General features: G+C 42.3%; 6 protein-coding genes across 11 annotated transcripts in view; 1 reads left to right on the top strand and 5 right to left on the bottom strand.

Moving 5' to 3' along the window:
* The window catches only part of LOC111979434 (alanine aminotransferase 2-like), a 17,126-nt gene extending 7,181 nt beyond the window's left edge, over positions 1–9,945 (bottom strand). For 2 of the 4 annotated variants that reach the window (XM_024009976.2, XM_024009977.2), the window contains exons 1-4: positions 9,132–9,775; positions 547–636; positions 216–324; positions 1–3 (exon numbers count right to left, since the gene is read on the bottom strand). The exon at positions 1–3 is cut by the window's left edge and continues 131 nt beyond it. In XM_024009976.2, coding sequence (XP_023865744.1) covers positions 1–3; positions 216–324; positions 547–636; positions 9,132–9,491 — 562 coding nt within the window. In that variant the 5' untranslated portion in view covers positions 9,492–9,775. The other 2 variants (XM_024009978.2, XM_024009979.2) reach the window with 2 other exon arrangements.
* Positions 9,946–20,924: 10,979 nt separating this feature from the next.
* LOC111979441 (sterile alpha motif domain-containing protein 13) lies at positions 20,925–23,190 on the top strand. Of its 2 annotated transcripts, XM_070448817.1 has the most exons (5): positions 20,936–21,014; positions 21,798–21,873; positions 21,988–22,030; positions 22,132–22,243; positions 22,343–23,190. In XM_070448817.1, exons 3-5 carry the CDS (start codon positions 21,993–21,995, stop codon positions 22,517–22,519), a joined length of 327 nt encoding a protein of 108 aa, XP_070304918.1. In that variant the 5' UTR covers positions 20,936–21,014; positions 21,798–21,873; positions 21,988–21,992; the 3' UTR covers positions 22,520–23,190. The 2 variants fall into 2 exon arrangements, with proteins under 2 accessions (XP_023865755.1, XP_070304918.1); XM_024009987.2 differs by lacking the exon at positions 21,798–21,873 and having other exon boundaries at positions 20,925–21,014.
* A 173-nt stretch (positions 23,191–23,363) lies between these two features.
* Positions 23,364–25,047, bottom strand: LOC111979442 (guanine nucleotide-binding protein G(I)/G(S)/G(O) subunit gamma-5). Its single transcript, XM_024009988.2, has 3 exons — positions 24,882–25,047; positions 24,317–24,476; positions 23,364–23,635 (listed from the first exon to the last, which is right to left on the bottom strand). Exons 1-2 carry the CDS (start codon positions 24,960–24,962, stop codon positions 24,351–24,353), a joined length of 207 nt encoding a protein of 68 aa, XP_023865756.1. The 5' UTR covers positions 24,963–25,047; the 3' UTR covers positions 23,364–23,635; positions 24,317–24,350.
* A 240-nt stretch (positions 25,048–25,287) lies between these two features.
* On the bottom strand, positions 25,288–42,252 carry ssx2ipa (synovial sarcoma, X breakpoint 2 interacting protein a). 2 transcript variants are annotated; one of them, XM_024009972.2, is made up of 14 exons: positions 42,043–42,252; positions 37,411–37,539; positions 37,052–37,224; positions 36,682–36,894; positions 35,891–36,001; positions 35,506–35,641; positions 35,250–35,325; positions 34,942–35,122; positions 34,526–34,694; positions 33,247–33,386; positions 32,738–32,914; positions 26,556–26,673; positions 26,174–26,327; positions 25,288–25,946 (listed from the first exon to the last, which is right to left on the bottom strand). In XM_024009972.2, exons 2-14 carry the CDS (start codon positions 37,451–37,453, stop codon positions 25,790–25,792), a joined length of 1,848 nt encoding a protein of 615 aa, XP_023865740.1. In that variant the 5' UTR covers positions 37,454–37,539; positions 42,043–42,252; the 3' UTR covers positions 25,288–25,789. The 2 variants fall into 2 exon arrangements, with proteins under 2 accessions (XP_023865740.1, XP_023865741.1); XM_024009973.2 differs by having other exon boundaries at positions 32,738–32,911.
* A 6,682-nt stretch (positions 42,253–48,934) lies between these two features.
* mcoln3a (mucolipin TRP cation channel 3a) lies at positions 48,935–55,294 on the bottom strand. Its single transcript, XM_024009980.2, has 13 exons — positions 55,226–55,294; positions 54,223–54,482; positions 53,752–53,919; positions 53,269–53,422; positions 52,148–52,229; positions 51,951–52,047; positions 51,553–51,652; positions 51,010–51,119; positions 50,673–50,822; positions 50,488–50,589; positions 50,198–50,320; positions 49,771–49,977; positions 48,935–49,537 (listed from the first exon to the last, which is right to left on the bottom strand). Exons 2-13 carry the CDS (start codon positions 54,457–54,459, stop codon positions 49,409–49,411), a joined length of 1,659 nt encoding a protein of 552 aa, XP_023865748.1. The 5' UTR covers positions 54,460–54,482; positions 55,226–55,294; the 3' UTR covers positions 48,935–49,408.
* A 1,367-nt stretch (positions 55,295–56,661) lies between these two features.
* Positions 56,662–61,029, bottom strand: LOC111979440 (B-cell lymphoma/leukemia 10-like). The gene is made up of 3 exons (XM_024009986.2): positions 60,250–61,029; positions 58,973–59,261; positions 56,662–58,761 (listed from the first exon to the last, which is right to left on the bottom strand). Exons 1-3 carry the CDS (start codon positions 60,298–60,300, stop codon positions 58,298–58,300), a joined length of 804 nt encoding a protein of 267 aa, XP_023865754.1. The 5' UTR covers positions 60,301–61,029; the 3' UTR covers positions 56,662–58,297.
* Positions 61,030–71,070: the final 10,041 nt, after the last annotated feature.

The following is a 71,070-nucleotide window of genomic DNA, read 5'->3' as shown; positions in this document are numbered from 1 at the left end:
CACCTTAGAGAGCGAGAGGGAGAGCGAGAAAGACTCAATACACTGCGACTCTCCAGGATCGGGGCTGGCCACCCTAGACTGCGAAAGGTCATTCATTGCTTATGCAGACACTAACAGGCTGACACAGGCTTATTGGCTAAAATATCCCCTTTGTGTATTTTATCTTAACTTACATCCTTCCAATACACAATCAATCAAGTATCTGAACAACATACCCAAACTACTCCCTCCACAAGCCTGCAGAATGCGGCGCGCTCTGCTTTTGGCATCCTCTGGAAACATATTGTCTTTCAAGAGTTCCGGATAGGAGCAGAGTGCCAAGACCTTGAAGAGGAAGAGAGGACAGCGAGAGCTAGGTGAGGAACAGACAGGAGTTGATGCAGGATAATGTACACAAATCTGCATGAATCTGCATGAAAATGTCATTATGTGATTTTGCCATAGGCAGAACGGTTTCAAATGATAAAGGAGAATGAAAGACACCCTGTAATCAAAAAGAGAGTTGTTTTAGATAAATGGTTTGGAACATAGGGGATAAAAGCAGACCTGGCGGAAGAAGGTGATTGGCTGCTGGCCCATGGCATGGGCGTCACCGATATTGGCCTTGATGACCTCAGTGAAGGGCTTCTTCACTCCCTGCAGGACAGAGAAACAAGACACAAATGAGAGAGGCAGAGAGAGGATGAAACAATTAGGGCAAGGAAGAAAAGGATGGATGAATACAATGTGTTCTTGGGAAACACTCTTTTCACGCCACTTCGATTCCCTGTTCTTGGGAAACACTCTTCACGCCACTTCGATACCGAAGTGACTTTTTCATAGAAGGTTAGGGCAACTTGCGCAGCAGGTTAGGAGACTGAGGTTAAGGTTAGGAAAATGGTTAGGGATAGCAAAAGTGCTCTTTGTATCGAACTGGCGTGAAAAGAGTGTGTCCCATGCGTTCTTTGGTCACAGGTGTGTGCAGGGGATAAAGGCAGTCCAATACTTTACTTTATTCTTTATGACCTCATAATTAACAATTTATAACTACTTATCTGAGCGTGTCCGTCTAAGTAAGACATGAGTATGAGGTCACTTCCTGCTGGAATATGAGGTCACGTCTAAAGGTAACCCGGTACCGGGCCGAAAAATGAATGGAAGTGAATGGGGCAGTTCCACATCAAAGGTATACAGATAATTCCACATTGAACTTTTCTTTTCTTTTCTGAGCTTTCTTACGGTATATCTCTCAGATATTGGACAGACACTTCAAAACATACTTCCTTTATTTTTTACACTGTTTTTCCATGTATGAATCTGTTATTCAATGCGTTTCTATAAGCTAATAGGCCAAATTCAATATTTCATCAAATATATTTTTTATATATATTTTTCCTAAAATTCAAAATAAAATAGCTAAATGATCCTTGGTATGACCATCGTAAAACAATTCCAGATGTTAGTTTAGTAAAAACCCAGACCCTAGCCCTTAGACGTTTAAATAGACAACCCTTAAAGCCAAACAGCTCTTCATAATTTCCTTTGCCATGTGTTTTTACTTAAACTCTCAAGCACAAATACAAAATCAGGTATAGTCTTTGCCAGGAGAAATGACTTGGCAGCCTGCATTGGTTTAATATGTGCTTTCCTCATCCCTTGCGTTTAGGTCCTTGCGTTTAGGACATCACCGGAGACCTTTTGCCAGGCCGTCCTTGTCCTTAATTGACTTGCCTGGTTAAATAAAGATTACATTAAATAAAACCATAAGAAAAAGATAAAACACATGAGTGACAGAATTCAATTTGAGCTTTTCCAATGTTAGGGTTTCCAACTGTACACACTTACCTACAAACACAAACACATCATGTGCGTCTGTGTGTTTGGGAGCAGAGTGGAGGAAGTCAAAACAAGAATTTGTTCAGCCCAACTACTGTATATTAACATATTAAAGGAGAGAAAATGCTGTCTGGAAAGCAAAAGGAAACACACAGTCCCATGCTGGCTGCTGCCTGGAAGGCTTGTCAAGTGTTATATCAGCTGGTTTCCAGCTGTAGAAACAGACGATAAGTGTAAAGTAGGTGTCAAATGCGGTGTAAAAAAACAGACTGCAAAACAGAACTGGTCATGGAGAATAGGAAAAAATAATTAATTTGGGGAGGTTGTCAAGGAATGACCTTATAAGCAAAGAAAAATGCCACTACTTATTTCAATATCTGAGAACAATATGTCAAGAGGTTGAAAGTATCTCCTTAAGGACAACTGTCCTGGATGGACAACGGAACTAAACTGGCCAAGAACACAGACTCCTCAGTGAGTGTCCAGATGCTTGGTATTTGACAACATGGACAGCGATCAGTGGCCACAAGTGGAACTCATTCAAACCCAGTGGGAAGCAAAGCAGCCCTGCTGTTGTTCTACCCACCAGAGACATTTATCCAATCTAATTGGGCCAGCTGGACCAGCAATGACCTCAAAGTTCACAACAGAAAATAAACCTCCTACACTCCCATTGGTCACAAGACAGAGGTGTCTCTCAGTTCAGACCAATCACAAACAGCAGGGGAGTGACACCCACTGAATACAAAGGACCTCCTCCCATTCCATTCATACTGAGAGTAGAGAGGGGTTTACATTTTACTGCAACGAGATATGTTGCAACAACCAAAAAATCTACATTTCCCAAGTGACGAGAGTACGTTTTATAAAAAAAAACGTGTACAAAAATAATGACAAAAATCAGTCCCCCTCTTTTTCTGGGAACTTTAAATGTATTTTTAAGTCTTCTAAGTGCTTCTAATCATGTATTTTATCTCAGGGAGTCTTTTTACATTGTCACATAAAGACCACATAGCAGGCCCCTTGTTGAAAAACCTTCACTGATTAGGCCATGTGGCTCTTGTCAGAGTACTGCCTATGGCATGTTCTTCATAAGATGATTGAGACTAGCCTACAGTTGATTTTGCCCACTCTCTCTCTACCTCCTTACCCAGTTCTCTCGTTTTTCTTTTGCTCTTTCGGCGTGTGTAAGTTTATTTGCGTCTTTTTCTGTCTCTGGTAAGTAGCATTCTAATTGGTCTGGCAAAACAAATTCAAAGTCTGGCAAAAGAAAGTTACATCAGAATGGCTACTAGTTTACTCTTCAAAATTAGCGAAGTAGTAGAGGCAGGACATGAAATGTGATGTCTTTCATTCATTAAAGAAAGTCAGTGTGCCGTGTTACTCAGCAATCCTCCTGCAGTCTCCATGGAGACCACTGAGGTGGTAGAAGGTATCTCCGTGGGCCTCTAGCCTGGTCCTAGAGCTGTTACTGGGTTGAAGTTGTTTTGCTCACATTCTACTTAGTGTTTTTTCTCTTCCTACTAGGCTAAGAGGGGAATTAACTAATGACCACAATTTAAGTCGTATCAGGTTTCAGGAAATGTTCCTGAACTTTATCTGCACCTGAAACATTACAGTTCATCTGAGCCCTCAAAATAGGCATGTGTGTTAGTCGGAGAAAATAGAGAGGGGTTGAAAAGGGGATAGAGAGGGAGTGGAGAAAAAGATTTTGTGTGAAAGTGGGTGTTCCTTTTTTAAAGCAAGCAAGTGAATGTAGGCTTTGTGCTCTGTTTTCACAAAGAAATCTAACACCCATCAGAGCTCAGTATGAAAATCCGGTTAGACTTGGAATAGCCTACAGCTAGTTCACCTGATACAGCACAGATTTACAAGTTTGATGTTTTAGACTTATATTTGGAGGTTCCCCTAAATAACAAAACAGACTTGTTTTCATATATATATATATATTTTATACCTTTATTTAACTAGGCAAGTCAATTAAGAACAAATTCTTATTTACAATGATGGCCTACCCCGGCCAAACACGGACGACGTTGGGACAATTGTGTGCCGCCCTATGGGACTCCCAATCACGGCCGGATGTGATACAGCCTGGATTTACAGGTGCTCAATATGATATAAGGACGTAATAACTTCTTATTAAACCCCTGTAGACTTCTGAAAGACAAAATCAATCAAATCAAATCCTATTTTATTTGTCACATTCGCCGAATACAACAGGTGTAGTAGACCTTACCGTGAAATGCTTACTTACAAGCCCTAACCAACAATGCAGTTCAAGAAATAAAGTTTACAAAATATTTACTAAATAAAATAAAAAATAAAATAAAAAGTAACACAATAAAATAACAATAACGAGGCTATATACAGGGGGCACCGGGACCGAGTCAATGTTCGGGGGTACAGGTTAGTCGAGGAAATTTGTATATATAGTTAGGGGTAAAGTGACTATCCATAGATAATAAAGAAAATGTGGGCCTTCCTCTGACACACTGCCAGGTATATAGGTCCTGGATGGCAGGACGTTTGGCCCCAGTGATGAACTGGGCCTTACACACTACCCTCTGTAGCGCCTTACGGTCGGATGCCGAGCAGTTGCCATACCAGGTGGTGATACAACCGATCAGGTTGATCTCGATGGTGCAGCTGTAGAACTTTTTGAGGATCTGGGGACCCATGCCAAATCTTTTCAGCCTCCAAGGGGGAAAAGGTGTTGTCGTGCCCTCTTCACGACTGTCTTGGTGTGTTTGGACCATGATAGTTTGTTGGTGATGTGGACACCAAGGAACTTGAAACTCTCAACCCGCTCCACTACATTATGTTAATGGGGGCCTGTTCGACCCGCCTTTTCCTGTAGTCCATGATCAGCTGCTTTGTCTTGCTCACATTGAGGGAGAGGTTGTTGTCCTGGCACCACACTGCCAGTTCTCTGACCTCCTCCCTATAGGCTGTCTCATCGTTGTCGGTGATCAGGCCTACCACTGTTGTGTCGTCAGCAAACTTAATGATGCAGTTGTAGTCATGCTTGGCCACACAGTCGTGGGTGAACAGGGAGTACAGGAGGGCACTAAGCACGCACCCCTGAGGGGCCCGAGTGTTGAGGATCAGCATGGCAGATGTGTTGTTGCCTACCCTTACCACCTGGGGGCGGCTCTTCAGGAAGTCTAGGATCCAGTTGCAGAGGGAGGTGTTTAGTCCCAAGTTCATTAGCTTAGTGATGAGCTTTGTGGGCACTATGGTGTTGAACATTGAGCTGAGGTCGATGAACAGCATTCTCACATAGGTGTTCCTTTTGTCCAGGTGGGAGTGTGGAGTGCAATTGAGATTGTGTCATCTGTGGATCTGTTGGGGCGGTATTCGAATTAGAGTGGGTCTAGGGTTTCCGAGATGATGGTGTTGATGTGAGCAAGGACCAGCCTTTCAAAGTACTTCATGGCTAACAATATGAGTGCTATGGGGCGATAGTCATTTAGGGTGGTTACCATCACTTTCTTGGGTACAGGCACTATTGTGGTCTGCTTAAAGCATGTAGGTATTACAGACTCAGTCAGGGAGAGGTTGAAAAYKTCAGTGAAGACACTTGCCAGTTGGTCCGCACATGCTCTGAGTACATGTCTTAGTAATCCGTCTGGGCCCTGTGGAATGTTGACCTGTTAAGGTCTTTCTCACATCGGCTACGGAGAGTGCGATCACACAGTCATCCGGAACAGCTGGTGCTCTCATGCATGCTTCAGTGTTGCTTGACTCGAAGCGAGCATAAAAGACATTTAGCTCGTCTGGTAGACTCGCGTCACTGGGTAGCTCACGGCTGGGTTTCCCTATGTAGTCCATATTAGTTTGCAAGCCCTGCCACATCCGACAACACTTTGCCTGTTTGATGGTTTGTCTGAGGGCATAGCAGGATTTCTTATAAGCGTCCGGATCCCGCTCCTTGAAAGTGGCAGCTCTAGCCTTTAGCTCGGTGCAGATGTTGCCTGCAATCCATGGCTTCTGGTTGGGATATGTATGTATGGTCACTGTGGGGACAACATTGTCGATGCACTTATTGATGAAGCCGGTGACTGAGGTGGTATACTCCTCAATGACATTGGATGAATCACGGAACATATTCCAGTCTGTGCTAGCGAAACAGTCCTGTAGCATAGTATCCGCGTCATCTGACCACTTCCGTATTGAGCGAGTCACTGGTACTTCCTGCTGTAGTTTTTGCTTGTTAGCAGGAATCAGGAGGATAGAATTATGGTCAGATTTGCCAAATGGAGGGCGAGGGAGAGCTTTATATGCGTCTCTGTGTGTGGAGTAAATGTGGTCTATAGTTTTTTCCCTCTGGTTGCACATGTAACATGCCTGCATTAAAGTCCCCGGCCACTAGGAGTGCCGCTTCTAGATGAGCATTTTCTTGTTTGCTTATGGTTTTATACAGCTCGTTGAGTGCGGTCTTAGTACCAGCATCGGTTTGTGGTGGTGAGTAGACAGCTACGAATAATATAGATGAAAACTCTCTTGGTAAATAGTGTGGTCTACAGCTTATCATGAGGAACTCTACCTCAGGCGAACAATACCTTGAGACTTCTTTAATATTAGACATTGCGCACCAGCTGTTATTGAAAAATAAACGCCCCCGCCCCTCATCTTACCAGACGTAGCGGCTCTGTCCTGCCGATGCACGGAAAACCCAGCCAGCTCTATATTATTTTTGTCGTCGTTCAGCATCGACTCGGTGAAACATAAGATATTACAGTTTTTAATATCCCTTTGGTAGGATAGTCTCGATCGCCGATCATCCAGTTTATTTTCCAGTGATTGCACGTTGGCCAATAGAACGGATGGTAGAGGCGGTTTACCTACTTGCCGACAAATTCTCACAAGGCACCCTTACCTCCGCCCCCTGTATTTCCGTCTTTTCTTCATGCGAATGACAGGGATTTGGTTCTGGTCTCGGGAAAGCAGTATATCTTTTGCGTCGGACTCATTAAAGAAAAAGTCTTTGTCCAGTTCGAGGTGAGTAGTCACTGTTCTGATGTCCAGAAGCTCTTTTCGGTCATAAGAGACAGTAGCAGCAACATTATGTACAAACAATGCGAAAAAACTAACAAAATAGCACAGTTAGTTAGAAGCCCGTAAAAGGGCAGCCATCCTCTAAGGCACAGGTGTCAAACTCATTCCACGGGGGGCCGAGTGTCTGCGGGTTTTCGCTCCTCCCTTGTACTTGATTGATGAATTAACATCACTAATTAGTTAGGAACTCCCCACACCTGGTTGTCTAGGGCTTTATTGAAAGGAAAAACCAAAAACCTGGAGACACTAGGCCCTCTGTGGAATGAGTTTGACACCCCTGCTCTAAGGCGACATTACCGGTAATAACCAACATTCCCTAACCCAGGTTGGCTCTTGGTTGGCTGGGGTGTTTGAGGATGACTCTGAACAAATAGTAAAAATCCATGAATCCAAATTGTATTTGGGTAAAGCCCCAGGACCATCTGGTAAAGGTCACCATAGTCATTACTATGATAGTCCCTCCACACCCCGCCGTAGCCAAAAAGCGACCCTTTCACCTCTTTCTCACACACAGAGATACACGTTGCTCGTCTTCCTGGAAAGAGCCACTCGGAGGGTCCGCTTTACACACCTGACTGAACTCAGTAAACTATGCTCTCTGGGTTTCCATGACAACCCTTGAAATGAAGTGAGAGGGGACGGGGATGGTGCAGGTAAGGGTTACACTGAGGGCAAGTACATAAAAACCAACTGGAAAATAACATTGACCTAAGAGGACTAAGTCTGACCAAAGTTTGTAACAGTGTGGACAATATCAATAGATGTAGATTGATCTTGAGAAAAACATCAAATATTGCTTTGTGTGCATTGTTGAAAATTGTACAGTATGATTGTAAAAATAAATGTCAGTAGGCTACATCAAAATGTCAACAACCTACCTCTTCACTCTTGAGTGGGCTGTTAAATCTAGAAACACCACTCTACTTACTAGCAGCTGTAACATGATGACCAGCGAGTACCAACAATTTCACATAACAAATATTGTAGGACTGGAGGGGGGCTGGCGACTCTAGGAGTGATGAGTTATTGCTTTTAAGAGAGTTAAAGGAGACAGTGGCATTGGTCTGGGGGAAAGTGAGGATTTGACCTCTGATAGATTTTATACTGTACGTCATTGTGAGCTCAGAAGTTTAAATAGAGCTGTTGTAAAAACAGACAGAACTGAAGTGAATCTCTCAGTTTGCTGTTTGACTTGTGGACTTTGATCTTGATCTTCCTCAGCTCCAATGAAAACTGATACTGTATAACCGAGAACAAACAGTGACAAGGGAGAGCGACTCAAAGGGAGAGCGACTCAGAGGGAGAGGGCGAGGGAGATAATGAATGAGCGAGTGAGTGAGTGAGTGAGTGAGAGTGAAAGAAAGAGAGATTGGGGAGAGCGTAATCTTCAACAACATAACAAATAAGGTCTTGCCTCATCATTGTTGAACAAATCACTAGACAGGTGTCATAAGCAAATCAGCGCTGTGGTGTTTTAACAGTAATTTGATTTCCGAAGAGGGGTCAATCTGCTGGTGGGTGACACACTGGGTGTGTGAGCAAATGCACTCAAAAAGTGTATATTTTGGTGAGCATTTAGGCTAGAGGGCAACGGGCAGAGCAAGCAAAGGGCATGACAAATGCTTCTCAAGTCATTGGGAACCAGCTATTTATGACATTTTAGGGGGGGTTCAAATACTTCTATCAATTTTAACACAGAAATGGATTAGCCTAACCCGCCACAGTTCTTAATCTTAGCCTATCTATTTATTTTATAATCACCCAAGTTTGGTAGCAGACAGCAAACATGTTTGAAACAGGGATAGACTGTTTTTTACATGCATATCTGATTGGATATAGCATTTGATTACTGAATTGTCAGCCTCAATTTACTTCAGAGTTGCTTTTTTCTTTCTGGGAGTTAATCGGGAACATTTCTGGGAAATCTTTAGCTGGGGACAAGCCACCAAAATCGTCTGGTCACCCTATATCACACAAGCCTATAGGCCTAGGCTGCATGTCACTGCTGCAGTTGCAGATCCAGAAAAACGGAGCCATTGAGGCCACCGGAAACTTGTTTAAAAGTCAGACTGTTGCAATTAGTCTAGGTGAGACAGACAGCGCATGGGAATGTCAGTGAGAGATTGCATTCGCACTTTGCAAACTGCTGTATATTTCAGATTGAGAGAAACAAATGATTTGCACAATTTAAAAACAAATGGGGAAAAAATAGAAAATAATGATTTAAGAAAGTTACATTTTATTATTAAGCATACCTCTCTCAGCTCCTTCTCGATCTGCACCGCGCGCTGCACAATGGGTCCGCGCACGGCATACTCCACATTCTTCACCTTGGGGTTCATGGTGTCGATGGTCAAAACCTTGTTCTGGGAGAACACTGCATTCTCGGTCATTTTCTCTTGGACAAGTCCACGCGGAGGTTCACTGACTCCTGAAAGTGCTCTACTCTGGGAAGAGAAAGGTGACAGCGGAGAGGGGATCATCACTGAGCGGACACTAGAGGTGAGGTGCCCGGCGGGGTATTGTGCCCCATTGCCGAAAAAACGGTAATTTCCTCTGGTTATAACGCGCAAACTTTTGGATGACAACATTTGCCCTATGCGCGAAGCAGACATGTCACAATATTATATCTCGTTACGTTAGTTGTGAAGCGCTGCGACCACCCTCACGCCCAATGAATGCACACAGACAGACAACTGTGTGTTGTCCAACTGGCAAACTTTTAAATATTTTTTTTAAGCCGGCCAGACCTTTGTACCTTACAATTTCCACAACCCTGTTATTCACAGACTGGGGCACTCTTTTCAACCTGAAATGTATGTCTGCTGCACAGTACATATATTCTAACATTACTCCCCCATGTGAGTTATATCCAACCTTCATCCCCTCATTTCCCCATTACGCACCGATAAATTGTCCGTCAGGATAAGATCTCCGGTTTCCGAAAGGACAGAAACAAGCGACACGCCTATACGAGGAGATCTGGGGCAGCTTCAAACTTTCACCCTTTCCGTGCAACTCCTTCTCTTTCGATGGTCAACACACACCCGGCGGCGCGCTCTAACCTATTGGGAGGAAACTACGGACCTGGTTATTCTGTAGAAATTGAGCGCAACTCCTCCTATTTGGACACGAGCCCAGTTCTCTCACTGTTGGAGCAGCATACAGTATTTGCACGAAATGTGCACGGCGCTCGACTAGATACGTTTTAAGGGCGCTCCACTCTAGGCTAGTTCAGTTTTTAGTGTGAATGACTGAGGTTGATGTCGCTTCATCACTCCCCTTTATACCATATTTTCAGTGGTGTAAAGTACTTAAGTAAAAATACTTTAATGGACTACTATAGTCGTTTTTGGGGGTATCTGTACTTTACTTTACTATTTATATTTTTGACAACTTTTACTTCACTACATTCGTAAAGAAAATATTGTACTTTTACTCCATACATTTTCTCTGACAACCCAAAGTACTCCTTATATTTTGAATGCTTCGTAGACCAGTAAAACTATGAAATTCACACACTTATCAAGAGAACAAGTGGTCATCCCTACTTCACTAAACACAAAGGCATCTTTTGTAAATACTTTCTGAGTGTTGGAGTGTGCCCCTGGCTATCCATACATTTTAAAAACAAGAACATGGTGCCATCTGCTTTACTGAATATAAGGAATTTTAAATGATTTATACTTTTACTTTTACTTTTGATACATAAGTATATTTTAGCAACTAAATGTACTTTTGATACTTAAGTATATACTTTTAGACTTTTCCTCAAGTATTATTTTACTAGGTGACTTTCACTTTAACTTGAGTAACTTTTTTATTAAGGTATCTATACTTTTACTCAAGTATGACAATTGGGTACCTTTTCCACCACTGCATATTTAAAGCTTATATGATAGATCTTTAACATAACAAATACTACATTCAAAGGATATATCCATTCCTAAATTAAATGTTCAATGCAGCCATTTTTATCTCAATATCAAATTATTTCTGGGTAACAATTAAGTACCCTACTGTGACTGTTTTCAATTAAAATGGTCAAAATGAAACAAGAATTGCTTCTTAGCAAAGAGCAATTTCTCAAGCTACATTTTTGCTATGACCAGTGGTGGAAAAATTACCCAATTGGCATACTTGAGTAAAAGTATAGATACCTTAATAGAATGTTGCTCAAGTAAAATTAAAAGTCACCCAGTTAAATATTACTTGAGTAAAAGTCTAAAGGTATTTGGTCCCAGATATATTTAAGTATCGAAAGTACATGTAATTGCTCAAATATACTTAAGTATCAAAAGTAAAAATGATTTTGATTAAGCAAAGCAGGTGGCACCATTTTCTTGTTTTAAAAATGTATGGATAGCCAGGGGAACACTCCAACACTCAGACATCATTTACAAATGATGCATGTGTGTTTAGTGAGTCCGCCAGATCAGAGGAAGTATGGAAGACCAGGGATGTTCTCTTGATAAGTGTGTGAATTGGATAATTTTCCTGTCCTGTTAAGTATTCAAAAGGTGCCAAGTACTTTTGGGTGTCAGGGAAAATGTATGGAGTAGAAAGTACATTATTTTCCATAGGAATGTAGTGAAGTAAAAGTAGTCAAAAACTAAATAGTAAAGTAAAGTACAGATACCCCCAAAAATTACTGAAGTAGTACTTTGAAGTATTTTTACTTAAGTAATTTACACCACTGGCTAGGACTGTCTAGGAGTGGCTTGATTGGGGAGGGAAAAACTGAAAAAAAGCTGTTGGTAGAGAGGTTTGGAACTCTTTCTTATTGGTCTATTAACTCATTTATACAACAGGCGGGTCTAATCCTGGATGCTGATTGGTTAAAACTGCATTCCAGCTGGTGTCTATTCCACAAGTTTACCACCGGCTAAAGCTACGAAGTTCAAATGCCTATTTACACTGGCAAGAAAAACTATTTAAGTGCTTTTGAACAGGATATAGTAGTACTGTAAGTGCAAGGCAAACCGGTTTTAGTGTGACAAGAATTGCAACGTTGCTGGGTTTTTCACGCTCAACAGTTTCCTGTGTGTATCAAGAATGGTCCACCACCCAACGGACATCCAGCCAACTTGACACAACTGTGAGAAGCCTTGTCCTGAAAAACAGCTTCTATCTCAAGGCCATCAGACTGTTAAACAGCCATCACTAACACAGAGAGGCTGCTGCCTACATACAGACTTGAAATCATTGGCTACTTTAATAAATGGATCACTAGTCACTTTAATAATGCCACTTTAATAATGTTTACATATCTTGCATTACTCATCTCATATGTATATACTGTATTTTATACCATCTATTGCATCTTGCCTATGCGGGCGGCTCTGTCATTGCTCATCCATATATTTCTATGTATATATTCTTATTCCATTCCTTTACTTAGATTTGTGTGTATTAGGTAGTTGTTGTGGAATTGTTAAATTGCAGGTTAGATATTGCTGAACTGTCAGAACTAGAAGCACAAGCATTTCGCTACAATCGCAATAACATCTGCTAGCCATGTGTATGTGACCAACATGGGCCAGCATCTCTGTGGAACACTTGACACCTTGTAGAGTCTATGCCCCGACAAATTGAGTCTGTTCTGAGGGCAAAAGGTCTTCCTAATGTTTTGTACATTCACTCAGAGTATTTGTTACAAGGACCGTATGAGATTAATTGGCTCCACGCTGTTATAAATGGCGATTTATAAAAAAATTGTAAAAACATTTTCCTGCATTGCAGTCGGTCTTTCCCTCAATGGCTTGATCTCTGTCCTCAACGGGTGTTATATAACTATGGATAACATATGATCATTAACTAATGTTATGATAGAGTTGTTATTACCTGCTACCATCTGCATACAATCTGTTAATGGTTTGCTTTGTCCTATTGCTCATCACCCTGCCCGCTATAGTGATAAAGTCCAACTTGCTCTGCCACAACAAAATCTTTATCGACAGGGCCTTCAGAAAGTATTCATAACCCTTGACTTTTTCCACATATTGTTGTTACAGCCTGAATTTAAAATGGATTCAATTGAAATGTTKTTTTTTTTACACTATCCTACACACAATACACCATAATATCAAAGTAGAATGATGTTTTTGAAATGTTTACAAATTAATTCAACATTTTTAATCTGAAATGTCTTGAGTCAATAAGTATTCAACCCCTTTGTTATGGTAAGCTTGAATAAGTTCAGGAGTAAAAATGTGCTTAACATGTCACATAATAATTTGCATGGACTCACTGTGTGCAATAATAATGTTTAACATGATTTTTGAATGACTACTCAGTTGTGCAGTGAATTTCAAACACAGATTCAACCACAAAGACCTGGGAGGTTTCCCAATGCCTCGCAAAGAAGGTACCAAAAAAAAGCAGCCATTGAGTACTTTGAGCATGGTAAAGTAATGAATTACACTTTGGATAGTGTTTTATACACCCAGTCACTACAAAGATACAGGTGTCCTTCCTAACCCAGTTGCCGAAACCGCTCAGCGATTTCACCATGAGACCAATGGTAACTTTAAAATTGTTACAGAGTTTAATGGCTGTGATAGGAGAAAAATGAGGTTGGATCAACATTGTAGTTACTCCACAATACTAACAAAATTGACAATGAAAAGAAGGAAGTCAAAAAGCAATTACCTTTATGTCCTGAAGAGAAAGTATTATGCTTGGGGAAAATCCAATACAACAAATTACTGAGTACCACTCTCCATATTTTCAAGCATGGTGTGGCTGCATTATGTCATGGGTATGCTTGTAATCGTTAAGGACTGGGGAGTTTTTCAGGATAAAAAATAAACGGAATGGAGCTAAGCACAGACAAAATCCTTTCCACCAGACACTGGGAGATGAATTTACATTTCAGCAGGACAATAACCTAAAACACAAGGCCAAATCTACACTGGAGTTTCTTACCAAGAAGACAGTGAAGGTCCCTGAGTGGCCGAGTTACAGTTTTAACTTCAATCTGCTTGAAATCAATGAGAAGACCTGAAAATGGTTGTTGAAAAAAATGCTGGGCAAATGTTGCACAATCCAGGTGTGGAAAGCTCTTAGAGACTTACCCATAAAGACTCACAGCTGTAATCACTGCCAAAGGTGCTTCTAACATGTGTTGACTCAGGGGGTTGAACACATATCATATCAAGATATATTCTTTTTCATTATGGTTTTTTTAACAAATGTTATAATTTTTCTTCCACTTTGACATTAGAGTATTTTTGTGTAGATCGTTGACAAACAATGGCAATTAAATCCATTTGAATCCCACCTTTTCAACAACAAAATGTGAAAAAAGTCAAAGGGTGTAAATACTTTCTGAAGGCACTGTATGTACCATCTTACATTCCTCCCAATCAAGGTCCTACCACCTCTACATAACTCTGATCAGGTAAATAAAATCACTTACCTAAAGTCTTCACATTTCTACTGGGGCCTTTATGTACTCCACTTCAAATTGTACTCAAGTGTCTGCACACATGTTATGGTCATACGGTGTGTGTGTGTGTGTAACCATAACTACAGGGTCATGTCAGAGAGAGGGAGGCGAAGGGAGAGCCCTATCTCTGCCCAAAATCTGTCCACGTTAAGCAGATCCTTTGTTTTTGTATGGGAGTGTCGAATTCTGTCAAGGTTAACATGAATTACTATTTTGATATGTGAGGCTTATTTGATTTAATAGAAGTTTCGTAATACTTAGGTTGTTACGAGTGTACTGATAAGTGTGATGCACCTGACATCCTGTCAACTTTGAGAAGAAACACTTGATATTGGAGTTGTACCTGTTGAATTTCGAGATGTTCAATACATATTCATGAGGCTGGCATAGCATCTCACTCCATTGAATACAGGCGGTTGATGTCAACACCACTCTTTGAGCATTTAAAAATGACTCAAATAATGAGATGTATACACCAATCCAAAGAGAGGAATAAGCGGGAGACACTCAGCCGTTCCTCTCTGTGGACGACAGATCTCCTTGTTAGGGCAAAGACATAAGCACAACGTCCTTATATCCATATCTCTGGTCATATGCACCAATTAAAGCTTCCGAGATATTGGGATCATTTGAGCTGTAAGGCTGATGCAACCGACTGCAGATGAATGTCAAGGAGTGAAGTCTGGGGAGGTGTATCTGCAACTGCCGAAAGTCGGACACTAGTGTGGTTTTCCAACAGCAAGGCTCAGTGCAACTTGGCAGTGTTGCCATTGTTTATAATGTCTAAACTCCGTGAAGAAGTTATTTGGGCTGCAATTTCTGAGGCTGGTAACTCTAATGAACTTATCCTCTGCAGCAGAGGTAACTCTGGGTGTTCCTTGCCTGTGGCAGTCCTCATGAGAGCCAGTTTCATCATGGCGCTTGATGGTTTTTGCGACTGCATTTGAAGAAACTTTCAAAGTTCTTGAAATTGTCCAGATTGACTGACCTTCATGTCTTCAAGTAATGATGGACTGTTGTTTCTTTTTGCAATTATTTATAGTTTTACTTTTGATACTTAAGTGTCTTCAAAACTAAATAGTTTTAGACTTTTACTCAAATAGAATTTTACTGGGTGACTTTTGCTTTTACTTGAGTCATTTTCTATTAAGGTATCTTTACTTTTACTCAAGTATGACAGTTGGGCACTTTTCCGACCACTGGCGCTGAGCGACTAGTATGGGAGGACTGTAGCTCCGACGTCACATAAAATGTTTTTTCCGCTGCTCAACTCCAACGTAAATCGTGGAGTTGAGTTTAATCGGTTACTAGCTACTATACATAGCTAGCTAGCTAAGCAAACAAGCAAAATATTAGCAATTTATTTTACTGTTTGCAGGTCAGCTAGAGCTAGCAGCAAGCTAGTGGTAACCTTTTCACTATAAACAGAACAATATCAAATATTGTTTAGAAACTCTGTGACGATATGCTCGAATTAAACTTGGTAACGTTAGCAAGCTGGCTATTCTACCAAGAGAAGTAGCAATGTGAATGTGTGGCCGGCGAATAGCTAGCTAGCTAGCTAACGAAAGTGAACCAAGTTGACTCTCACATTTCCACAGCAACTGGCCATCCTCACACAATACGAGCCCTACACCACTTCGGGCAGTGTCCTATCCAGATGGCCTTACACTGCAGACAGGGCAAGACCATTTGCCACAAGCACATGAGTCTCAGCTTCCCCATTCCACCATGCCAAACACCATTGCCAGTGCCGAAGCCGGATAAAAGACAGTGTGGCTCAACATAAGACCATGTAGAACCACCATAAAATAAATATGGATATTTTCTATCAATCTTCAAAACTTGGCTGCCTCTATGGATTCACAGAACATATTTATATAAGCTGTACAGGGCTATGTAGCATCAAACAGATGTTAGACATTCAGATTTCCAAATAATGTTTATTTGTCAAATTCTAAAATACAAGGGAGTGTGCACTATTTAATGCCAACTCAAAAAGAGAACTGGGTATTCAACAAGAATGTTACACGGTAAAAGTAACATAGAAAAGCAAATACAGTATGAACAGTTTTTACCTTGTCAGTTCAGGGTGTCTGAGTGTGTCTCAGGTGTAGTAGTGCAGAGAACTGTAGCTAAGGATTGTTACACCAGATAATGTGATTTGTGATTTAACCAAACATGTTTGGTATCCGTTACTGGGAATTATAGAATAGGTAATTAGAGAATTTTTGACCAACCTTAGCTTGACGATAGTTGTACAACTGATTGCATTCAACTGAAATGTGTCTTCCGCATTTAACCCAACCCCTCTGAATCAGAGAAGTGCGGGGGGCTGCCTTAATCAACATCCACGTCTTCGGCGCCCGGTGCCTTGCTCAGGGGCAGAACGACAGATTTTTATCTTGTCAGCTCAGGGATTCGATCCAGCAACCTTTTGGTCACTAGGCTACCTGCCGCCACCATGCCATCTTCGTCCTCGATTCGTGGAAACAGGAGTCTCATAAAATGTCCGTGTCTAGTTGCAGGGGTTCTGTTTGAATTTAGAAAATGCTCAGTTATTAAAAGAAATAAAACATTTTGCTTCATGTGTACGCCGCCATCTTGTCTATTTCAAGTAGTCTCTTATTGATCGAGACAGGTGAGTGTGAACCCCAAATGATGACAGACACCGGTCTCGATTCATTGACCATCTATATCCAAGTTTCATCTGGTTTATACCAATGATTATGGACATATTGACAAGATGCATGTCTCTCCGCCCTAACAATGGGAGTCGTTGTCCACAAAGCGAGCCGGCTGGCTGTCTAGCTCCCGCCTATCATTTCTTTGGATTAGTGGATACATCTCATTATTGTATTCCTTTAAATATTCAATGAGGATTGTTGACGTCAACATCCTGTATTCAATGGAGAGAAATGCTATGCTACTAGCCTCATGCCATGAATATGCATAGCCACCTCGAGATAATTCCGATATAAAGTGTTTTTCTCAAAGTTGCCTGGATGTCACGTCCTACTTATATCAGTACACTCGTAACAACTTAAGCATTACGAAACTTCTATTCGATAAAATAAACCTCATGTAGCAAATAAGCCATACATTTTTTTGTTGACCAAATTTGACACACTCGACCTCCATATAAAAGTCCTTGTTTGGTGGGCGAAACAAAGAAAAAACGCCACCTACTGGAGGGAGACAGATTGTCCGCCGAATTGGCCATCTCAAATAATTCAATCCAGTATACTTTATTGACATGGAAAGTAAACACTTACAGAGTCAAAGTAAACATATAGTGACAATGGTCAAAGACAGGAATATACTAGACTATTTGAAATAAAGCAATAATAATCATAGTGATAATCATACTAACAGCAATTACAACAACAAAAATGAATAAAGAATAGGCAGATATGAATAATCACACTATACTTCTAACTGGATGTCACTCAGGTTGCGGCAGGAGGCCACAAGTGTGGCTGCTAAAAGAGAGAATTTTGTTTTTTCACAGCTCAAATAAGCAAAGAGAAACAACAGTCCATCATTACTTTAAGACATGAAGGTCAGTCAATACGGAAAATTTCAAGAACTATGAAATTAAGTGCAGTTGCAAAAACCATTGAGTGCTATGATGAAACTGGCTCTCATGAGGACCGCTACAGGAAAGGAAGACCCAGAGTTACCTCTGCTGCAGAGGATAAGTTCATTAGAGAGTTACCAGCCTCAGAAATTGCAGCCCAAATAAATGCTTCACAGAGTTCAAGTAAGAGACACATCTCTTTGTGAGACGCAGAATAGGTGAACKGATGATCTCCGGATGTGTGGTTCCCACCGTGAAGCATGGAGGTGTGATGGTGTGGGGGTGCTTTGCTGGTGACACTGTCAGTGATTTATTTAGAATTCAAGGCACACTTAACCAGCATGGCTACCACAGCATTCTGCAGCGATACGCCATCCCATCTGGTTTGCACTTAGTGGGATTATCATTTGTTTTTCAACAGGACAATGACCCAAAACACACCTCCAGTCTGTGTAAGGCCTATTTGACCAAGAAGGAGAGTGATGGAGTGCTGCATCAGCTAACCTGGCCTCCACAATAACCCAACCTCAACCCAATTGAGATGGTTTGGGATGAGTTGGACCGCAGAGTGAATGAAAAGCAGCCAACAAGTGCTCAGCATATGTGGGAACTCCTTCAAGATGGTTGGAAAAGCATTCCAGGTTAAGCTGGTTGAGAGAATGCCAAGAGTGAGCAAAGATGTCATCAAGACGATGTGGCTACTTTGAAGAATCTAAAAGATATTTGATTTGTTTAATACTTGTCGTTACTACATGATTCCATATGTGTTATTTCATAATTTTGATGTCTTCACTATTATTCTACAATGTAGAAAATAGTCACAAAAAAAACAACCTTGAATGAGTAGGTATGTCCAAACTTTTGACTGGTACTGTACGTTAAATAGACTTGAGCTCAAGTTGTTCCTGTTTCACAGTGTGCCCTTGGAAAAATAAATGTGTGTGTTTACTTCCAATTTGACTGCATTATTTCTATACATTGTTTTGATGACATTTGTTTCCACCCATACAACTTTCAATTAATTTGCAAAAAAATGCCTTGATGACAAATTGAATCAAAGGCTTTTTGTAAATCCACAAAGCAGGAGAAATGTTTCATTTTGATTCACATTTATCAATTAGGGTGTGTAGGGTATAAATGTGACCTGATGTTTGATAATTTGGTAGGAATCCAATTTGACTTCTGCTCAGGACATTGTGTTCACTGAGAAAGTGTATTTTCCCCAGGTTGCTGTTCACACAAATGCCACAGTAATTGTTTGGATCAAATTTGTCTCAATTTAAAAAAATATATTGTTATTAGTCCTTGGTTGTAGATGTCAAGGAAATAGCCTACACTCACAACTATATGTATTTTTTTTTACCCCCTTTCTCTCACCACTTTCGTGATATCCAATTGGTAGTTACAGTCTTATCCCGTCGCTGCAACTCCCGTAGAGACTCTGGAGAGGCGGAGGTCGAGAGATATTGCATCCTCCGAAACACGACCCTGCCAAGCCGCACTTCTTCTTGACACACTGCTCGCTTAAACCGGAAGCTAACCGCACCAATGAGTCGGAGGAAACACCGTCCAGCTGGCAACCACAGTCAGCTTGCAGGTGCCCAGCCCGCAACAGGGAGTCGCTAGAGTGCGATGGGACAAGGACATCCCGGCCAGCCAAATCCTCCCCTAACCTGGAATACTCTGGGCCAATTATACGCCGCCTCATGAGTCTCCTGGTCGCAGCCGGCTTCGACACAGCCCGGGATCAAACCCGGGCTATAGTGGCGACTTAGACCGCTGTGCCACCCGGGAGGCCCCTACATTCAGAACTTTAAATCGTTTGAGTGTGGCAGTGCTAAATTTGCGGTCTGTATTTCACAAGCTGTATTTCTTAAAAAAAAAAAAAATTACTATAGATTCCCAATAACCCAAACAGAACTAACAGGTTCTGGTTGTCTTAAATGGCTGATTCAAGAATTAGCCGTTTTTCATAGATTTTTTTGTTCCGGATCTATTTTAATATGTATATATAATTCTTCAAAGTGAGTTTTCAATTAGTCACCATTTTGGATAGCACATTTTTCCTCAGTGTGGTTTGTTTAGGCAGTTTTAACTTTCCCAAAAGTTGTTTGAATTAATGGATTCCTCAATTTCATTGGTTGATGTCTGATGTGTTGTTCTTTGTTTTGGAGTCTATTCTTTCAGGGTTGCCCAATACTGAAGGCGCAGATTCTGGTTCTCTGTTTTTGGCTGGATAGTCCTACGCTTTTTCTTATAGATTTGCAAATCATAATCAAACCATTTTATCATGTCTTTTTGAGATTGTTTTTAGGTGTCTTTTTAAAAATTGGATAAGGGTGCCAATTTGTCAAAATGTTGTTTATGTTTTGTACACCCAAATGTACACCTTCCTTATTGTGATGAAATGTGGGGGCCATTAAGTTGTCTAGGAAGGGTTTAATTTTGGATTTCCAATTGCTTTCTAKTAGTTTTCCATGCTATTCTTAGGCCATCTACAGTGCATTCGGAACGTATTCAGACCTCTTGACTTTTTCCACATTGTTACTGTTGCAGCCTTATTCTAAAATTGATAGTTTATTTTTTATCTCAATCTACACACAATACCCCATAATGACAAATTAAAGACAGGTTTTTAGAAATGTAAAAAATGTATTTAAAAAATAAAACACCGAAATATCACATTTACATAAGTATTCAGACCCAAAGGTGGTGACTAAATTTGGAGTTTTCTCATCTGACTTCTCTATGTGGCCATGTATGGAAATTGTCTTTCTGGGCCGAGCATCAGTTAAACTGCAGTACAGAAGCAAAACTGTAGGATCAGTAGAAACCGTGCTTCTAAACCGGAACCCTGTCCCATTCGCTGCGAACTGGCCAGTCAGGTTTGAGATTGGTGTGTGCGCCTGTTCATGAGCTTCTTGTCTTGGTGTCGCATGCCGACTCGCAGGTCCTTTGAACATATCAGAAAAATTGAATGAGCAATTCAGGTGGTTTATAGATCAAATACACAGCGCCAAGCACACGATCGTGAATAAACCGGATATTTATTTACGCCCAAAGAACTATAAAAGGAAACCAACTAGCTCGCGAATTAGCAATAAAAAGGTAAGTGTCAAATAGACTGAACCAGAACGTTGGCAATGATATGATACAATTATATAATTTCAGTAGTAAGCTATTGTAATATTGAATAAACTATCCTAAATGACTAATTATTCAAAGTTTGTAATGTATACCCATTCTTCTATTACTACATATTTCATACTGCATCTGACTTTTGTTACACATTGTAATATTACACTTAAACAGTCCACAATGTCATCACCATCAGCTATATTTCTGTCCACGGATGTGTATAGTACTTAATGAAATGCAGTGTCTAAAGTTTAAACTATATGAATGATGCTTCTGGTGGAAATTAGCTTTCCAAAGATAAACTACTGAACATCCAAGACTGGTAGTCTCGTAGGTAGAGTAGCTACACTGAATAGGGAAGTTTTAATCATGCAGATCAGGGAGCTTTAAATTGCTCCCGTCTCTGATATTTGGACTCAAATCTGAGTGCAACGCATTCCATGGCTTTGGATCAGGTCAGAATCCACAGACCACATTGTATTCCAGTATACTCACTAATGTGATGATTATATCCCATGATATGTGAACCAAATTGCCCATCATCCATTGAAGACAGTTTGCTTTTTGGCATTATTGAATGCGATTTCTGATCTATGCATTTGTACCATAGTATTTCCACAGTATCAAGCGCCCCACATCTATGTTGCTTAGCAACTGAGTACTTTACTTATGCGTGTCAGCATTTCAAAGAAATTGTTCAAAAAACGACTCTCGCTTCTCTATTCAACACTCAGTATATCAGATGCTCTGTAGTTTAAGGTTTCAGAAACAACTGACCATATCCAGATAACCTCTTGACACATCCTATTACAACGAACACACGTTTCAAGTAAGTAGTGAATGTGTTCACTTTATGACAGACCTCATGTGTCTTCATAAACCTAATCTTTTGGATTCAATTGTATTTTTGCTTATCCATCTCACCGTTTTCTTTTTCCTCTAGCTGGAATGGAGAACAAAACAAATGGATCAGTGGAAGCTAAACTGTAAGTCTAGAGTCGTTATTGTGAGTCTGTAGATAAGGGATACGATTGTGCTGTCCTCCCGCCTTGTCCCTATACCCATTTCCTGTTCTGTCTTTTTCTAGTGTGGTGGAGAATGGCCAGCTGCCGGACCCTGCAGACTGGGCATTCACTGATGTCGTCAACTATTTCAAAGCTGCAGGATTTGATGAGCAGGCTACTGCTTTCCAAGACCAGGTAATGATAGTCATTTACTAACCTTGCAAGTTGCTCTTTCTGCCCTCTCTTTCATGTGGGTAAGAGCTTCCCAATCCCTTCCATTTGTTATTCTTGTAGGAAATCGATGGCAAGTCTCTGCTCCTGATGACGCGGAATGATGTCCTGACTGGTCTGTCTATCAAACTGGGGCCAGCACTGAAGATCTACGAGTACCACGTGAAACCACTTCAAACTCAGCACCTGAAAAGTAATGCTAATGCATCACTGCATGCTCCTCAACGTGTAACAAGATAATCACGAGGCAGGACGGACAGACCAGTCCGAAGAGATTTATAGACCCAAGAGGACAGTGGAGAACGACGGGGCTTAGAAAACTCTTGCATGGTTGCATCTTGCATCCTTCCGAAAATATTATTTTACTTAAACTGCCAAATGATGAGCCGTTACGTTTGTTGGTAGTTAACTGAGTGGTATCAGTTTATGAAACCAAACAAGGACTTTAATTCGTTGAGGTCTTGGACATCATAAGATCATTTTACAGGTCTTAAAAAGTACAGGTTTATTTTTTCCTACGAGTTAGTCTCAAAGCAAATCAAGCTACTGAAGCAGATTCAACTGAATGGGTTATTTAATAGTGGCCGATCCTTTTCAGATGGATGCAAAAGGTGCACTAGATGTCTGACTTTGTGATAATCTATCTTCTACCCATGTCCCATTGATATGATCAGTATATACCAAACTATGGAATAGTTTGATGCCGGCTAAGACTGGATGGTAATTAGTTGGAAGACATGTACGTGTTTGAACCATACTTACTGATCCTCCATTACAGCCATTTTTATTTCACTTAATCAAAGCTGTATCTATGAGCATTATGCACGTCAATTGTAAATTTAAGCACGGGGATATAGGTTGATGAATGTGTTCTTTGATTTCCTTATTCTTAAATATATGGCATTTTACTTGTGTGTTTGATGTGGATGCTTTTATCACGCATACCAGTGACATGCTGCTGCCTTTTGTATTGTAAAGTTGCCCTGTTCACATTTTGCTGTTCGAAACTACTTGCATCTTAAGTAAAGATTTGAGATGTACCACTGTCAGTCTTACCCAAGAAACAATTAGCAAAACAGTCATGTAGAGAAAGAAGAATGTTAATTTCTAAATACAAAAAGTCAAGAACAATGAATAAAATAGAATAGAAAAGGCACAATCATTTACTTGAAAACCACACGGTGCCATGAAAAATAAACCCGTCTCATCGTATCCTCTAAGGTGGTTGGCTGAAAATAGATGGCAAGTCTTCCTGACATGTTCTACACTTCATAAGATTCTGTGGCAGTGGATTGCCGTTGGCAATGAGGAGCAGTGTTGAGGTCAACTTTTTCCCTGTAGCATCAAAACGAAGGCCTGCGAGACAGGAAAACACAGAGGTACAATGTGATAATACTCTTCCATATTAAAGAAATAGGTATTTATCTGTAACGCAATCAGAGACTAGCATGGAGTAGAGAATCTGTTTCACTTTACTGATTTAGTGCGGCTTACAGGCCAATCAAGGCAAGAATCTCAATTGCATACTCCTCGCATCCTTCTCAAAACCCATTGGATGAGAAAGCAAGGAGGTCCCTACCCTCGCTACCCACACTCCTTGCTCCAGCCAAACGCTACGCCCACGGACGTTAGTTTCTTCTTCGCAATATGTCTGGATCCGAGTAGCTTCCTGACCCTTCACCAAATCCAAACACATTCTGGACTGTCCAATTGGTCCAGAAACCAATGGGTTGGGCCAGAGCCAGAACACACGTGGGTAAAGCAGTKGTTTGAAAATTCATAATAGTCTTCGATACTCTGATTGGATAGAGACAATACAATCGCTGATGACTTTTGCACAATTCCCTTTGTCACCACAAATTACTTAAATGATGGCAGTCTCAGATTAAAGTATGTAGCAAACGACAGAGCAGCAGAATAATTGTGTAAGTCGTCAGGCTACCTCCAACCATCTTCAATGGGTTTTGAGAAGGTGAGGACTCGAGGAGTATGCAATTGAAATTCTCCAAAGGACTACATACACCAAAAAATACTCACCAAAAAATGCTGCGGTCTGTCCTATGTGTAGTCCTCACAAGAAGGAGCACACCTTCTGTGGTCTGAAGGGGTTTGTACTGGAGGACACCCCAGTGAGCAAGGGATCCTGGAGGGCATTTTGCATGCAGAACTGTTGAAGGTCTGCAGCTGCTTGGGACACCTGAAAAGAAAGGAATATAGCTGTGAAAGGGAAGCTCTACTCCTAACTAGCTAGACTCCTGCAAGTCTGTAAATATCCTCCTTAAAAATGGGTGTTGTCAATAGTATGGTGTGAACACAGATCCTTGAATTAACGTTAGGCTTTTCCTGCTGTTTAATGACTGTTGGGAAGAATTATCCTGGGGCGTTAGGCCACACTCATCTCAGCTATTAGCCTCTAGACCCAATAACTAACAGTTCAAGTAAAGAATTTAGCAGAAGATTGTGTTTATGGCTAGAGCTCCATTTGTGTGCCTAGATTCCACGCCCTTAGCGCTAGCTAGCTAACGTTACTGATGTTAGCTAGCTCTGACTAGTTTCCTGGGCATGTTTACCAAATACATTTACGTGTTAAATAGATTCTTACCTTCACTCTGTTTATGCTCGCTTCAAAACGCAGCTGCTGGACAATTTTCTTCATCGCAACGAGGTTTGATGAGCCAGACATCTTTACTATTTTCTAGAAATGAAGCGGTGGGCTGTTAGCTCGACGGACGAGTAGACAAAGCACTGATGATCACACATCCGATTGTGACTTGCGCAGTCGCAGCGTTGCACAGTCTGCGCCCACACCTCCTGGTATAAACCGCTATGGGGCGCCAAGCACAAAAAGTTGAATTGATAGATTAAAARTTAAATACGTTTATTGCAATTTCAGAGCAGCATATATGTTAGCGCTTCATTTTAAACATTTAGAATAAAGTTCATTAAACTATTCATAATATATCTGGAGTGAAAACAATGTGTAAACATTCTCATGGTTAGTCAGTAGCCTATTGATATCTTTTCCCAAATTGGAAAACATTTCTAGTGATACAGAAGCCAATTTACCCAAATTAAAGTTTGGCTGCCACTTGGCAAAGCTTAGAGACTTGGATATGCTTTGCTTAATAAAAATGTATATAGAAGAGAAAGAAAAAACATTGGCATGTCCAATAAAGTGCTCTCTGAATGAATCAAGTTTTGGTGAACGACAATGTGCTACTGTTCAGTATTAGTCCATGATCAAGCAACATGAGTTGCACAAAAATAGGTCTCCGTGGCATCCTGAGGCAGTGGTGGCGTTGAAACATGGGTCATGTTCATTAGGGCATGCAACAGAAAATGTTTTGCAACAGAAATTTAAAAAAACAAGTGCATCTTATTGKACAAATCCAGGTATTCTTTCCCCGTTTCAGTCCATTTTCTTCTGTTTGGTGCCTAATGAACACTGCCATGGATTGTCATCCGAGTTGTCTGTTGAGTCCACAGTAACACAATGGTACTAGTGTGTCTTCAGTTGAGGCGGTTTTCCTCTGACCCTAAAGAGAAGATACTGCAGCAGTCTCCATCTCCATGTCTGTGCTTTGACCTGACCGAAGTGTCTTCTCTACTGTGGATGGTGTTGGACTCCTGCCAGCGCCCTTGTTTTGAACTGCCTACAGAAGAGGAGCTTAGATAGATAGAAATCAAACAAGAGTTAACCACAGTTTGTTTGAGAGAACTTAAGTTAGTGATAATCAATGATACCGATTTGATACTACTATCAAATGTAGGAATAAAAAAATACAATAAAAAAAAGGGATTCATCTCACAAAACCATAATGACTACCAAATACCACCCTGACTGATGACGACTACAGTGAGCTGGCATAGAGCAAAGTAACTAGTAAACTGTACCTCCTGTCTGGTATGAGGCATAATGTACGGTAGAGATCAGCTGTGGAGGGCATGCCTGCATCAGAGGCAGCTTTAGGAGTTGAGAACGCAGTGTACGTCCGGGATTTGGTCAGCATGGCAGGGGTGGAGGGGATCCTCATCTCTGGTTCACTACCTAGAGGGGAACAGGGACTTGTGACCAAACACTCAAACACAATATGATTCACAGAAGATCATTGGTGTGTTTTTTTGTGTGGTGATGCCGCATTATACAGTATGCTGCCCATCTTACAAGACAATATTTGACAAATATAGCCCAACAGAATCTGCAGTATACATTTTCCAGTAATCTCGATCTGGATCAGCAATACAAATCGTTGGTGTGGCAATCATCACGACTTACTGACTGACAAGGCACGAGGAGTTTCTGACGTGGAATGTCTTTTGTGGTCCACGAACGAAGTCATGTTCAAGAATTGATTCTTGAGCCACAAGGCGCGGTCTTCCTCAAAAGCCTTTTTCTGTGAACACACAAAAGGGAAAAAAAGGGGTAATACACAGTTACAGTGGCAAGAAAAAGTATGTGAACCCTTCGGAATTACCTGGATTTCTGCATAAATTGGTCATAAAATTTGATCATCTAAGTCACAACAATAGACAAACAGTCTGCTTAAACTAATAACACAAACAATTGTATATTTTCATGTCTTTGAACACACCGTGTAAAGATTCACAGTGTAGTGTGGGAAAATATGTGAACCCTTGGATTTAATAACTGGTTGACCCTCCTTTGGCAGCAATAAACTCAACCAAACGTTTTCTGTAGTTGCGGATCAGACCTCTGCACAACAGTCAGGAGGAATTTTGGACCAGTCATCTTTACAAAACTGTTTCAGTTCAGCAATCATTTTAGGATGTCTGGTGCGAACCGCTCTCTTGAGGTCATGACACAGCATTTTAAAATTGGGTTGAGGTCAGGACTCTGACTGGGCCACTCCAGAAGGCGTATTTCCTTCTGTTGAAGCCAATCTGTTGTTGATTTACTTCTGCGTTTAAGGTCATTGTCCTGTTGCGGCACCCAACTTCTGTTGAGCTTCAATTGGCGGACAGAGCCTTACATTCTCCTGCAAAATGTCTTGATAAACTTGGGAATTAATTTTTCTGTCGATGATAGCAAGCTGTCCAGGCCCTGAGGCAGCAAAGCAGCCCCAAACCATGATGCTYCCTCCACCATACTTTACAGGTGGGATGAGGTTTTGATGTTGGTGTGCTGTGCCTTTTATTCTCCACAGAGTGTTGTGTGTACCAAACAAGTCAACTTTAGTTTGATCGGCCCACAGAATATTTTGCCAGAAGCACTGTGGAACATCCAGGTGCTCTTCTGCAAACTTCAGACGTGCAGCAATGTTTTTTTTGGAGAGCAGTGGCTTCTTCCTTGTGGTCCTCCCATGAACACTATTCTTGTTTAGTGTTTTACGTATCGTAGACTCGTCAACAGAGATAGCATGTTCCAGAGATTTCTGTAAGTCTTCAGCTGACACTCTAGGATTCTTCTTAACCTATTTGAGCGTTCTGCGCTGTGCTCTTGCAGGCATCTTTGCAGGACGGACACTCCTAGGGAGTAGCAACAGTCCTGAACTTTCTCCATTTATAGACAATTTSTCTTACCGTGGACTGATGAACATCAAGGCTTTTAGAGATACTTTTGTAACCCTTTCCAGCGTTATGCAAGTCAACAATTCTTAATCTTAGGTAATTTGAGATCTCTTTTGTTCGAGGCATGGTTCACATCAGGCAATGCTTCTTGTGAATAGCAAACAGTGTTTTTTATAGGGCAGGGCAGCTCTAACCGACATCTCCAATCTCAATCTCAAAGATGTGTCGGCATCGAGTAATTGTCTCTGGCCCCCTCCCAGTTAGGGGGAGTGATGAGCTCTACAGCAGAGTCTCACAACTCAATCGCTGGTTGAAAACTGTTTTCTGCCCCTCCCAAAAGATAGAATTTGTAGATAATTGGCCCTCTTTCTGGGACTCACCTACAAACAGGACCAAGCCTGACCTGCTGAGGAGTGACGGACTCCATCCTAGCTGGAGGGGTGCTCTCATCTTATCTACCAACATAGACAGGGCTCTAACTCCTCTAGCTCCACAATGAAATAGGGTGCAGGCCAGGCTGTTAGCCAGCCTGCTAGCTTAGTGGAGTCTGCCACTAGCATAGTCAGTGTAGTCAGCTCAGCTTTCCCCATTGAGACTGTGTCTGTGCCTCGACCTAGGTTGGGAAAAACTAAACATGGCGGTGTTCGCCTTAGCAATGTCACTAGGATAAAGACCTCCTCCATTCCTGCCATTATTGAAAGAGATTGTGATACCTCACATCTCAAAATAGGGCTACTTAATGTTAGATCCCTCACTTCAAAGGCAGTTATAGTCAATGAACTAATCACTGATCATAATCTTGATGTGATTGGCCTGACTGAAACATGGCTTAAGCCCTGATGAATTTACTGTGTTAATGAGGCCTCACCTCCTGGTTACACTAGTGACCATATCCCCGTGCATCCCGCAAAGGCGGAGGTGTTTGCTAACATTTACATAGCAAATTTAAATTTACCAACAAAAAAAAGCTTTTTTTGAGCTTTCAGTCATGAATCTATGCGGCCTACTCATCTTTTTTATAGCTACTGTTTACGGCTCCTGGGCCATACACAGCGTCTCCACATGCAGTTCTGAATTCCTAGGGACTTGTAGTCATAGCAGATATTATCTAATTTTTGGTGATTTTAATATTCACATGGAAAAGTCCCCAGACCCACTCCAAAGGCTTTTGGAGCCATCATCGACTCAGTGGGTTTTGTCCAACATGTCTCTGGACCTACTCACTGCCACAGTCATACTCTGGACCTAGTTTGTCCCATGGAATAGATGTTGTAGATCTTAATGTTTTTCCTCATAATCCTGGACTATCGGACCACCATTTTATTACGTTTGCAGTTGCAACAAATATGCTGCTCAGACCCCAACCAAGGACGCTCAAAAGCTCGTGCTATAATTCCAGACAACACAAGAGATTCCTTGATGCCCTTCCAGACTCCTTCTGCTGCTACCCAAGGACGTCAGAGGACAAAAATCAGTTAACCACCTAACTGAGGAACTCAATTTAACCTTGCGCAATACCCTAGAGTGCAGTTGCACCCCTAAAACGAAATACATTTGTCATAAGAAACTAGCTCCTGGTATACAGAAATACCCGAGCTCTGAAGCAAGCTTCCAGAAATTGGAACGGAAATGGCGCCACACAAACTGGAAGTCTTCCGACTAGCTTGGAAAGCAGTACCGTGCAGTATTGAAGAGCCCTCACTGCTGCTCGATCATCCTACTTTTCTAACTTAATTGAGGAAAATAAGAACAATCCCCAAAATTTTGATACTGTCGCAAAGCTAACTAAAAGCAGCATTCCCCAGAGTGGATGGCTGTCACTTCAGCAGTATAAATTCATGAACTTCTTTGAGGAAAAGATCATGATCATTAGAAAGCAAATTACGGACTCCTCTTTAAATCTGCGTTTCCTCCAAAGCTCAGCTGTCCTGAGTCTGCACAACTCTGCCAGGCCTAGGATCAAGAGAGACACTTAAGTGTTTTAGTACTAATTCTTGACACAATGATGAAAATAATCATGGCCTCTAAACCTTCAAGCTGCATACTGGATCTATTCCAACTAAACTACTGAAAGAGCTGCTTCATGTGCTTGCCCTCCTATGTTGAACATAATAACAGCTTCTCTATCTCTACCGGATGTGTACCAAACTCACTAAAAGTGGCAGTAATAAAGCCTCTCTTGAAAAAGCCAAACCTTGACCCAGAAAGTTTTTTAAATATATCGCCTATATCAAATCTTCCATTCCTCCTGAAGACAAACAATATATACGAAATGCTTCAGTCTGGTTTTAGACCCCATCATAGCACTGAGACTGCACTTGTGAAGGTGGTAATGACCTTTTAATGGCGTCAGACCGAGGCTCTGCATCTGTCCTCGTGCTACTAGCCTAGTGCTGCTTTGATACCATCGATCACCACATTCTTTTGGAGAGATTGGAACCAAATTGGTGCCTACACGGACAAGTTCTGGCCTGTTTTAGATCTTATCTGTCGGAAAGATATCAGTTGTCTCTGTGAATGGTTTGTCCTCTGACAATCAACTGTACATTCGGTGTTCCTCAAGGTTCCGTTTTAGGACCACTATTGTTTTCACTATATATTTTACCTCTTGGGGATGTCATTTCGAAAACATAATGTTAACTTTCACTGCTATGCGGATGCACACAGCTGTACATTTCAATGCAACATGGTGAAGCCCAAATTGCCCTCGCTAGAAGCCTGTTGTTTCAGACATAAGGAAGTGGTGGCTGAAAACTTTCTCACTTTTAAACTCGGACAAAACAGAGATGCTTGTTCTAGTCCAAGAAACAAAGAGATCTCTGTTAAATCTGACAATTAATCTTGATGGTTGTAAAGTCGTCTCAATAAAACTGTGAAGGACCTCGGCATTACTTCTGGACCTGATCTCTCTTTTGACGAACATATCAAGACTGTTCAAGGCAGACAGCTTATTTCCATCTAGATAACATCGCAAAAATCTGAATTTTTCGGTCAAATATGAACGCAGAAAAAAGTATCCATGCTTTTGTTCTTCTAGGTTAGACTACTGCACATGCTCTAACTTTCCGGCTAAAGCACTAAATAAACTTCAGTTAATGCTAAATACGGCTGCTAGAATCCTGACTAGAACCAAAAAGATTTGAAGTCAGATTACTCCAGTGCTAGTTCCCTACACTGGCTTCCTGTTAAGGCAAGGGCTGATTTCAGCTTTTACTGTTAACGTACAAAGCGTTACAATGGGCTTGCTCCTACCCATCTTTCCGGAGTTGGTCCTGCGTACATACCTACACGTACGCTACGGTCACAAGACGCAGGCCTCCTAATTGTCCTAGAATTTCTAAGCAAACAGCTGGAGGCAGGGCTTTCTCCTATAGATCTCTATTTTCATGGAATGGTCTGCTACCCATGTGAGAGACGCAGACTCGGTCTCAACCTTAAGTCTTTATTGAAGACTCATCTCTTCAGTAGGTCATATGATTGAGTGTAGTCTGGCCCAGGAGTGTGAAGGTGACGGAAAGGCTCTGGAGCAAACGAACGCCCTTGCTGTCTCTGCCTGGCCGGTTCCCCTCTCTCCACTGGGATTCTCCTGCTCTAACCCTATTACAGGGGCTGAGTCACTGGCTTACTGGTGCTCTTTCATGCCGTCCCTAGGAGGGGTGCGTCACTTGAGTGGAGTCAACTGACGTGATCTTCCTGTCTGGGTTGGAGCCCCCCCCTTGGTTTGTGCCGTGGCGGAGATCTTTGTGGGCTATACTCGGCCTTGTAAGTTGGTGGTTGAAGATATCCCTCTAGTGGTGCGGGGGCTGTGCTTTGGCATAGTGGTGGGGTTATATCCTTCTGTTTGGCCCTGTCCGGGGTATCATCGGATGGGGCCACAGTGTCCCTGACCGTCCTGTCGCAGCCTCCAGTATTTATGCTGCAGTAGTTTGTGTCGGGGGGCTAGGGTCAGTTTGTTATATTCTGGAGTACTTCTCCTGTCTTATCCGGTGTCCTGTGGTGAATTTAAGTATGCTCTCTCTAATTCTCTCCTTCTCTCTTTCTTTCTCTCTCTTCGGAGGACCTGAGCCCTAGGACCATGCGTCTAGGACTAGGCCGGCATGCATCGACTCCTTGTCTGTTCCCCAGTCCACCTGGCCTTGCTGCTGTTCCAGTTTCAACGGTTCTGCCTGCGGCTATGGAACCCTGACCTGTCCACCGGACGTGCTACCTGTCCCAGACCTGCTGTTCTCAACTCTCTAGAGACAGCAGGAGCGGTAGAAATACTCTTAATGATCGGCTATGAAAAGCCAACTGACATTTACTCCTGAGGTGCTGACTTGCTACACCCTCGATAACTTCTGTGATTATTATTATTTGACCATGCTGGTCATTTATGAACATTTGAACATCTTGGCCATGTTCTGTTATAATCTCCACCCGGCACAGCCAGATGAGGACTGGCCACCCCTCATAGCCTGGTTCCTCTCTAGGTTTTGGCCTTTCTAGGGAGTTTTTCCTAGCCACCGTGCTTCTACACCTGCATTGCTTGCTGTTTGGGGTTTTAGGCTGGGTTTCTGTACAGCACTTCGAGATATTAGCTGAAGTACGAAGGGCTATATAAAATAAATTAGATTGATTGGACTCCAGGTTAGCGGATTCCTGACTCCAATTAGCTTTTGGAAAAGTCATTAGCCTAGGGGTTCACATACGTTTTCCAACCTACACTGTGAATGTTTAAATTATGTATTCAATATAAACAAGAAAAATAAAGTAATTTGTGTGTTATTAGTTTAAGCACACTGTCTATTGTTGTGAGTAAGACGAAGATCAAAAGTTGACTAATTTATGCAGAAATCCAGGTAATTCCAAAGGGTTCACATACTGTAAGTGATAACTTGACAAAACATAACATTTCCAACTCGAGAACTTGCCAAAAACAAAAACGGATACCTCATGACCRAGGCGAATGGCAGCGTCAGTAAAGTTATGTCTCTCCCTCTCAAAGTTCCTCCTCTGCTCGTCAAAGAGCCTCCACTCCTCTTTGAGACGCTCCTTCTCTTCCAGAGTGTAGCAGTCATTCAGCAGAGCAGCAGTCTCATCATCATAGCAGGGAGAGTTGAGCTGCTGCTACACACACACACGGAAAAGGTCATAATACTTGACTGAGAAACTCCTGGAAGGGTCAAATTCAAGGCAATAACAAGAGATGTACAGTAGATCAAATCAAATTTTATTTGTCACATGCGSCAAACAACTGGTGTAGACTTCACCATAATACAAATAAAATAGTAACACAAGAGGGAAAAAATTAAATACACAAGAATGGAGCTATATACAGGGAGTACCAGTACCAGATCAATGTGCAGAGGTACAATGTATTTGAGGTAGATATGTACTTGAAGGCAGATACTTATAGCTCGGTTTGAAAAAGAGAGTCTTGTGTTGCGGGTCTAACTAACCTGTAGGAGTTGTTGCTGGGTCTGGATGAAGTCTTTACACTGCTGGACCTCCAGTCTCATCCTCTCCATCTCCTCCTCGTGGATCTGTCTGGGGACCAGCTCTTTACCAGCACACTGCTGGCTCTGCTGTACCAGGGAGGCTGGGAAGTGGATGGATGATACATTATGATCAATGGTGGAGAAGAAAGCTCCCTGTGACATATAGAATGTATTGAGTATAACAAAACTGATTCTGCAGGCGAAAACCTGAAAAAAATCTAACCCGGACGTGATTATTATAATTTTTTTATTTTATTATTATTTTCTTTTAAATCTGTGTTTCCTGGCCCGTCTTTCTTCCATTTAAAAGGGTAATCAACCAGATTCCTTTTCCAATGGCTTCCTCAGGCTGTGACCAGGCTTTAGACATAGTTTCAGGCTTTTATTTTGAAAAATGAGCGAGATTTTTCAAAACTAGTCAGGTGTCCTCTGATTAGTTCCTGCGCGCGAGWGGGGTAGCYCTCCATTTTCTTTYTCTCTYTTATTGAATAGGTTACGGTCCGGTTGAAATATTATCGATTATGTTTGTTAAAAACAACCTGAGGATTGATTATAAAAAACATTTGACATGTTTCTACGACCATTACGGATACTTTTTGGAATTTTCGTCGAACGGAACGAGGCTTTGGTTTTCTGAACATAACGCGCAACCCAAATGGCGTATTTTTTGTTATAAAAGTAATATCTATCGAACAAAAATAACATTTGTTGTGTAACTGGGAGTCTCGTGAGTGCAAACATCCTAAGATTATCAAAGGTAAGCGATTAATTTTATTACTTTTCTGACTTTCGTGACCATGCTAATTTGGGGCTAGCTGTTGTAGCATTGATTGATACACTCACAAAAGCTTGGATTGCTTTCGCTGCAAAGCATATTTTCAAAATCTGACACGATAGGTGGATTAACAACAAGCTAAGCTGTGTTTTGGTATATTTCACTTGTGATTGCATGATTATAAATAATTTTAGTAATATTTTGTGCCCTGCAATTCAGCGGTTGTTTAGGAAAATGATCCCGTAAAAGGGATCCGTAGCGCAGAGAAGTTAAACCGCTGTGCCACTTGAGCCAAAAATGCAGTAGTACTGGTAGTGATTTTATGGCAGTGAGCCATAAGTGGATTCTTTCATTTGCCTTCATGTAACACACGTTAATGACCAGAGAAAGCCAGTGATGACTACTAGGTGAGTTACAGATTGTCTACTTCCATGATAATATATACATGATGTGATGCGTTTATACCCTGGCTGTCCAGTTTCTCCATGTGGCTCTTTAATCTCCTCCACTGCTGTCGGATGCTATTGGTCAGCTGCTCCCGGGCATGCTCACAGGACTGGTCCCTAGCATGATCACATGACTGATCCAGGGTCTCCTTACTACAGTCACCAACCTCCTCTCTGTCCGAGCTGGCCTGAAAGCGTAACAATAGGCACGATCACTCCTCTACTCCCCACAATGTTTATAGCGAAATGTCACTTCCATACTATGTAAAACACTGAGATTTTGTGAGTGGCTCTGCATAGACAGATGCGATTTGTAATTAAGATTTGCAGGAGCATTACATTTTTTGTTGTTGATCTAATCCACTTATTACCACGTAAAAATAACTAAGTAGACTATTGCTACGGTGTCTCAGATAGGACAATCCATCAATTCACCCGTTCCAGGCTGTCTTCCGCACGGTCTCCTCTGGAGCAGGATTTCCTAGGACTAAGAATGGACACCATCTCCCGCTTCATCTGCTGCAGCACCTTCTTTAGCTCAACATTCTCCAGCATCAGAGCCCTCTGACGACCCTCGTAGTCACTCAGCAGGGACTTGTACATCTCCCCCTCATGTCTACAATCATGGCAAATAAATACGTACTCATCAAAGTGGAATCTCCAAAGCTATGTAGGATTTGTTGCATCAAGAGTTGATGAAAGCAGCCAAAACAGACATGGTTCAGTTAGATGAGTATTGCTACCTGGCCTCCACCTTTCCAGTCTTCCATTGGCTTCTCTTCCCATCAGCCCGTCCCAAGTAGTTCAATACATCAATCGCTAGTTGAGATAAAGGGAGGAAAATGGTAATGAGGGACTTGCTGTATAGGTCTACATCATTTTCAGTGTTCTCAGACTTTTGTTGTAAAAAATAAAAAATAAAAAAGACAGTTTGCAAACATATTCACATTTCCAACAACCTTTGGAATAAGGAGGAAACAATTGTCTTGATACCCATACCTAGTTTCTTATCCCTCTTGTCCACCAGTAGCTGGTTGAGGCGTTCTTTGAGCTTGGTGCTCTCCCTCTCCTTCCTCTTGGCATCATGGCTGTACTGAGAGGCTCTGCTGGCGATGATGCTCTGGAGCTTCTGCACCTAGTAGGGAGAAGTAGGGAGAAAACGTTTTGAAACGGGGATGTACTACCTGAACTTATCCAATAAGAACACAGTTTTGTTTTCGCTTACAAAATGTTTTGCTATGGTGTGCACTACCGAACAAGATGCTGGTTAAGGCTCACACACTCAAAACTACATTTCCAATTTCAAAACTACATTTCCAATTGATGCTTGCAGCTACATAAGCACATCACTCAATGATTAACAATTTTATGACAAAGTCTTCACCTCATCTTTTTCTGTTTTCAGGCAGTTCAGCAGAGTCTTGTTTTTGAGTTGCAGCTGCCTCTCTGTCTCAAGCAGTCCTGACTTCTCTCTTTTGTGGAGCTCCAGCTGATCCTTTAGGCAATTACATACATTTACATTAAACATTTTTATTTTACCCCCCCTTTTCGCCCCAATTGGTAGTTACAGTCTTGTCCCATCGCTGCAGCTCCAGTACGGACTCAGGAGAGGCGAAGGTCGAGAGCAGTGTGTCCTTCGAAACACAACCCAGCCAAGCCGCACTGCTTCTTGACACACTGCTCGCTTAACCCGGAAGCCAGCCGCACCAATGTATTCGGAGGAAACACCGTACACCTGGCGACCGTGTCAGCCCGTATTGCGTCCGGCCCGCCACAGGAGTCGCTAGTTCGAGATGGGACAAGATCATCCCTGCCGGCCAAACCTCCCCTAACCCGGACGACGCTGAGCCAATTGTGCGCCGCCCCATGGGTCTCCCGGTCGTGGCCAGCTGCGACAGAGCCTGGACACAGCTAGCGCTACGATGCAGTGCCTTAGACCACTTCGCCACTCAGGAGGCTGGGCAATTACATACTTGCTGTACATGTTATATCAACACAATTTTGCATACTCAATGTGCTCACCTTGACGACAAGATCATAACAATAACATGTTGTATTCTAAGCAGTAAGACCTTTTAGGACACCATCAAACCTTAACTTAGCTCCAAGCTAGTATTTACTGACAATTTGCACCCTGCCTGGAAAACGATCGATAGGAAAGACTGCCTGACTGACCTTGAGTCTGGAGTTGGTAATCTGCAGGTGTTCCAGGGCACTGGAGCTCTTCAGCTGCTCGGTCTCCTGCTCCTGCAGGCTGCGCTGGCTGCGGCGGTGCATCTGGAGCAGCTCATACATCATGTTCAGGGCTGGCACCGTGTTCAGCCCCCAGCTTCCCTCTGGTGAGCTGGCCTCAATACAGGCAGAGGAGAAACCCAGAGAGTCCATCTCCTGTACAAGCCCCAAAAGAGGGCAGGAAAATGGGTTAGCAGCATACAGTGAAAATTAAACTAGATCAATGAATAATCATTGAGCAACATCAGATACACAAACCTAAAAGAAGTATGGATTATTCCAAATGTAAACTAAATAATAGTAATTTCAGTACCTGATTGATGTATGAGGTACACTGGGGAACATTCTCCTCAGTGCAGAAGGCACTTAACACATTGTAGGAGCTCTTGGACAGTGTCATGGTGGAGGAGTGCATTGTAGGAAGGTTGTTATGATGCCTCGAGGGGGACATCGTCATTCTTGATATGCTGGAGATCTCATGGTTTTCTAAACACAGCAGGGAAACAGAGAGAACAACCAATTGATGAATCACAAGTTCACAGGCAGCTGACTGAGGCTTAAAAAACAATTGTGCCCAAAAATAGGGCTAAATCCCACACCATCCAACAAAAATCCATATAAAAACAAACAATTGTCTATTTTGTCCCCGGGTCCCCATTTGAATTAAATTACCTATTGATGGCTCTATGGTTGCTGTCGTCCACCAGTCTCCCATGTCAACAAAGCATCATCCGCTTTTGGAGGTCATCCGCGAGATGACAGACCTGACCGACCGGAGGCTGCACTCACTGGAACAGAATCCTGAAATAGAGCGTCAAGCAGCAAGCCAATGACATAAGACTCCAAGGCAGCATAATCTGGGTCGATTCTTCACCCACGCCATGCTGGATTAAACGTAATCTGTGTGTTGTGCCAGCATGGGACGGGTTGGGGGTGGGTAGGGCTTTCAGGCCTTGGCTGTTACACTGGACTGTAGTAGAGTGATACTTTGAGCTTGAGTAAAGAGAGTTTTGCATGTTAACTTTAACTAGGCTAATGACTGTATGCCAGGGGAAGGCTTTTAGATACCCACACAGAAAGGCCACTGACTGTGGTGTGTGCAAGGTTTAATTAACAATGCCAGTGGCAATGAATTCAAAATGCTTAGTTTGAGAAAAATGGCTTCAAGAGGCAACTGCACACTCATTATTCAAGAGGGCCTCTTCAGTACTTCATTGTTCTCTTTGACTCTATATAACAACGTCGACCTATACGCTGACTCGGTGAGTGAATTCATCAAGGAAGTGCGTTGGCGATGTTGTACCCACTGTGACKATTAAAACCTACCCTAACCAGAAACCGTGGATGGATGGTGGCATTCRCGCAAAACTGAAAGCGCGAACCACCGCATTTAAMCATGGAAAGAGGTCTGGGAATATGGCTATACATAAACAGTGTAGTTATTCCCTCCGCAAGGCAAACAAACAAGCGAAATGCTGGTACAGGGACAAAGTGGAGTCGCAATTCAACAGCTCAGACACGAGACGTATGTGGCAGGGTCTACAGGAAATCACGGACTACAAAAAGAAAACTAGCCACACCACGGACGTCACGCTTCCAGACAAACGAAACACCTTCTTTGCCCGCTTTGAGGATAATACGGTGCCACCGTCGCGGCCTGCTAACAAGAACTGCGCCCCCCCCTCTCCGTGGCCAACGCGAGTAAAACGTTTAAACGTGTTAACCCTCGCAAGGCTGCTGGCCCAGACGGCATCCCTAGCCGCGTCCTCAGAGCATGCGCAGACCAGCTGGCTGATGGGTTTACGGACATATTCAATCACACCCTATCCCAGTCTGCTGTCCACACATGCTTCGAAATGGCTACCATTGTTCCTGTACCCAAGAAGGCAAAGATAACTGAACTAAATGACTACCGCCTCATAGCACTCACTTCTGTCATCATGAAGTGCTTTGAGAGACCAGTCAAGGATCATATCACCTCCACCTTACCAGCCACCCTAGACCCACTTCACATACCGCCCTAACAGGTCCACAGACGATGCAATCGCTATCACACTGCCATATCCCCCAGGTGGTGAAGGTAGGAAAACAACATCTCCACCTCGCTGACACTCAACACTGGGGCCCCACAAGGGTGCGTGCTCAGCCCCCTCCTGTACACCCTGTTCACCCACGACTGTGTGGCCATGCACGCCACCAACTCAATCAAGTTTGCAGACGACAACAGTAGTGGGCTTGATTACCAACAATGAGACAGCCTACAGGGAGGTGAGGGCACTCAGAGTGTGGTATCAGGAAAACAACCTCTCACTCAACGTCAACAAAACAAAGGAGATAGTGAACTTCAGGAAACAGCAGAGGGAGCACCCCCCGATCCACATCGAAGGGACAGCAGTGGAGAAAGTGGAAAGTTTTAAGTTCCTCTGCGTACACATCAACAAACYTTATGGTCCACCCACACAGAAAGTGTGGTGAAGGCAGCGCAATAGCACCTTCAACGCATCACCGGGGGGGCAAACTATCTGCCCTCCATGACACCCGATGTCACAGGAAGGCAAAAAATATCAAAGACAACAACCACCCAAGCTACTGCCTGTTCACACCGCTACCGCCCAGAAGGCAAGGTCAGTACAGGTGCATCAAAGCTGGGACTGAGAGACTGAAGAACAGCTTCTATCTCAAGGCCATCAGACTGCTAAACAGCAATCACTAACTCAGAGAGGCTGCTGCCTACATGGAGACCCAATCACTGGCAACTTTAACAAATGGATCTCTAGTCACTTTAAACAATGCCAATTTAATGTTTACATATCTTACATTACTCAAATCATATGTATATACTATATTTTATACCATCTATTAAACCTTGTCTATGCCACTCAGCCATATATACACTCAGCAAAAAAAGAAATTTCCCTTTCAGGATCCTGTCTTTCAAAGATAATTCGTAAAAATCCAAATAACAACTTCACAGATCTTCATTGTAAAGGGTTTAAACACTGTTTCCCATGCTTGTTCAATGAATCATAAACAATCAATGAACATGCACCTGTGGAATGGTCGTTAAGACACTAACAGCTTACAGACGGTAGGCAATTACACCAGGAACGTACAATCCCTCCATCAGTGCTCAGACTGTCCGCAATAGGCTGAGAGAGACTGGACTGAGGGCTTGTAGGCCTGTTGTAAGGCAGGTCCTCACCAGACATCACCGGCAACAACGTCGCCTATGGGCACAAACCCACTGTTGCTGGACCAGACAGGACTGGCAAAAAGTGCTGTTCACTGACGAGTCGCGGTTTTGTCTCACCAGGGGTGATGGTCGGATTCGCGTTTATCGTCGAAGGAATGAGCGTTACACCGAGGCCTGTACTCTGGAGCAGGAGCGGTCTGGGGCGGTGTGTCACAGCATCATCGGACTGAGCTTGTTGCATTGCAGGCAATCTCAACGCTGTGCATTACAGGGAAGTCATCCTCCTCCCTCATGTGGTACCCTTTCTGCAGGCTCATCCTGACATGACCCTCCAGCATGACAATGCCACCAGCCATACTGCTTGTTCTGTGAATGATTTCCTGCAAGACAGGAAAGTCAGTGTTCTGCAATGGCCAGCAAAGAGCCCGGATCTCAATCCCATTGAGCACGTCTGGGACCTGTTGGATCGGAGGGTGAGGGCTAGGGCCATTCCCCCCAGAAATGTCCGGGAACTTGCAGGTGCCTTGGTGGAAGAGTGGGGTAACATCTCACAGCAAGAACTGGCAATTCTGGTGCAGTCCATGAGGAGGAGATGCACTGCAGTAATTCATGCAGCTGGTGGCCACACCAGATACTGACTGTTACTTTTGATTTTGACCCCCCCTTTGTTCAGGGACACATTATTCAATTTCTGTTAGTCACATGTCTGTGGAACTTGTTCAGTTTATATCTCAGTTGTTGAATCTTATGTTCATACAAATATTTACACATGTTAAATTTGATGAAAATAAACAGTTGACAGTGAGAGGACGTTTATTTTTATGTACATATTTTCATTCACTCCTTTGAGATATTACTGCACTGTCGGAACAAGAAGCACAAGCATTTCGCTACACTCACATTAACATCTGCTAACCATGTGTGTGTGACAAATAAAATTTGATTTATAATATGATCCTTAAGATTWTCCTGGTGAAACAAGCTCAACCACATTCTACACTCACCACTCCCCTTTAAATAGGTAACAGTACAGTTATCAACGAACTCTGTTTAAACATACATTGTGCATTTTAGACTTAAGTATAATAGACCTGTGTCTCAATTGCCTTGGGCAACACCAGAGTAGAAAGTTAGTCGAGCCACAGAGGCAGTAGCTATGTCAGAAAACACCTTCTCAGGCGCCCCTTATCCACTGACATAGGCTGCATTTTATGTACACTGATACTCACTCCCGTTTAACCAAAGATACTGGTTTCCCCTTTTGTCTGTGATATAACTTTGCCCTATGTCACACTGTTACCCTATCCACTGCGCTTCCATCTAAATCCAAGAAGAGCAACCAACTAGCTAGCTAGCTAGCTAACATTTTAGCTAGTGTTGACATTACTATTGGGTGAATATACTGTCAACACTTTGGCACATTTTCAAACAGTATTTAACCCGTTTTACCCAAAAAGGTTCAGACTTTTCTGTTTCCATCTATGCGGCCCGGGACTCGTGCCCCATGGGTCCGGCGGACCTGCTGTCACTTGGGGCCAAAGCCAGGCCACCGGTACTTTTCAGATGGCATTTACATACCACTGGCTAACTGAACTTTAACACCTTCTCACAAAGCAACTGTTTTGATTATGCATAGATTATTGATTCTGCTCTTGAAAAGTCCTCCTTCTCATCCCTAGCTATGTAAACACAATGTCCCTAGTATAATAGGGAATGTACACGTGTAACACTGGTGTTACAGTTGAAAAGCAGTAGCTAAAACATTACTACTGTTCGCTTCTTCTTATCATCTTATTGAGTTGCTGCAAGGAGTCAAACAAAACAGGAGGCTCATTTGAAAACGTAGTCAATCATGTAGTTACAAGCCAAGTTAAATATAGCTGTCTAACGTGAACTTGTGACCCTTTCAGCTACTATTAATCTGTTATCTTGTTGAACTGGTTTACCTACAGTAACGTTACCTAGCCAGATAAAAAGCTGCTAGCTTCTGTAGTAACGTTAGCCAGCTAACTCTGCTTTGATGAAACTTGTATGATAGCTAACGTAACGTGTGTATAAAGTTAGCTAGCTAACGAAGCAAGCAAGAACATGGCTGGATAGTGGATACTCACTTGACTTGATTAGCCTGCCTTAGTGCCAGCACAGCCAACTCTATGCGAATCCGACAATGCTAGTGTACAATGATTTTCTCCGTCTAGTTCTTGACAGTGAATGCCAAGCCACTTGGATAATTCTACTCACTGTGGTACAGTTGACCCCACATTCACAAAATTAGATTTTTTTTAAGTGGACGTCTTTCTGGCTTCAAAACAAACACCACCGTCATTGGCGAATGCGTTGTCAAGCAACCAGTATTAGTCCACTGTATTGGATCATGCGCACACCTTAAAAGGACGATTTATGCAGATATAGAAGGCTGTCAGGTGCATTGTAGTGCTTTATTGAGATTTACACCCACTTTACACCCACACAAGTGGGTCGCCAGTGTTTTATGATAATGTTGGAACTAAAAAATATAATTCCTATTGTCCTCTTTAGGAATTAAGTCTGGGTATGAAGTTACTGTTGAGATTTAGAAAATTAGAATGCACAAGGTGCAATTTTTAAATTCAGTCACTGATAGTCACTCAATGAGCCCATGTCARCTAACATTATTTAGATGACTAGGTAAAGTAATCTAGTCAGATTACCGACTGGGCATACAGGGCACGTGACCAGGGGCCCTGACCTCCACCATTGACTTTGTTATGAACATATATGAATTGCAGGAAATGAGCTTTAAAACTGAAGAAATGTCTCACCACGCCATGGCAAAATGTGTAAAATGTCAGGAAATGTTTTAAAACCGCAAAATAAATCTTCACCTCATGGCAAAGTGATTAGAATTGCAAGAAATGTTTTTTAAAACCATAACATTTTCTCTATACCCCATGGCAAAATGTGTAGGATTGCAGAAAATGTACTTTAACACTACAACAACAACAAAAATATCCACTGCCAAGAGAGGGAGGGGGTAGGGACACCAAACCAAATCTCGCTTGGGGACACACCAAAAGGCTAGAGGCGCTTCTGCCTGATGAGCTCTGATGTTTTCCTGAACCTTCCAATACCATTCTGATGCAATTTTATTGACTTACTCCTGCAAAGACAAATTGTTACACCTTTCCCATAATCAAGTCATTTGAAACATTCAAAAAACAAATGTTAAGTGGAAAAAAAGAGAAGTGAAAGAAACCTGAACGTTCTAAGTGCATAAACCCATTTGAACTTGGCGCTGTAAGATGTAGTATAGTCTAGCCAGCAATWATAGCACGCTGTAACGGTTCTCGCCTGGTGAAGGAGAAGAGGACCAAAATGCAGCGTGGTAAGTGTTCGTCATATTTTAATTTAAAACTGAACACTACACAAAATAACAACGATGAGAAAACGAAATAGTTCTGCAAGGTGAACAGACACTAAACAGAAAATAATCACCCACAACCAAAATGGGAAAAACAGGCTACCCAAGTATGAGACAATGATCGACAGCTGCCTCTGATTGAGAACCATACCAGGCCAAACACAGAAATACAATAACATAGAAAAAAGAACATAGACTACCCACCCCAACTCATGCCCTGACCAACCTAACACAAAGACATAAAAAAGAAACTAAGGTCAGAACGTGACACACGCAAGCAAAAAACAACACTGTCAGACATCTTAAAGTAAATTATGTTGTTATTATGTTATGTTACATCATTGTTCAGTGATTATTGTAATTTGTCTGATGATCATAATACTGATGATGTGTTATGACTCAATCTTGGTAAAATAGTATTATTCTATAATGAGTGTATTCAAATAGCTACAGTTTTCTTAAAAACGAATTCAGAAGTGTTAGATAGAACCTTATTGCTGAACCCAGATTGACATTTCAGAGSCACAAGGTTATACTGTATCTGAGATTGCACCCCCCTAAAGAAACTGATTTACAAATGTCTCAGGATTTTGATACTCTGCACTTTAGGTATCTTTAAGGTGAGGACCTTAATGGGTTATGAAAAAAKAATTCACTACAAAACAGTTCTGAGATCTGGGATGTGAAAATGTTGATAATTATTATCTCAGAACTATGCTTTGCGTAGACAGATCTTCATAGTCCCACGGTCACGATCTCTAAATACATAATGTCTATTTGTTTGAACCTTGACCCACCACTCAGATTATATTTTGGCCCACCAAGCCCAAAAGTTTGAGAACACCTGCTCTAGTGTAATTGTGTTTCCATCAGGAGTGTGACACTAAAGACTTGGKGCGAGCAGAATCAACAACCTCTGCATCATTCAAGACAGTTGCTTTGTGAGAAGGTGTTGAAGTTCACAGTTAGCCATTGTTATGTAAATTAAAGACGAAAAGTACACAGGGCCTGGGCTTGGACACAAGTCTGGGCATATCCCTCGGAGCCATGGCCCAGTGAGACCYGGGTGCCGGCCCATGTATACGGAAACCGAAAAATCTGTCTTTTGGGCAAAACACCAGGATAAACCCTAATTGGAAACTCGCCATTAGCCCACGGAATTAGCCAACCTATGAGTGATATGAGTGAATGCATACATTTTCTCTACTATGTTACCTAGTAAATGCAAGCACAAACTGTCACGCCCTGACCGTAGAGATCTTTTTATTCTCTATGTTTTGTTGGTCAGGGTGTGACTCGGGTGGGAAACTCTATGTTCTGTGTTTCTATGTTTTGGCCGGGTATGGTTCTCAATCAGGGACAGCTGTCTATCGTTGTCTCTGATTGGGAATCATACNGTGCCATGGATCCTCACCGGAGGCTTCGTGCCATGGATCATCACTGGAGGCTTCGTGCCATGGATCATCACCGGAGGCTTCGTGCCATGGATTATCACTGGAGGCTTCTGGCGATGGATTATCACTGGAATGGAGAGACACACAGGAGGTCTGGCTCTGGGAGAAGGCACAGGACTCACCAGGCTGGGGAGACATGCAGGAGGGTTAGTGCTTAGCACAGGCACATAACTCACCAGGCTGGGGAGACATGCAGGAGGCCTTGGCCGAGGCACCGGATGCACTGGACCGTGGAGGCTCACTGGCGGTCTCGAGCGCAGAGCTAGCACCACTCGTCCTGGCTGGATCCCCCCTGTAGCCCGGCAAGTGCGTGGGAGTTGGAACAGGCCGCACTGGGCTGTGCTGGCGAACTGGAGACACCGTGCGTAGGGCTGGTGCAGTATACCCCGGGCCAAGGAGACGCACTGGAGACCAGATGCGCTGAGCCGGCATCATCCCTCCTGGCTCGATGCCCACTCTAGCCCGGCCGATTCGAGGAGCTGCGATGTAGCGCACCGGGCTATGCGTGCGCACTGGGGACACCTTGCGCTTCTCCGCATAACRCGGTGCCTGCCCAGTCACTCTCTCGCCACGGTAAGCATGGGGAGTTGGCTCAGGTCTCCTACCTGAGTCTGCCGATCTACCCGTGTGCCCCCTCCCCAAAAAATTCTGGGGCTGCCTCTCGTGCCCGCTACCTCGCGCCAATTCCTCGTAGTGGCACCGCTCCGCTCTAGCTGCCTCCAGCTACTCTTTCGGACGGCGATACTCCCCCGGCTGTGCCCAGGGTCCTTTGCCGTCCAAAATTTCCTCCCATGTCCAGGAGTCCGTGTTCCCACGTTGCTTGGTCCAAAATGCAGCGTGGTAAGTGTTCGTCATATTTTAATTTAAAACTGAACACTACACAAAATAACAACGATGAGAAAACGAAACAGTTCTGCAAGGTGAACAGACACTAAACAGAAAATAAACACCCACAACCAAAATGGGGAAAACAKGCTACCTAAGTATGAGTCTCAATCAGAGACAATGATYGACAGCTGCCTCTGATTGAGAACCATACCAGGCCAAACACAGAAATACAATAACATAGAAAAAAGAACATAGACTACCCACCCCAACTCATGCCCTGACCAACCTAACACAAAGACATAAAAAAGAAACTAAGGTCAGAACGTGACACACGCAAGCAAAAAACAACACTGTCAGACATCTTAAAGTAAATTATGTTGTTATTATGTTATGTTACATCATTGTTCAGTGATTATTGTAATTTGTCTGATGATCATAATACTGATGATGTGTTATGACTCAATCTTGGTAAAATAGTATTATTCTATAATGAGTGTATTCAAATAGCTACAGTTTTCTTAAAAACGAATTCAGAAGTGTTAGATAGAACCTTATTGCTGAACCCAGATTGACATTTCAGAGSCACAAGGTTATACTGTATCTGAGATTGCACCCCCCTAAAGAAACTGATTTACAAATGTCTCAGGATTTTGATACTCTGCACTTTAGGTATCTTTAAGGTGAGGACCTTAATGGGTTATGAAAAAAKAATTCACTACAAAACAGTTCTGAGATCTGGGATGTGAAAATGTTGATAATTATTATCTCAGAACTATGCTTTGCGTAGACAGATCTTCATAGTCCCACGGTCACGATCTCTAAATACATAATGTCTATTTGTTTGAACCTTGACCCACCACTCAGATTATATTTTGGCCCACCAAGCCCAAAAGTTTGAGAACACCTGCTCTAGTGTAATTGTGTTTCCATCAGGAGTGTGACACTAAAGACTTGGKGCGAGCAGAATCAACAACCTCTGCATCATTCAAGACAGTTGCTTTGTGAGAAGGTGTTGAAGTTCACAGTTAGCCATTGTTATGTAAATTAAAGACGAAAAGTACACAGGGCCTGGGCTTGGACACAAGTCTGGGCATATCCCTCGGAGCCATGGCCCAGTGAGACCYGGGTGCCGGCCCATGTATACGGAAACCGAAAAATCTGTCTTTTGGGCAAAACACCAGGATAAACCCTAATTGGAAACTCGCCATTAGCCCACGGAATTAGCCAACCTATGAGTGATATGAGTGAATGCATACATTTTCTCTACTATGTTACCTAGTAAATGCAAGCACAAACTGTCACGCCCTGACCGTAGAGATCTTTTTATTCTCTATGTTTTGTTGGTCAGGGTGTGACTCGGGTGGGAAACTCTATGTTCTGTGTTTCTATGTTTTGGCCGGGTATGGTTCTCAATCAGGGACAGCTGTCTATCGTTGTCTCTGATTGGGAATCTATACTTAGGCAGCCTTTTTTCCTTTTGTATTTTGTGGGTAGTTGTCTTTGTTAGTGGCCTGTATAGCCCTAGTAAGCTTCACGTTCGTTTTTGTTGTTTCTTGTTTTGTTGGCGACATATAAAATAAAGAAATATGTACACTCACCACGCTGCACCTTGGTCCAATCATTTTGACGAGCGTGACAGAACTACCCACCACAAACGGACCAAGCGGCGTGGCCGGGAGGAGCAGACAGAGTGGACATGGGAAGACATTCTGGAAGGAAAAGGACCCTGGATGTGGAGGAGATCCTGGCTGGAAAGGATCGCCTGCCGTGGGAGCAGGTGGAAGCAGCGAGGAGGGCGGAAGCAGCTGGTCAAGGGGACCAGCGTTACATAGGGTCAAGGCTGGCAAGGAAGACCGGGAAGCCACTCTAAAAATGTTTTGGGGGAGGCACACAGGGAGGTTGGCGGAGCTAACTCCCCGTGCTCACGGCAAGGAGCGTGGTACGGTCAGGCACCGTGTTATGCGGAAAGTGCACGGTGTCTCAGTGTGCGTGCACAGCCCGGTGCGCTACATTCCAGCTCCCTGCATTGGACGGGCTAGGTGGGCACCCAGGATGGTGCCGGCTCAGGCCCCTGGCCTCCAGTGCGTCTCTTCGGCCTAGGATATCCTGTGCCGGCTCTGCGCACTGTGTCTCCGGTGCGTCTGCACAGCCCAGTGCGTCTGTGCCAGTGCCCTGCGCGTCCTGTGCCAGCGCCCCGCATTTGCCGGGCGAAAGTAACCATCCAGCCAGGACGGGTTGTGCTGGCTCTACGCTTGAGACCTCCAGTGCGCATCCACGGCCCAGTGTAGCCGGTGCCTGCTCCACGCACCAGGCTTCCAGTGCATCTCCCCAGTCCGGTGAGACCTGTTCCGGTTCCACGTACCAGGCCTCCAGTATGTCTCCCCAGCCTGGTAAGCCCTGTGCAGCTCCACGCACCAGGCTTCCCATACGTCTCCTCAGTCCGGTGAGACCGGTTCCGGCTCACGTACAAAGCCTCCAGTGATGATCCATGGCACGAAGCCTCCAGTGATGATCCATGCACGAAGCTCCATGTGAATCCATGGCACGAAGCCTCCAGTGATGATCCATGGCACCAAGCCTCAGTGATGATCCATGGCACAGAGCCTTCAGTGATGATTCATGGCCCGGAGCCTGCAGTGAGGATCCATGGCACGAAGCCTCCAGCGTCAATCTGCAGTCCAGAGCCACCAGCGACGTTCCCCAGTCCGGAGCCTCCAGCGACGTTCCCCAGTCCGGAGCCTCCAGCAACGTTCCCCAGTCCGGAGCCTCCAGCGACGGTCCCAGTCCGGAGCCTCCAGCGACGGCCCTAGTCCGGAGCCTCCGCGACGGTCCCAGTCCGGGCCTGCGACGAGGGTCCCCAGTCGGGGCCTGCGGCGAGGGTCCCCAGTCCGGGGCCTGCGACGAGGGTCCCCAGTCCGGGGCCTGCGGAGAAGGTCCCCAGTCCGGGGTCGGCGATGAGGGTCCCGCACCAGAGGCGCCACCAAAGTGGGGGGGAGCAGAGGTGGAGCTGGGTCTGCGTCCCGCACCGAGCCGCCACCGAGGTAGATGCCCATCAGGACCCTCCCCTATAGTGTCAGGTTTGTGGCCGGACTCCGCACCTTTGGGGGGGGTACTGTCACGCCCTGACCGTAGAGATCTTTTTATTCTCTATGGTTGGTTGGTCAGGGTGTGACTTGGGGGAAACTCTATGTTCTGTTTTTCTATGTTTTGGCCAGATATGGTTTTCAATCAGGACAGCTGTCTATCATTGTCTCTGATTGGGAATCATACATAGGCACGCTTTTTCCTTTTGTATTTTGTGGGTAGTTGTCTTTGTAGTGGCCTGTATAGCCCTAGTAAGCTTCACATTAGTTTTTGTTGTTTCTTGTTTTGTTGGCGACATATAAATAAAGAAATATGTAGGCTCACCACGCTGCACCTTGGTCCGATCATTTCGACGAGCGTGACACAAACAATGTCACGTTACATTAAAATACCACCCATTGTGCAATTTTATTGTTCATACATAATTACATAATACAATCAAATATTAAAAAAAATGATATATTCCTTATTGATCAACATATACAAACTTTAAACAATTTAAAATACATTTCCCAACACATGAATAGAGCTTTAATGCCTACTAACATATGTTACACACACACACACACACACACACACACACACACACACACACACACACACACACACACACACACACACACACACACACACACACACACACACACACACACACCACACACACACACCACACACACACACACACACACACACACGGCTACTTTATAGGGTCTATCCAAAGCAGTAGCAGCAGCAGGTGGTTTCCTTGTCTATCTTGTACTTCCCAGAGTCAGGCTGGTCTCTACACTCAGCCACAAAGGCCTTCAGCTGGGACACCAGGACTCTGTCCTTCTGGTGTTGCTGAAAATAAACAGTATGGCAGTTAAATTTCTGAACATTTACATACAGTACTATACTATTACCATGTTACATAACCACTGTATTGTGTGCTGTAACGTTACATATACCAGGAAGGAGAAGCAACATCATACCAGATCATTGAAGTACATATTTTCTCATTGAACAGGCATACAGAAGATAAACAGGGATGGTTACTTTTGATTATGTCATGCCATGTTAATTCAAAAGCTGACCTTGATGGTCTCGTATGTGTCTGTGATGAGGGCAATGAACAGACTGAGCACCATGTAAATGAAGAGAGAGAGGAAGGAGTAGAGGTAGAGCCTGCTGAACAGCCACACCATGTATCTCTTCTCTCTCATCTTCTGGAAAGTGGAGTACAAGTCATCACCGTTGATCAGAGAGAACAGGCACTCCGTCACCTTGTCCAAGGTCCGGAACTGGTAGAAAATCAATTGGTAACACTTTGCATTAAGGTATGTTGTGTTATAAAGGATTATAAACTTGTATTAGTTATACGTAATAAACCATTGTAACACATTGGTTAAAATTGTAGCCCTTCATATATTGGACTGACCTTATATATGTGGATTCTAAAAGATCTTGGGCCTACATATACAGGTACCGTATACCTTTTTGGTTTTTAGTGTACCTACTTACTTTCTCATGATACGGCCCCAAAACGATCCAGCCACAGAAACAGTAGCCCAGGTAGATCAAGCCAGCGCAGCAGGAGAAGCGGATCACATTTGGAAACGCTGCCCTTAGGGCCAGAATCAGGATCTAGGAGGAACAAGGAACCTTACTCATCTATGTTTCACTATTTGAATATGTGCTGTCCTTTATGAACTCCATGTACTGTAATGTTCCTATTCAAAGAACAAGTCATTGCTGTGGTGCTGATGGAACATTGCTGTTAAATTGAGTTCATTTCTTATGTTAGTACTTACGTTATATTTCTTAAAGAAACCCAGGTAGCGGATAACTCCAACCCAGACAAGCATTGTGGATGTCCCAAGCAAAATACTGCAGACATCATAGTTTGTAAGGTCCTGAAAAATACAGAAATATGAATGTCATATTGGACATACAGACACATGAACAAAAGGTATGTGCTCAGGTGTAGTCACTACACCTTAGTCTGTATTCCTATTTTGAGGGCGGATCCAGCGATGGTCAGTGTATCGCTGATGATGATCAGAATATACCAGCCGTTCACAAACTCCATGCGCTCAGACCAGGACACAGTTTTACCAAAGTAGGTGTGGAAGAATGCAGTGTAATGCTGAATGAGAGAAACACACACCATAAGCAAAAACACATCAATATTAACGCTATTGTTATAGTGAGTTGGCGATCATGAGCTGGGTATGATTCTACTTGTATATTGTATGAATGCCTGACCCTATTCATGGTATGTACAATCCTAATATTTAACCTATTACCCCTATAGAATGGTCTTGTTAACTTACAAACTGGAGCTGAGATCCTTTGCAGACTGAGCGTGTGCACAAGATGAGTGAGGTAAAGCAGGCGAGGATGACGAGGGAATCGAACAGCAAGAGGTGGTTGTTCTTCCCAGCTGCAAATTCAAATTCAAATTCAGTAAATTAGATAGTGACACTTTTTTCCCATGCAGATAGGATGGAGGCTGACAGATTGCTGCCACTGCAAATGGTAGGATCTCTACTGTAAATGTATGAAATATGGACTGTAGTAATGTGGAGGATGAACATGCTGAGCAACAGATTATGAACATTTCCTAAATGTTTTAAATTGTGCCTCCTTCTGGCATTGAGAGGCACAGCCCATGTTAGAACTACAGTATGTTACAAATAAGGAGACGTGACAGTCTGACTCAGCTCACTAAACACTCTAAATCTTAACTACTGAGGTCACAAAGAATGTAGCTTTTACTCAGACAAATCGTATGCTGACTGAACTAAAACAGTTTGTGAAGCAAAGCATTTTTCTTTTCTTTTTTACATACTGGGATGATCTTATGATATACTTACAAGTGCTTGCAACATTCCAGTCTTTACATTCATTGATTCCAACATTATTTTCTAAGTTAATCTTTATCCTCCCACTGTGMGCACGATTGTCAAACATTATCTGCCAAAAGTAAAGTCAGACAGAGACATCATTTGCTAGTGAGTTCTAGCAAGGATGACTGAATCCAGGTTTCAGCAGCTGGATTTCTACTGGTTTAAGTAACATTTTAAATGGACCATTACTAGAAAACTGAGAATTGACTAGTTATTYCATGACACAAATTAATCCGTAAACTTTGTTGACTCGCTAATGGTTTCCATTTGTCTTCTCCATTGACACAGAGGACAGCTGCATCACACGTAAAAGCCTAAAAGAGCTTGAAGAAGTTGTTTTCTGAGTCATACAACCCACCACCTACAATTATACTAAAGGCATAACAGTCTGGGAGCTCGTGGTGGCGCACTGTCTGCAGGTTGATGGCTTTCAACGTGAGGTAGATGTTTACTGACAACAGCCTGAGTGAGAGACAAAGAAACATTTATGATTACAGACTACAACAAAAGAAACCTAATGTAGGGGGCCAACTGCAGTTTGACTGTTGGTCTGGTCAGTCACCTTTTAAAATCCAGAGAAAAGTTAATGTCTCTTGACAAAGTTTTATCCTCCAATGGCTCCAGAGGATATACGGAAATACATTCTGTGAGAAAAAACAGAAAGGTATTCATAATATACTTTAATCCACTTTAATGACATGACACATTTAGGTCTCTACACTTAAGATTCAGTGGAAACTCTTGTAATGGTTACAAACAATTCCCAAACTTCCTGTTTCTGCAGTCACACGAATGAACTGACAATGAGATAAATACTATACACTGAGTGTACATAACATTAGGAACACCTGCTCTTTCCATGACATAGACTGACCAGGTGAATCCAGGTGAAAGCTATGATCGCTTATTGATGTCACCTGTCAAATCCACTTCAATCATTGTAGATGAAGGGGAAGAGACAGGTTAAAAAATATGTTTAAGCCTTGAGACAATTGAGATATGTATTGTGTATGTGTGCCATTCAGAGGGTGAATGGGCAAGACAAAATATTTAAGTGCCTTTGAATGGTAGTAGATGCCAGGCGCACCAGTTTGAGGGTGTCAAGAACTGCAATGCTGCTGGGTTTTTCATGCTCAACAGTTTTCCGTGTGTGTCAAGAATGGTCCACCACCCAAAGGACATCCAGCCAACTTGACAACAGCTGTGGGAAACATTGGAGTAAACATGGGCCAGCAACCCTGTGGAACACTTTCAACACCTTCTAGAGTCAATGTCCCAACAAATTGAGGCTGTTCTGAGGGCATAAGGGTGTGCAACTCAAAATTAGGAAGGTTTTCCTAATGTTTTGTACACTCAGTGTAAATCTACTACAACAACAACAAACAATCTGGGTACTGACAGYGGTGAGAAGCCAGAGATCTGTAAATAGGACAAACAGTCCACGGTCAGTGTTTAGTTGAGCATGTAAGCAGATATCTAACAGATGGAATGGATTAACCTAACAAAATAACTTACATACTGTTTATTCCCAGTCGATGTGGGTGCATATATTAAAACTAAACATTATTCTCCCTTATCATATATATTTTTTAAGATATCTAAACCATGTTATTATCCTCTCTTATAGAACACTTGAGGCTATCACAAAAAATAAATACATAATGAAATGGTGTGCTCTTGTACCTTTGTCTACATGTGGGTCTATATCAAAGGTGTCGTTGCCAGGGGAGATGCTGCCTTTCCTGAAGAACTCCTGACAGAGGGTCAGAGGGGTGTACTCGCCCTCTATCTTCTCATACGCATGGTTCCCTACCGTCAGGTTCTGCAGGTTTATAAACTGAAACAAGGAAAATATAGTGAGACATGATATACAACCATGTTCTTGGCCAGATTTGTCACAGGTGGAGCAAATGAGGAAATYCACTATATTGTTTTGTTGTCAACATGTTTAGGGTAGCTATAGTTTCACTATAAACAACACCGTGCTCCACTGTTTGATAAGTCTCATATGACTGTGTAACAATTTTAGATGACACACCGGTGAATCAGCTACTGTATCCTTTAAATACTGTGCTGTAATCTACATAAGACATATCATTTACACTGGTAGCGAACAAGCAGTGAGAAAGACTTCGCTGTTTTTAGGCAATTTGAAGTCTACATTACCCTATCGATGATGTAATAGATGTGGTCGTACACATCTGTTTTGGTGTACACTGCGTATCTGTCCACACGTTGGTCCTTATATTCTTTCAGGAAGAGGTGTTTAAACACAATCAGGTTTTCCTCTTTAAAGGTCACCATCATCTCGTTACTCAATCCAAAAGACACTAACTGAGGAAAACAAACATGTAATAGATACATACATCAATTATGCGTGTAACAAAGCATTTGAGATTTTTTCATTTTATTACATTTTATTAAGTGAATAAAATATTTTGGATTTTAGACATGGTCTTTCTAGGGACTTCCATAATTGTGTAATGCCACTTTGGCTCACAGTCATGGTTTAATGGGGAAATGGTTAAATCTTTGGGTATTTCACTTCTCTCTAGGCGGGTATATTGTACCTATATTTTACATGACCGGCAGTAGTAGCCTAAGTCTCCTCCTACACTGTATTCTACAGTAGCCTACCTGGAACGTGATGATGGCAATTTTCAGAATCTGTAACATTAGTTTCCATGGTTTCCGGCCCCTGGCTCTATATTTTTCACAGGGGTTCATAAAGAAGTACTTGAGCCTCCTCCTGAAGTCTTCCACCACTTTGGAATCACTGGGGCTCTGGCTGGAGATGGGGCACCGGGTGCAGTGGCCATTTGGGTTCCTCTCCTCTGCTGGCCCCTGGGGCACAAGGGGCTCCACATCATCCATCTGGGCAAGGAGATCCTTCTATACTGTAGATACCACTCGATTAGTCACACACAGATTTACATGACAGCCAAGGTCAAGGGAAGAAGTGGCAGTGGTTAAAATGAATCAGCATTCTGATTGTCATTTCAGCTGGTGTTTAGTCAAACACAGGATTTCACCATCTTGGAATTATGAACTAGTACTAGGCTACTGAAACTAATATAGAGAGTCAGGCAGTGTCAAACACACATGTTTCTGAAAGTGCAGAATAATGTGATGAAAGAGAAAGAGTTCAGCCATTCCTTTCATTTTGATCTTCATCTAAACAGGTTTGACTGCATTCAATGACTTCTGTCGCTGTCACTTTTTATGCTCCCATGGGCTCCATAAATTACACTAAAACATGATAAATTACACTGGCCTGTGACATCTACGAACACTTCTTATTTTCCATTACTCATTAACATGAAGATGTAGGCCTACAGCAGAGCAAACACATAAACAACTTTAAAAATACCTTTATATTGGTAAAACGTAGGAAAATGTAATGTGGTCCACATAAAGTTGCTGTTCAACTACAATTGATACAGTCTGTCTAACACAAGTGGCAAAAAAACAAAACATTTACTGTCCCAAATCACCAAATATGAAGCAAGATACAACCTCGCTATTTGATCTAAATATTTAAATGTATTCATCTTTGTCTTTGTCATCATCATAACACTTTGCTAGGTTATTCCTACTAAAAGTTGGAACATAAATGAAACGGCGACGGTTTATAATTTACCTGTGATCCAGAGATGCACCTGCCGCGCTCTACTGAGCAGATTGTTTGGTGCGTGAACAAGCACGTTTTATTTTCTCTGTCAACATCGGATAGAACAGACACGGAGACAGTCGATCACTGTGACTGTCATTCTCTCGCGTCATTCTGCGGTTTTCCTCTTTTTCCATAGTAGCGGGAAGATGTTTGGGGGGGAATAAAAAAGATCCCCGTGCTAAAGACGGGTATAGGTCCGCTAATAAAGGACTAGTAAAGGCCCAGTGCACTACTTTTGTGGAAAAGGAGAATGTTCTAACTAAAAAATGTTTTGCCCGTGCTACAGATGACTATATTGGTCTGCTAACACAGGATTAGTAAAGGCCCAACCAGTTGCGTTTGGGGGAGGGGGGGGGGGGGGGGGGCAGTGCCCCTGTGACAACAATTTTGGACCCCCTTGTGGCCCCCCTCAATGTGGAGTATGAAATAATTTTTACATAACACATTTTTGCTATCGTTCTTATTTTACATCCGTTATTAGACAGTGGCAACGATGATGATTATGAATATTTTTTATTGCATTTTTTATGAATTTTATTCAGATTTCTCAGGGGGTGCTGCAGCACCCTCAGCATCCCGCTGCTATGTGCCCCCCCCCCCCTCCAAAAAAACGAGTTCCCAAATACAGAAGGCCTAAGGATAGAATGTATTTCTATGAGCCATCAGATCTTTAACAAACATGAACACATTTTACCGGAAATTAGGAATGTCTCTTGTGTCTCAATATTCCTTTGATTTATTTATAGATCTAAATGATCAAGATCTCCAACATAAAAAGTACAGACACATCAATTATCAAAATTATTAATATGACAATCATTTCTCATTAATGCCCTATCACAATAAGAAAAGTAATCTTTATTAATATAACAATACTCTAGTCAAGAGTAAAAACAAACCATTTCAGTGTAGGCCTACCACATTTTGTAACTACAGTTTGTGTGCCTAAATGCATACGATGAACAATTTATTCCAGTGTTTTGTGTAAATACAGAGAAGTCGTCTTCTGATGATCTGGGATCCTTACAAGGACAAATCCCTACTGTAGCTGGCATGGTGTGGCATGTTGATGCTAGCATAGATATATAATTGTTTAATAGATATGGATGCCAGTTAATCATGAACTCACACACCCAGAATTCATAGGAAAGGAGCAGTGTTGGAGAATGACGACCTACTGCGACCTTAGTCCAAGTCCAGAATAAAGTGAACCTAGTGCCTTCAGAAAGTATTCACACCCCTTGACTTTTTACACATTTTGTTTTGATACAGTCTGCATTTGAAATGGATTAGATTGAGATTTCTTCTGTCATTGGCATACACACAATACCCCATAATGTCAGTGYTTTCGAAATGTTTAAAAATGTATTAAAAATGAAAAGATGAAATGTCTTGAGTCAATAAGTATTCAACCCCTTTATTATGGCACGCCTAAATAAATTCAGGAGTAAAAATTGCTTAACAAGTCACATAATAAKTTGCATGGACTCTATGTGAAATAATAGTGTTAACATGATTTTTGAATGACTACCTCATCTCTGTACCAAACACATATAATTCTCTGTAAGGTCCCTCAGTTGAGGTTGTGGGGTTCGATTCCCACCAATGACCAGTATGAAAAAAACAAAAAAAAACAATGTAAGCACAAAATACTGTAAGTCGCTATGGCTAAGAGCATCTACTAAAATGTAAAAAATGTAAACCACATAGACCAGGGAGGTTTTCCAATGCCTCGCAAAGGACACCTATTGATAGATGGATAAAAAAAAAGCAGACATTGAATATCACTTTGAGCATAATTACACTTTGTATGGTATATCAATACACCCAGTCACTACAAAGATACAGGCATCCTTCCTAACTCAGTTGCCGGAGAGGAAAGAAACTGCTCAGGGATTTCACCATGAGGCAAATGGTGACAGAGTTTAATGACTGTGATAGAAAACTGGGGATGGAACAACATTGTAGTTACTCCACAATATTAACATAATTGACAGAATACATAAATTCCAAAACATGCATCCTGTTTGCAACAAGGCACAGAAAAATGWGGCAAAGCAATTCACTTTTTGTCCTGAATACAAAGTTATGTTTGGGTCAAATCCATTACAACACATTACTGAGTGCCACTCTCCAAATTTTCAAGCAGAGTGGTGGCTGCATGTTATGGGTATGCTTGTAATCGTTAAGGACTCGTAAATCATTAAGGACAATAAACAGAATGGAGCTAAGCAYAGGCAAATCCTATAGTTAAACCTGGTTACCAAGAAGACTGAAAGTTCCTGACTGGCAGAGTTACAGTTTAGACTTAAATCTACTTGGAAATCTAGGGCAAGACTTGAAAATGGTATGTCTAGCAATGATCAACAACAAATAGACAGAGCTTGAAGTATTATGAAAACAATAATAGCCAAATGTTGCACAATCCAAGTGTGGAAAGCTCTTAGAGACTTACCCAGAAAGACTTACAGCTGTAATCACTGCCAAAGGTGCTTCTATAAAGTATTGACTCAGGGGTGTGAATACTTATGTAAATGAGATATTTCTATATTTCATTTTCAATAAATTTGCAAAAATTGTCATTGTGGGGTATTGTGTGTAGATAGGCTAGATTTTTATTGTATTTAATACATTTTGAATTCAGGCTGTACCACAATAAGTCAAGGGGTATGAATACTTTCTGAAAGCACTGTATGTCTCAACCCAACTCTCTCTATGTGTAAGGAAGGGGCATTTTACAAAAGAGGACTTGATATAAGCAGAGTAAAATTCATGAGGGTACAGCTTATGATTGAGGCATCATTAGTAAGCAGTTACTTGTTTCATATTGAACCCAAAATAGGTTTGTCCAGCTTTCAGATGACCCAGTGTATAATGTAAGGCATGGAACATACTTTAAACAAATAGTAACTCGTAAAGTATCACTTAACTAAAACCATTGATAAAACACATACACTGGTACAAACAACACATTTGAAGAGTGAATGTTTGTTATGAGTAATGCTGGGAAGTAGTCCAGGGCAGGGGAGGGGGGGTGTCTCAGTAAGTTTTTGGTGGGGGCTGAGGTGAGAGGTCCCTGTATGACATGGAAGTGGGTGTGGAGCGTGACCTCAGGGGCTGGAAGTTGACGTCCCCTCCGCTGATCGCCGTGCTCCTTTCTGGACCAGCGTCCATGTTAGATGAGGCCTCTGGCAGTAGCAGCACTTCCTGCGGCAGGGGGGGAGCCCCTGGGTCTCCAGGCCTGGGCAGTGTGGAAGAGACCTGGGATGAAGACACAGCCATGCTACCCCCTCGCATGGATGACAACACCTCCTTCCCATGGCTGGAGGCAGCGGGCCGGTTGAGGAAACTTAGGCCGTCAGAGGTGGATGGGCTCCCCTCTCCGTTGTAAAACAATGTGGATGCCAGGTTGGACTCATATGACAGTGTCCTGGAGAGGTCTTTATTGACCCCGGATGTGTCCTGAGTTGGCAGGAAGCCCGAGGTGGAACTGGATGCCCCTGCTGTAGAGGGCCAATGGGAGATGGTCATGATAATGGTACTAAGACAGTGAAAGACTACTGAGCTAAAGCCTATTAGCTCGGGGAACTAACACACATCGTCAGGTCTCAGGCAAGGTTACCCGTCACTCAAGTGTGGTTCACCGAACCTCCTCTATTACATGTTGTCAAAAAAWTTATAAAAAAACAACACTTGAACACACACACAACGTACCTCTGAGAGACTCTATCTTCTCGTTCTTCACCTTCTGCACTTCATCAGTGATCTTGGTAATCAGGAAGTTGAGCGTACGTCCTTGTTGGATGGACTCAACCAGGGCGTCCAGCCCCCGAGGGTTCTCAGCCAGGTAGTCCAGGAGCAAGCCTGTTTTCTTGGTCTGCGTGATCCTGCAGCTGATCTCCTCTGTGTCGTCTCGCGTCAGGATCTTCCGCGAGCGCAGGTAGTCAAAATGACGGTCAGCCCGGATCTTTTCACAAAGGTACGGCCGCAGCCTAGTCAGGACCTAGACAGAGAACAGCAAGATGGAAACTGTGGGKGTGTTGAAGGATGGGTTCTCGACTATCTGTATGTTATATAGGGCCAGTATTAATTGATATATGTTTTATCAAGTGTGTGTGACCAGAGGACTGACTACTGACGGCTATACTGTAAATGCACCAAAGGACAGGTAAACATGTGTGGGATAAGAATGATTAAAGTACGGACATGCCTTTGTTAATCATTAATATTAATGGGTTATGTAGTGGCTTCCTTTTCTCTTTACCATAGCCATTGCCCTAGCCTGAAGAGGGGTTGTTTCGTACGCATACAGTCCACACTAAGTTTCCAAGCGGCCAAAACATTCAATGAGATCCAGGGATATGGTGCAACAAAAAGGCTTATTCTTCTAATATCTAACAATTTTTTTTATTATCTAATCAACTTAAATCAGAGATTACTTGACATGGAAAATACATAACATGACCTGTTTGTATGTCTGTATRGTCMAAAAACTAGCAAGGACTCCTCCCCCCCAAGGCCCAACTTCCAGCATTTATCCTAACACACTTACCACAGTACAATGAATAGGCGAGAGGGGGGCGGGGCGGGGGGGGAAACTAAGTTACACTAACAACAAATGAATACAYCTCAATCAGGTAAATATAAATCATAAAAGGTACGTACCTAATATTTCATCATATACATTAATATTTAATATATTTACACAAATGTACATGGAGCTCTGTATGTTCTGTCTTTTATACAAATATGTCAAAATCGKCTCTAACAGGTTAGGTATAATACGCGAAAGAAGATTTTTATTTACACTATACACACATAGGCTTCTGTGAAAATGGGGTAGCCTATAGAGGGTGCGGCATAAGTTGGTTACTTTCACTTCTTTATTATGCGCATTTCAACATTTTAAGTTAATAACATTATGGTAAATAATTATTGTAAAACCAACTCACTAACAGTTGAATTGACAGTCAGACAAATAGGCCACTTACTTCCTTTTTTATATCGGCCATTTCATCTTCTGTCAGGTGAGTTACATCCATCCTACCTAAGGTGTCAAATGCAAGTCTTCCGGGTACTTTATGAGAATAAAATGGCACACAAAAAATATTTTAACCAAAAGATAGGCTCCGGTACACGGATATTGTATTTTCCAGTGCGTAACTCTTGTCTAATAGCCTATAGTCTAGTTATTTGCCGATACAAAACAGAAGCTTCCAGAGCCTCGGTAAATATACGTTTTTCATTAGTGAACCGCTGCCAATTATTACTTCCTGATTCCATGGATGAGTTATCGCAAGTCATGTATGGGCAAGTGAATGATGAGTGTTTTTCATTCAGTTGTGCTATACTAGTCGGCTACTATCGCATCACCACTGTGTTTTCCATTCGGGGATGAAGAGCATATTCCAGTGTTCAAATAATYTATTGTTATTCTCTGATTTCTTATTTTTTTGCTTGACATGGTCAAATAACTGAAGCATAGAGTGGGACCTGTTTTTCTAATTTGGCGAACAGAAACTAGAACCTATGTGAAGCTAGCCACAATAGAATTTGGAGAGAGCGGAGGCTACACAGACTCGCCTGCCCAAATTGATGACGTTGTCGCGCAGCTGAGAGTCGATTGGAGACGAACGGGTTCAGTCAGTAGTCCTGATGAGCCCTTCCCAGCTAGCTAGTTTATGCTGGCTAGCTATCAACAACAACAGCATGGCTTAGTTAAAAGTCGAGGGGAGAGAGAATAGTATTGGACACCATCTGGAATCTGGACGTCACCGTGACAGGCCAATTAGCTAACATAACGACAAACCGGTGTTAATAATCAATGCAACGTGTTGTGTTGCAACCTGGTCTCAGTACATTTCGTATTAAATTCGAGACAGGCTTGAGTATGATATGTTACTTTTCGTATGGTATATATTAATTTGTGGATGTCCATCACTCATTTCGTATGATATGTTACAAATGACAATTTGTATTATATGTTACGAATTTTCAAAATGTACAATATGTTACAGATTTGCCAAACGTATGATATGTTACGAATTCTAACTAGGTGGCTAACGTTAGCTAGGCTATGAGTTAGGTTTAAGGTTAGGTTGAAGGGTTGCTGTTAGGGTTAGCTAAAAGGGTTCACTTTTTCACATGTACCAACAAAAGGGTGTGATCATTCTACAGTGGTCCCTGCAGCGTATACTCAAACAGGTGTGATTAGAATGCTTATTTAGAACGTCCAGTTTTGATTGACAGCATTTGAGCTGGCCACACACATTTTTCACAAGCATTTTGCACAAACACAGTCCTTATGTCCTGAATGTGACCAGTTTATTTTTGGATGCAATGTTCAGACATTCACAGAAGTAGCAACAGCATAACACAATTCTCATCCAAACCGGAAAATGTAGGCTACATTTGTCCTAGTGTGAAATGTGTGAAACAGCTAGCTAGTTAACGGGGTGCGCGCTAATAGCGTTTCAATCGGTGATGTCACTTGCTCTGAGACCTTGAAGTAGTTGTTTCCCTTGCTCTGCAAGGGTCACGGCTTTTGTGGAGCAATGGGTAACGATGCTTCGAGGGTGACTGTTGTCTATGTGTGCAGAGGGTGCCTGGTTTGAGCCCAGGTAGAGGTGAGGAGAGGGACAGAAGCTATACTGTTACATTGCAATAAGCATTCTAATCACACCGGTTTGAGTGTACGCTGCAGGGACCACTGTAGAATGATCACACCCGTTTGTTGGTACGTGTGAAAAGGTTAACCCCCCTTTTGACCTCTTCATTCTAACATCTTTGGTCTGACAGATGTTTACGTGACACCCAGAATGCATTGTATAATGTCAACAAAGATGGCGCCACACATGGCTGGCAAATAGCTTAGCATTAGCTCATTGTAATCAGTACAACCTTCAAAAAAATATTTTACACACATCATAGGTGTCCATTACAGTCTATGCAATAATCAGAATGCATTACTTAAAAACATGTTAATAAAACTGTAAATACATTATGCTCCATACATACATACATACATATGCTACAATAGAAACAACAACAYGATATACAGAAAATAAGGCACTTACTTTGATAGGAACACACACATGTCCAAAGTGATTATTTGTAAGGAAAACAATGAAGGCAATGCAAGTGCCAGCCAGAAAATGTGTCAGTTCGTGCAAGACTGCGCAAATGTCTGCATACTGTATCTGCGGAAACACTGGAATTAGTGCTTGAGCTCTCCTGGAAGAGTAAAGTTTGTCCAGCTCAGTAAAGCCTCAAACATAAATTGTTCTCAACACTGAAATGGCCTACTTCAATGTTAATCAATGAGGAGACAGAACACACCTCAATAAAAACGGTTAGAAAATAATAATAATTTGACATTTACAAGTTGGAACATAGCCTATAGATAATTAGCATGCAGCACGTGTTAACTGTCCTGTTGCGTAACAATCACATTTTGGAACAGTGAGTGCATTCTGACATCACGTGAATAAAACAACTCACGCTGGGGTGACCGTTAGAGATATTCTGAACTGACATGTGAAAAGGTAAGGGGAAGGGTTAGCAAAGGTAAGGGGAAGTAGTTGCAAAGTAGCAAAATAGGAGCAAGTAGTTGAAAAGTTTCTAACAAGCTAAAATTGTCTGTGATGAGATTTGAACAGGCAACATTTGGGTTGCTAGACATTCAAGTAATACGTCATCCCTACCAACCACCATCTTTTAGTTTTTGCCTTAAGTAACAATCTGTCTTATGTAACCATACCACATGTAACATATCTACTAATGAGTGTCCTGGAGCTATCTTTACTACGTTACGTCTAGTGAGACCAGGCTGGTATATTGGGTTGCTCATCATCAGCCAGGCTAGATGTTTCTAGCCACAACCAGGAACTAACTAGCTGGGGATTCCTGGCAATGTAAATAGTTTGTATGTATGCTTGTTCTTTGTGACTATGACTCTTTTGTTTGTTGTTATTTGTTTGTTAATCTTTTTTTTTTTTTTAAAGGAGGCTGGGGAAGGCTCATTATCAAGACTGACTGAACCGAATCCATTCGTCCCCATTCMACTCTCGCTGTGCGACATAAATCATCCATTTTGGGCACCAGGCGTGCCCACATAGCGTCCACCTGGAATGTGCGCTTCGCCTTCAAAATAAAAGCCCCTAATTGAAAGCGATGCAAATGGTAACAAATAGTGGAATCATGCCATATTTGCATGATTTCAAATCAGTTGAAATCGCACTGTGGATGTATTAGACTTCAGAATTGCATTCACTGTACGGTCTTACCTATGAATTGTGGATCAATGAAATGGAGTATCAGTATACTCATTGACACCCACAGAACACAACTGTGAAGAGTTTACACAAATATTAGCGTAGTAGTTCTTATTGCGGGACTTTGACTGTGGGAAATCACTTCCCCAGTCAGCCTATTGTGCATATTGACATGGATATTTATATGATACAGGGCGAGACCCAGATGCAGACACGGGAGGCAGATGGTTCGTCTCTGATATGTATTATATTCCAAGGGGCAACAAGAGGCAGGTCGTGGACAGGCAAAATATCATAAACCAGGTCAGAGTCCAGGAGGTACAGAGTGGCAGGCAGGCTCGAGGTCAGGGCAGTCAGAATGGTCACGCAGGCGGGCTCAGAGTCAGGGCAAGCAAGGGTCAAAACCGKGAGGACTAGAAAAACGGAGATAAGGAAAAAACAGGAGCACAGAAAACACGCTGGTTGACAAGACAAGGCGAACTGGCAACAGACAAACGGAGAACAAAGGAATAAATACCCAGGGGCTAATGGGGAAAACAGGTGACACCTGGAGATGGGTGGAGACAATCACAAAGGCAGGAAACAGATCAGGGTGTGACAATATTAGTCTGTACAGCTTTACTTATGGATTGTGGATCAATGAAATGAGGTATCAGTCTACTCAATGACACCCACAGAACACAACTGTGAAGAGATTACACAAATATTAGCATCATAGCTCATATTGCGGGACTCTGAAACCACTGTGAAATGAGCCACATTAAGCTTACCAATCAACTTACTATGTATATTGGACATTCACATTGCACTGTACAGCCTTACCTATGAATTGTGGATAAATGAAATTGGGTATCAGTCTTCTCAGTGACACCCACAGAACACAACAGTGAAGATTACACACATATTAGCAACATGGCTCATATTGTGGGACTTTGACTAGCATTACTCTACTATTTGTAACCATTTGCATAACTTTTGATATGTGACTTTTAATTTGAAGACAAACAGCAAGTTCCACTATTGTGGCTAGCTTCACATAGGTGAAACTAGAGGCCACGAGTAACTTGGTCAAGAAGAATGGCACCAATTGGCCTATACAGTGGGGCAAAAAAGTATTTAGTCAGCCACCAATTGTGCAAGTTCTCCCACTTAAAAAGATGAGAGAGGCCTGTAATGTTCATCATAGGTACACTTCAACTATGACAGACAAAATGAGAGAAATAAGAAGTGGCCAGAAAATCACATTGTAGGATTTTTTATTGAATTTATTTTGCAAATTGTGGTGGAAAATAAGTTATTTGAGTCACCTACAAAACAAGCAAAGATTTTCTGGCTCTCACAGACCGTGAACTTCTTCTCCTTAAGAGGCTCCTCGTCCTCCACCGTTACCGTATTATGGCACCTGTTGAACTTGTTATCAGTATACAAAGGAAACACCTTCCACAAACTCAAACAGTCACACCCAAACTCCACTATGGCCAAGGACCAAAGAGCTGTCAAAGGACACCAGAAACAAAATGTAGACCTGCACCAGGCTGGGAGACTGAATCTGCAATAGGTAAGCAGCTTGGTTTGATAAAATATACTGTGGGAGCAATATTAGGAAATGGTAAGAAATACAAGACCACTGAAAAATCTCCCTCGATCTGGGCGCTCCATGCAAAGATCTCACCCCGGTGGTCAAAATGATCACAAGCGAGGTGCAGCAAGAAATCCAGAACCACACGGGGGACCTAGTGAATGACCTGCAGAGAGCTTGGGACCAACATAACAAAGCCTACACATCAGTAAACCACTACGCCGCCAGGGACTCAAATCTGCCTGCAGTGCGAGCGTGTCCCCCTGCTTAAGCAGTACATGTCCAGGCCCGTCTGAAGTCTTGCTGCGAAGCATTTGGATGATCCAGAAAGAAGATTGGGAGAATGTCATATGGTTCAGATGAAAGCAAAATATAACTCTTTTGGTAAAACTCAACTCGTCGTGTTTGGAGGACAAAGAATGCTGAAGTTGCATCCAAAGACACCATACGCTACTGTGAAGCATGGGGGTGGAAACATCATGCTGGGGCTGTTTCTGCAAAGGGACCAGACAGACTGATCCGTGTAAGGAAAGAATGAATGGGCCATGTATCGTGAGATTTTGAGTGAAAACCTCCTTCCATCAGCAAGGGCATTGAGAGGGAAACGTGGCTGGGTTCTTTCAGCATGACAATGATCCCAAACACACCACCCGGGCAACGAAGGAGTGGCTTCGTAAGAAGCATTTCAAGGTCGGAGTGGCCTAGCCAGTCTCCAGATCTCAACCCCATAGAAAATCTTTGGGAGGGAGTAGAAGTCCGTGTTGCCACGCACACAGCCCCAAAAGATCACTGCTCTAGAGGAGATCTGCATGGAGAATGGGGCCAAAAAACCAGCAACAGTGTGTTGAAAACCTTGTGAGACTTACAGAAAAACGTTGACCTCTGTCATTGCCAACAAGGGTAAATAACAAAGGTAATTGGAGATAAGAGCTGTTTTTTATGACCAAATTACTTATTGTCCAGCCATCATTCTAAATAAATTTAAAAGAAAAATCATTACAATGTATTTCTGGATTTTCTATTTTCTCATTTTGTCTGTCATAGTTGAAGTGTACCTATGATGAAAATTACAGGCCTCTCTCATCTTTTTAAGTGGGAGAACTTGCACAATTGGTGGCTGACTAAATACTTTTTTCCCCCACTGTATGTAGCACTGTTATAAACTGTCTCATTTAAACCCTCATATCTGCTCCCCCCTTTGAACTAGAGACTTGAAACTTTGTTTGTAGGTGTCTTTCCTTATGCTGAACAAATTTGCCTCAAGAAGCCATAAGGTCCGTTAGGATAGATTTTCCTCCATCTTGGACATTTTTGAAAACCTTTGAAAACGTCTTCTCATGAACCAGTCCAAATAACACCAATTAACACCAACATCTCTTCAGGGGTGTAGGATGCAATTGTGTACCAGGGCCCCGCCAGTGGAGGCCGGCGAAGAGCGGGGGCAGCGAGGGCCGCCCGGGGGCCAGGGGGGGAGGGGCGCGAGGTGAGCGGGCGCCAGCACACGTGCGAGAGGTGAAGCCGGGAGAGCACAAGTGACAGGTGCGCGGAAGCGGAGCAGACTAGCAGATGAGACCGTGACGTTGTATAGTTAGAATACTGAGCAAAACCAAACGTAGTACATATAGATTAAAAATTATAAAGTCCCAGTCAATACCATAGTCTTTTAATGGTGTTGAGAAACAAATGTTGCTGCATTCAAATATGGCCGAACCGTACTTATAGATGCACGTTAGCGCATATGCTTATGCTAAGAATACTTTTAAAATGTTCTTCTCACGAACCATAACTCAGATTGACTCCAATTAATTAGTCTGTAATGAATTTGACAATGATAAGTTGCTGCATTCAAAGTCAGCCACGCTACACCACTAGATGGCACCATATCACACCGGGGCTATAAGAACTGAACCGATGGACATGGGGCCATGAAACTTGGTATGTAAACCTAGTGGTGGAAAAAGTATCCAACTGTCATACCTGAGTAAAAGTACAGATTCCTTAATAGAAAATGACTCAAGTAAAAGTCACCCAGTAAAATACTACTTGAGTAAAAGTGTAAAAGTATTTGGTTTTAAATATACTTCAGTGTCAAAAGTAAATGTAATTGCTAAAATATACTTAATTATCAAAAGTTAGAGTTAAAGTATAAATCACTTCACATTCCTTATATTAAGCAAACCAGACAGCACCATTTTCTTTTTTTAAGGATAGCCAGGGGCACACCAAAACTCAGACATAATTTACAAACAAAGCATTTGTGCTTTGTCAGTCCGTCAGATTAGAGGCAGTAGGCAGGTACAGGGATGTTCTCTTGAGAAGTGCGAGAATTAGACTATTTTCCTGTCCTGCTAAGCATTCGAAATGTAATGAGTACTTTTGGGTGTCAGGGAAAATGAATGGAGTAAACAATACATTATTTTCTTTAGGAATGTACTAAAGTAAAAGTAAAAGTTTTTCAAATATGAATAGTAAAGTACAGACACCCCAAAAAACTACTTAAGTARTACTTTAAAGTATTTTTACTTAAGTAATTTMCACCGCTGTGTAAACCTTATGTGTATGTCCTTAGAAGCTGTGTGAATATAAAGTCACCGTAACCTTAGAAGGCAGCCCCAGACCAGTTGGTGGCACTATAGATATCATTGCCAATGACTGGAACRAACTGCAAAAATCTCTGAAGCTGGAAACACTTATCTCCCTCACTAGCTTTAAGCACCAGCTGTCAGAGCAGCTCACAGATTACTGCACCTGTACATAGCCTATCTATAATTTAGCCCAAACAACTCTCTCTTCCCCTACTGTATTTATTTATTTTGCTCCTTTGCACCCCATTATTTCTATTTCTACTATGCACATTCTTCCACTGCAAATCTACCATTCCAGTGTTTTACTTGCTATTGTAACGATTGTCGTCTGGAGAAGGAGAGGAGGACCAAGGTGCAGCGTGGTAAGTGGTCATATTTTTTWAATAAAATACCAAAACACTTGACAAACAACAAAAACGACAAACGAACAGTCCTGAAAGGTGAAACAAAACACTAAACAGGAAACAACCACCCACAAACAAAAGTGGGAAAACAGGTTACCTAAATATGGCTCCCAATCAGAGACAACGATAGACAGCTGCCTCTGATTGGGAACCACACCAGGCCAAACACACAGAAACAGAAAACCTAGACCTACAACATAGAATACCCAGACATAGAATACCCACCCACATCACACCCTGACCAAACTAAAAATAGAAACATACAAAGCAATCTACGGTCAAGGCGTGACAGCTATATTGTATTTACCTCGCCACCATGGCCTTTTTTTTGCCTTTACCTCCCTTATCTCACCTCATTTGCTCACATTGTATATAGACTTATTTTTCTACTGTATTATTGACTGTATGCTTTGTTTWTTCCATGTGTAACTCTGTGTTGTTGTATGTGTCGAATTGCTATGCTTTGTCTTGGCCAGGTCGCAGTTGCAAATGAGAACTTGTTCTCAACTAGCCTACCTGGTTAAATAAAGGTGAAATTAAAATAAAATTTAAAAAAATGGCACCAGTGGCACAATAGGATACTGTAGGGCTGGCACAAAGTGCTTCTTCTTATCAACTGTATGCAAGAATTTCCTCTGTGTTGTCTTAGGAATTCAGCATTCTCTGTTTTATCTCTCCAACCCCCATTGTGTCACCTCTGAGAAGAGGTGACAGAGGTTACATCATGTAGGTTTGATATCTGATTGGAGGTTAACTTTACAATAATACTATTGATCAACAACTCAGATTTTGAATCCAAACAACTCAGATGCTTATAAAAGGGTCTTAGATTCATTTTTCTTTCTCTATTTTGTTCCTGAACTGCTGCGGTGAGATACTCTCTCTTTCTTTCGCTCTCCGTCCCATGGACCTTTGGGGCATGGCCTTTCAGGCTATGATTTCTTCTTTTTTCGCTCTCCGTCCCATGGACCTTTGGGGCATGGCCTTTCTGGCTATGATTTCTCTCTTTCTTTCGCTCTCCGTCCATGGACCTTTGGGGCATGGCCTTTCAGGCTATGTTTCTCTCTTTCGCTCTCCGTCCATGGACCTCTGGGGCATGCCTTTCAGGCTATGATTTCTCTCTTTCTTTCGCTCTCCGTCCCATGGACCTTTGGGGCATGGCCTTTCAGGCTATGATTTCTCTCTTTCTTTCGCTCTCCGTCCCATGGACCTTTGGGCATGGCCTTTCAGGCTATGATTTCTCTCTTCTTTTTCGCTCTCCGTCCCATGGACCTTTGGGGCATGGCCTTTCAGGCTATGATTTTTCTTTCTTTCGCTCTCGCCCATGGGCCTTTGGGGCATGGCCTTTCAGGCTATGATTCTCTCTTTTCTTTCCGCTCTCCGTCCCATGGCCTTTGGGGCATGGCCTTTCAGGCTATGATTCTCTCTTTCTTTCGCTCTCCGTCCCATGGACCTTTGGGGCATGGCCTTTCAGGCGATGATTTCTCTCTTTCTTCCGCTCTCCGTCCCATGGACTTTTGGGGCATGGCCTTTCAGGCTATGATTTCTCTCTTTCTCTCTCATCATGCTTAGAATAATGCTTTGTTAATGTCGGTATTGCCATGTAACTTAAGCTTTATGTCGTGCATGGGAATCCATTCATTTGACAAAGTAATTAAATAATACTTGTATTTAAAAAATTCCATTCTCAGACATTTCTTACTTGCCTATTACTTTAACTCAATAGTGTTCTTGCATCTTTCTAAATCATCTTTATGGAGTCAGATAAACATTTGAATAAGCTAATTACTTCATCTGATTATGAGCCGCATGTGAGGTGTTTATAATCATACAGTATATACAGTATATATACACATGTCAAATATTACTGCCCACTACATTACTATAGCAGTAACTATTGATCAAGTGGACTTTGTCTCATGCAAATGGATGTTAGATTTAAATGATGCAGACGGACAATGTGAAATAACATGATTACTATATCTGTTTAATCACATAATGTTGCCCTTATTGTAGAAACTGGAAGTCCTGCTGTTTGCGCAGTCAGCGTATTGCAGCTGTGAGAGTGTATTGAAGTATTTTAGAACGCTAATGTGAACTGTACCAACTGAGATTTAAATMATTTACAAAAACACATTTTGACAAAATAAGTCCCAGAATTCAAAGGTGACTGTAACAAACCAATACACTAATGCTAAAAATATTTCACAAATCTTAACATAAACATTAGTCAAATTGACCCCAGAATTGGTATATAAACTCAGTACATTAAGTAATGACTTTAAGATTGATTACCTGTTGCATGCGACGATGCATGCAAACCAACCTACAGCATTAGACTACACTTCACTAGCATCATCCTTGTGGCATTGCGAGATAAACATGGTAATGTTTTCACTGCACATAACAGAAGATACTGTAGTTCCTACATGATAGAGTGCTTGCTTTGTTATCCAACTGATTGTGTCTGTGCTGTCATCCTGTCAACCCCTTTCATTGCTACTTGTAACTATATTTTCAATGTCATATTTTTTACAAAACATTTTTAAAATACAAGATTATTTTATATGTAGGCTATGGGATGGGGCTATAACAGTAAGTAATAGGCTATCATTCTGAGCTACAGTTAACCGCCAAAATAATGGAAACACTTGAGTAAATGAGGGATACAAAGTATATTGAAAACAAAGTATATCTCAACATGCTTAGGGTCATGTATTAAAATGCTGTGCAGGCCATTATTTTGGAAACCATGGCCATGCCCCCATAGGATGACAATGCCCCTATCTACAGGGCACGAGTGGTCACTGAAAGGTTTGATGAGCATGAAAGTGATGTAAACCATGGTTGGTGTTTCCTTTATTTTGTCAGTTACCTGTACAAAACATTAAGAACACCTCTGCTCTTTCCGTGACACAGACTGAACAGGTGAAAACAGGTGAAAGCTATGATCCCTTATTGATGTCACTTG

Source organism: Salvelinus sp. IW2-2015, linkage group LG19 (genome assembly GCF_002910315.2).
Source record: "Salvelinus sp. IW2-2015 linkage group LG19, ASM291031v2, whole genome shotgun sequence".
Classification (NCBI taxonomy): domain Eukaryota; kingdom Metazoa; phylum Chordata; class Actinopteri; order Salmoniformes; family Salmonidae; genus Salvelinus; species Salvelinus sp. IW2-2015.
This window is presented reverse-complemented; position numbering and strand designations above follow the sequence as displayed.

Excerpts from the sequence above, each read along its gene's own strand:
- LOC111979441 (XM_024009987.2), top strand. The coding sequence starts at position 21,993 with ATGGAGAACAAAACAAATGGATCAGTGGAAGCTAAACT. Across the intron at positions 22,031-22,131 it reads GGATCAGTGGAAGCTAAACT|TGTGGTGGAGAATGGCCAGC; the intron begins GTAAGTCTAGAG and ends GTCTTTTTCTAG. Across the intron at positions 22,244-22,342 it reads CTACTGCTTTCCAAGACCAG|GAAATCGATGGCAAGTCTCT; the intron begins GTAATGATAGTC and ends TTATTCTTGTAG.
- LOC111979442 (XM_024009988.2), bottom strand. The coding sequence starts at position 24,962 with ATGTCTGGCTCATCAAACCTCGTTGCGATGAAGAAAATTGTCCAGCAG. Across the intron at positions 24,477-24,881 it reads CGAGCATAAACAGAGTGAAG|GTGTCCCAAGCAGCTGCAGA; the intron begins GTAAGAATCTAT and ends CTTTCTTTTCAG.
- LOC111979440 (XM_024009986.2), bottom strand. The coding sequence starts at position 60,300 with ATGGATGTAACTCACCTGACAGAAGATGAAATGGCCGATATAAAAAAG. Across the intron at positions 59,262-60,249 it reads TGGCCGATATAAAAAAGGAA|GTCCTGACTAGGCTGCGGCC; the intron begins GTAAGTGGCCTA and ends TTCTCTGTCTAG. Across the intron at positions 58,762-58,972 it reads GAAGATAGAGTCTCTCAGAG|CAGGGGCATCCAGTTCCACC; the intron begins GTACGTTGTGTG and ends GGCCCTCTACAG.